Source organism: Pinus tabuliformis, chromosome 6 (assembly GCF_031772625.1).
Source record: "Pinus tabuliformis cultivar Carrire ecotype Pingquan chromosome 6, CPIR1, whole genome shotgun sequence".
NCBI lineage: Eukaryota > Viridiplantae > Streptophyta > Pinopsida > Pinales > Pinaceae > Pinus > Pinus tabuliformis.
In genome coordinates, this window is record NC_142292.1 from 575,626,428 (window position 1) to 575,698,516 (window position 72,089).

Genomic DNA, 72,089 nt, shown 5'->3' on the forward strand with positions numbered 1-72,089 from the left:
TTTCTTTTATGTTCTGTAGATTCCATTCTCAAAGTGCTTCAAAAGCATTGCGAACAGAAAAAAAAGTGAAGGGAAAAAGTTGTACAAGCATTGAAAGAAGTGTTATGATAGTCCGAATAAATATTTGGGTTTGATAATTGATGGTATGGACGAGAAGAAAACACTTCTACCACATTTTGTTCTTAGACCCAATAATTTATAGGAGCAAAGTTTTATTCAATTTCACTTGGTCGGTTGTATGGTCATCAATGGGAAAATGTTGCCAAGGGTATACTTCACAACTCCAATATTCATAATGATGCAAATATGAAAATGACTGTAATTCATGATGTGCTTTCTCATTAGTCTGGTAATATTCCTAAACTTTTGTATCTACAATTGGACAACACTTGTCGTGAAAACAAAAATCAGATTGTTTTTGGATATCTAATCATGCTTGTTGAATTGAGAAATTTTTACAAGGTAAAGGTTGGTTTCCTTGTTGTTGGGCACACTCATGACCATATTGATCAGATGTTCAATTGTTGTTTAGTCACATTGAGGAGGAAGGGTGTTGATATCTTTCCATCATTAATTGAATGTATTAATAAATCATACATGCTAGAGCCTATTTTTCATGTGTTGGAAGAAACTGTTGACATGCAGAGATTTATTTTGGGATCGCATGGTGAGAAGAAATGCATTGAATAACTTAATGACCTTATCTTCCAACATCAATTTCGTATCAAAAAAATTGATGGGAAAATACTAGTATGGGGCAAGAAGTATTCAATTACTGCAGAATGAGTGCCATCATTAGGATTAACATTTTTTAAGTTCATTCTAGATCATCCAATATTTGCATCAAATATATTGTTATTACAATCACTTGTTGAAGTTCATAATGCACATAGGTAGAAGAGAGATATAAATTATTCTTATTGCTTGGAAGAAATTAAAAAATGTATTAGATATACATATGAGTACTTTGATATTGCTGATTCATTTTGGCGGGATAATTTTTTCAATAATCAGAGTGATATCATTTCAAGAAAAACAAATTAAGATATACTTTTGAAAAATCCATTTATTTGGCCACAAAATGTGTCAAATGAACATGAGGAAAGAAACCTCGTTGAACACCAACAATCACAAGCTATTACTACTTTTTCACAGGTAGAGGAAAGAGAAATGTATATTGGTTCCAGAATATCTCATGTAAAAGGTGAAGCCATGGAAGACCTTTACATGGGTTCAGTACAGGATATTAAGGAGGGTTGCATGATCATAGTGCTAGCAGATTGAGATGCCAATGGCTATCCCTTATGGGTTTCCAAGGTTATAAAGGTCATTATGGAAAATGAAGATGTTGCAGGTGTTGAAGTAAATTTGTATGCCACAAATACACACCCATTCAATGGTATGTACAAGCCAGAGATGGTAGTTAATAAAAAAATTGGAGGAAAGAGAAAAAGAAAGGGTACAAATATAAATCGTCATCACACAGACCTCTTAAAATTGGAGGATGTTGAAATAATTGTTTATGAATTCAATTTAACAAAGAGAGGAACTCTTCACTTTAGAATGATAGAGATTTTGAAGAGGTTGCTACCAAAAGAAACAATGTTGAGATGGGAGTCTGTTGAACCCAGTCGTAGATCCAGAAGAATTTTGAAACCTAAAATGGTGGGCATGCATGATCCAGGTGGATATTGGTGGCCACCCAACATTCACTTGGACCCCCACCATTGTTTCTTTCAGCTTTTCTGCTTCGTTAATTATAGCATAATTTACTATTTTTAGCATTTTTTCGGATGCTGAACTTCCGGAGCCGTTTTGAGGCCCTAAACAATGATTTGTGGGAAAACTGGGAGAAACATGGGTCCTTGGCCCAATTTCTCTCTTCCTAACATTATAGTCCTCAGATAGATCTTTCTAACAAGCTATTTTGCGCGTCAAACATAGATCATATGCCAAAGTTACGACACTGGGAAGTTGATGTACCAATTTACCCAAACGGGGCCCACAGTTTGGTGTTTCATCTCCTAGGGTTAAGTTTTTTGATGTTTAGGGTTTTCCATTTTTTCTAAAAAATAAATAGGCCTTCGAGCCTCATTGTAACAAAGTTCAGAGGCATGTAGCCACCACATCGCTTCTCAGAGATAAGCTACCATCGCCCTAGCTAGTTTATTTCCATTTCTGTTTGTAAGCATATTTTAGTATTTTATAGTAATGAAATGAAGTATTATCTCTGCTCCATCTATGTATGTATGATTATATCTATAATTTGTTGTGTTCTTGTTTAAATCTGGATCAGTGGTATTAGAGCGGTTTGCTCTTTCTCTGACTTTCTTTGCATGTCTCCAACGAGGTCGGGATATAAGGAGTTAGGGATTGAACTAGTCGAACCTTTGCAAGACTAGCCTCGCAAATCCCGATGACCTCACATGGCGAATGAAAAGAAAGACAAGGGGGCAGGAGATCCTATCAGAATCTTGCTTCAAGAGGCCCTCAAGTGACAAAGGAACGTGATGATGGACAACTTTTCCCAGATTCTTCAGCGGCTACCCAGGAGCGACACATCTACTTCTAGGAGCTACTCTGGAAGTGCCACACCCTTTAAGGTACAAGTTAACTTTGACATTCCCATATTTAAGGGTTAGATAGATGTAGATTTCATAGATAAATTGTTAAATTTTCTAGAAGGGTATTTTTCTATTCATGATTTTTCCAGCCGGGAAAAGATTACTTTCGCTCTTCTCAAAGCCACCCCCCATGTCAAGGACTGGTGGGAAACCTACTGCGATTAGAAGGGTGACAGTACGATGCCACTTTTTTCGTTCGCACCCACTTGGAATTCATTCCAGGCTGCCATCAATGAGCAGTACTACCCTGTCAGAAGCTATGAGGATCAATACATAAAGTGGACCACGCTGTGGCAAGGAAGGGACCAAGACGTGTAAGAGTTTACCAATATTTTCCATACCCTTCGCACAAAGTTTGGTATAAATGATTCAGAGCAACATTTGGTACTCAAATACTGTGGCTGCCTGCACAGGTGCATCTAGGATGAAATAGAATTCCTGAACATCTCCTCGCTCGGCACGACCTACCGATATGCCATCAAGATCGAGCAAAAGTTTAAGCAAAAGAAGCGAGACTTTGGATCTATGAATCTGAAGCAAGGGAAAGGTGCCCCCAAATAGCAGAAAAAAGGACAAAGCTAAGGTAGGGTAGCCTAAGACAACCCGCCAAAGCTACAAGCAAAGAATAGCACTGCGAAGTTGAAAAAGGACACGAGAAAGTGGTGTGAGTTCCATAAGAGCTCCACTCACAACACAAGTGAGTGTTGGGTCAAGCAGTCACTAGTGGTTGACCTAAAGGTTTCAGAATTAGTTGCATGTTCCGAATCTAAGTCAAAAGCCTACAAGGGGAATGAAAAAGGGAAGCAAATTATTGATGTAGAGCCCAATGCCACCATTTCCACCATGAAGATATAGAAGGAGGAACCTGAAGATCTAGACGAGGAGGAGTGCCTCTTCCACTTCCAGTTGTTGGTAAAGGGCTCCTTGCTAGAGTTCATTTTCGATAGTGGGAGACAAAAGAACCTCATTTTTGTAGAGGTCATGAAGTGGCTGGGCCTACCGACCACAACACATCCACAACCATACACCCTCGGGTGGCTTCACCAAGGATGGGATCTTTGTGTGAGCCAACAGTGTCGCCTTACATACAACATCAAGCCCTTCAAGGATGAGGTATTGTGTGAAATTGCTCCCATTGATGTTTCTGTTGTATTATTAGGCCAACCATACTTATGGAAGTGACATGCTATGTATGAATCAAGGCCTCATGCTATTATTGTTATTTTGGGAAATAATTTTTACAGGATACCAGAGGTAGCACCACCTATCGCCATCTCTTTGGTTACTGCGAAACAATGCAGTAAGCTCATTTCCAAAACCAGAATTTTTTTTCCTGATGATACACCCTCAATGAAAGAAGAAGATGGTGGCCATGACCTCCAGATAGGGTTCCTCTGCATGACAAATACAAATGGACAAGGTCATGGAGGAGTACGAGGAAATCTTCACCTCCCCCGTAGGCATTCCTATGCACTGTCAAGTCAAGCACTCCATCGATATGACCCCAGGTGTGCCACTGCCTGATGGACCAATCTATCGGTGCTCGGTTATGGAGAACGATAAAATCAAGAGGCAGATTCAGGAGCTAATGCAGAAAGGTCACATCCGTTTGAGTTCATCGCCCTGTGGGAGCTCGATCGTGTTGGTATAGAAGAACGATGGGACTTGGAGACTCTGTATTGACTATCGGGCACTGAACAAGATCACTGCCCATAATAGGTACCTGATCCCATGGATTGATGACCTCCTGGACCAATTGAAGGGGTCAAAATATTTCAACAAGATCGATTTGAAGTCAGTATATCACTAGGTACCAATCGAACCCTCCGATGTGTGGAAGACTCCCTTCAAAGACAAGGAGGGACTTTTCGAATGGTTGGTTATGCCTTTTGGGTTGACAAATGCTCCTGCAACCTTCATGAGGCTAATGGATGACATCTTGTAGCCATTCATCAACTCTTTTGTAGTGGTATACTTGGATGACATCTTGATCTTTAGCCAGAGTTGGGAAGAGCACCTCCACCACCTCCGACAGGTTCTCCAAACACTGTGACAACACAAGTTATGTGCCAACTTGGAGAAATGTGCTTTTGGCATGAGCCATGTTCAGTATCTGGGATAAATTATTGATGAACAGGGGGTGCATGTGGATCCAGCCAAGATCCAAGTCATTCAGGATTGGCCATCTTTAACCACTCTAAAAAAGTTCCGCAGCTTTCTGGGTCTTTCCAACTTCTACCACAGATTCATGTTGGGATTTTCTCATATGACCTGGCCCTTGAGTCAAGTCACCAAGGGAGGAGTGAAAGAAAAATTATTTTGGTCTAAATCTCAATAGAAGGCATTCACAGAGTTGAAACATCGCTTCTACTTGGTACCAGTTCTCACATTACCAAACTTACAACAACCATTTTAGGTTGAGACAGATGCCTCTGACTATGCTATTGGGGCAGTCCTTACTCAACATGGGCATCTAGTGGCATATCACAGTGAGACACTTTCAGACACAGTCTGGAAGTATCCCACTTATGAAAAAGAGATGTATTCCATTGTGCAGGCCTGCCAACAATGGAAGAATTACATTTTGGGGAAGGAAACGGTCATCCACACAGGCCACTAGCCCCTGTAGTTCACACAAACTCAAGGGAGATTGCAGAATGATCGCCATCAGAAGTGGTCCACATACCTGCAACAGTTTCATTTGAATATCAAGTATAAGAAGGGCAACACCAATAATGTCGTAGGTTGCCTCAGTTGACCACCGATCATGGTGTTAATGACTGTGCTCAACTGTTGTGGGCACGAGACTTCTGATTGGCCACTTCTCTACAAAAGTGACCCAGAATTCGGCCACACATACCAGACACTCTTGGAGGGTCAACATGTTCCATATTTTCACCTCTAGGATGCCTTGTTATGCCACCTGGGTCACCTTTGTGTTCCTTCAAGTGAGCGTGCCAAGATGATTTGGGAAGCACACTACAGTCGGGTTGCTGGGCATTTCAGGGTCGAGAAAATGGTGGCAGTACTGCAGAAGTATTTCTATTGGCCGAATCTTCGATAGGATGTCGGGAAGTACATCCGATTATGCACTGCCTGCACCATTTCCAAATTGACCATCAAGAAGCAAGGCCTCTATGCCCACTGCCTACCCCTAGTCAACCTTGGGAATCCAACTCCTTGGATTACATGTCGGGCCCTCCTTCTACTAAGCATGGAAATGATTGTTTTTTTGTGGTCTTTGACACATTCTTGAAGATGGACATTATAGTGGCCTGCAAGAAGAATATCACCGCAGAATCCACTGCTAAACTATTCTTTGAACAAGTGTGGGTACACTTTTGGATCCCACAGTCTATCATCTCAGATCAGGGCAGCAGGTTCCTCAGTAGATTTTGGTACAGTCTCTGGTCGATGCTGGACACCAAACTCACTAAGTCCACAACCTTCCATCCCCAAACTGATGGCCAAACAGAGGTGGTCAACATGATGATTGTACACATTCTACGCATGTACAACTCAAAGCATCCATGCAAATGGGATGAGAGCCTCCCCTATGTTCAACAAAACTATAATCGGGATCTCCACAGCTCCACTGGCCACAACCCTTTTGAGGTGGGCTTGGGATTCTAGCCACTATGTCCCATTGATGTGGCCATGCCATTTGAAGCTACTCAGGCAGATTTGGCTCATGTCCAGTCCAAAACAGATAAGGCAAATAACTTCATTGAGAACATCCAACATATTTTTCAACTGGTCCATGACATTTTGGAGAAATCAAATGCCAAGCACAAGTACGACATGATCAACATCGGGTGCCACACAAGTTTCAGGTGGGCGAGAAAGTCTAGTTGCTTTTGCAAGAGGAATGCCGAGACTATCGGAAACTCAGACCACTTTGATATGGTCCTTAAACCATTACCAAGGCCATGGAATATAATGAATTTGAGCTCAGCATTCCCCCATTCCATGGCCTACACGCAGTGTTCAATGTGGACCGCCTTTGGCCATACTTTCCACCATTACTAGACACATCCGACATTGCAGAACAACCCACACCCACAGAGTTAAATCCAGATTGCATGGAACAAGCTGCAACTGATTGGATCATGGACACACAGATCAAGCACACTCACTAATAGAATATCCAACTGTATTGAGTTGTCAAAGTAGGCCAACTCCTTCACTAGGGCAAGTGGTTCACCAAGGACCAAATTTAGCAGAAGTTTCCTCATCTAATGGAGAAACTCAATGCAATGGGGACCATTGCTTCTTAATGGGGGAGGAATGATCTAGGTAGATATTGGTGGCCACCCACCAATTCCACTTGGACCCCCACCATTGTTTCTTTCAGTTTTTCAGCTTCCTTAATTATAACACAATTTACTATTTTTAGCAGTTTTTCGGGTCCTGAACTTCCAGAGCCATTTTGAGGCCCTAAATGATGTTTTTTGGGAACACTAGGAGAAACATGGGTCCATGGACCGATTTTTCTCTTCCCAAAGTTATATTCCTCGGATATACCTTACTAACAAGCTATTGTACGTGTCAAACAGACATCGTATGCCAAAGTTACGACCCCTGGAAGTTGATGTACCAATTTACCCAAATGGGGCCCACAGTTTGGTGTTTCATCTCCTATGGTTGGGTTTTTGGATGTTTATGGTTTTCCATTTTTTTTCAAAAATAAATAGGCCTTCGAGCCTCATTGTAGCACATTTTAGAGGCATGTAGCTGTCACATCTCTTCTCAGAGATAAGCTACCATCACCCTAGCTAGTTTATTTTCATTTCTGTTTGTAAGCATATTTAAGTATTTTACAATAATGAAATGAAGTATTATTTCTACTGCATCTCTGTATGTATGGTTATATCTCTAATTTTTTGTGTTCCTGTTTAAATCCGGATCAATGCATGTGGACTTAGATGGGGTGCTAGTCGATGAAAGAGAAGAATATGGAACATCTTCATCTACATCCAGTCATTCATTTGACGATGTCAATTTTGAAGGTATGAAAGAAGATATGAGTGATTTTGAATAATTATCTAAGATAGTTTATATAACTAATGTTTGCATGGTATCCTGAAATAAAAATTTTGATTTCCATATGATGTTAAATGAAGTTATAAGTCATTTTTATGTTTGTTCGATTATATGTTTTAAATATGATGAATTTATTTGTTTAGAATATCCATAATGAAACAATAACTTAGAGATATAATTTATGTTTCATTCAATCTACAAGTATTGATACTTTTATTAATTTAGTCATGTAATTTGTTCATAATGTCATGGTTTAAGTGTGTTGAAAACTTAGATTTTTTTAATTCTATGGTTGAAAAATTTTCAGTTTTTTTTTATCTTTAATATTATGGTTGAAAAAAATTAGTATTTTAATGAGCTTTAGTGTCATGTTACTATATCTTTAACCAGATGGATGAAAACTATTGGAATTTTAATGTGTTTCAGATCCCACTATTTTATCTTTAACACCATTACTAAAAAATGTTGAAATTATACATGGGAAAGAAAAATGTTATTCTACCAAAAACATTAGTGTGTTGTTTCATTTATTTTGCACAAAAAAAATGGTTTTACTTCCATTTTTCAAATATGTTGAAAATTAACCCTAAAAAAATAAAACATCTTTCCAAAAATACACACTTTTTGGTTTTTGGACTGTTTTTCATGGTTTTTTGGGTTTTGTTTGGCCAGAGTTCTGATTTTGAGTTTACAGTTCTATTTTCAAAGTTTACATTGTTATTTCATGTACTTTCACTGTATATTATATATTTTCCTTTTATATCCATCAACCTAACTTGAAAATAAATTCCTTCAGAGTTTGTTAATGCAACAATAATGGTATACTTTCCCTCTATACAATAAAATAACCAATGGTCACTACCCTTTCATGTGACCATTAAATTTATGTGCCCTACCAAAAATGGAGTGCCCACATGAGAGTCTACTAAATAAAAATAGAGTAGTAGAGGCATGGTAGTTAATAAAAATTAATAAAGTATTCACGAAACATGGTTGTACAAGATTTTATATGTGTTTATAATATACTAAAATACTTCATTGTTCATCATCCAATCACAATAATTCTATCTTGATGTGTAAACCAATAGATATTGATAAACGATCAAATCTATTAACCAACCTATGGATTTGCAATTGTCCCATTCATTGCTACCACATGTCACATGGAACCAATGTAGTTTTCTCATCTATGTTTCAAATATTGAATTCTTTAATTCTCGAAAAAAATGAAATCCATGAGTGTCCTAGATTTTTCTGCATTCATATAAATGTGGTTTATCTACATTGACCACCTCTCATAAAAATATATGTACATGTGATTTCTTAGTCGACTGGTATTCGTGGATTCTTGATCCCAATCCCATAATTGAAGAAAAACTATCAATAATGGATTTTTCAACTTGCATGATAGAAGTAGTAATGAAATTCATTTATGTCCTATGTAATGTAGTTTTAAAGCATGCACCTGCTCCATTTTTCTCCCATTTTCCATGCCCATTATTAAAATGGCTCCAAATATGTCGTACCTTATTTTTTGTGAAATATACACAAACATTGAAATGCATGTGTTTATAAATAGGGAAAGAAACCATCTAACCAAATATAATGTTGATCCATATGTATATTTATCCTTCAAGAGATTTTAGAACAATTGAAAGCAATGTTGTACATAAACTAAGTCATGGAACCTGTCTTCATTTAGGCAGAAGTCGTACTCCTTCAATATTACGCTATATTGTTATTATCTATCCCATGTCTATATGTGATATGGACCATTATGTGCACCTACTATGAGTGACAATATTGGATTTGAATGTCATTTTTCAATTGAAGCATGTCGTTCTAAACAAACTCCACCACTAATAATATAGTACCAATGTGAAATATGTCTTTACATAATAAAAAATGCTCATCTTGTCATCTAGCCACATGGATATATTTCACATATTGTTAGGTATTTTTGCAGAATTCCTCAATGAACCCATATACCCATACATGGTAGAATAACAATAAATATATATATAACTACATTATTACAAATACAAGTTGCTACAATGTTAAAATACTAGCATCAAACTACAATTTGAAAGAAAATATACTATTTATGTATTCATTATTAACCATGGAATGGATAAAACATATATGCTTTCATTTTTTTCCCTTGCTTAGTGTTGCAGGTGACATACTTGAAGCTTTTCATGTTAACCTCCTTCCTCCCCAATTAATACTTATTTTTGTTGTGGATGCACTTTCTCAGTAATGTCATGTTACCACAGCTGAGGCATGTCCCATCTAAGTAACATTTTTTATAAAATGTAAAACCATCTACCATTTTACACAGAATTCTATGAATGAAATCTCTAGATGATGTCAATGGTAATGTAGTTGATCACTTTTGCACAAGGATGTTGTGTAATACAAGAAAAATATATAGATATTTGTCATAATAGTAATATTATTCAAAGTGGTATTGACATGAACATGTGTTATGAGTTGTTTTTAGTCTAACATACCAAGGCTTGCATTTCTCAAATGATTAATAGCCCAAGTTAAGTGGAAAATGTGATTTCATAAACCTCTCATACAATTATGTTTGTGTTATGTCAATGAAGTGTTTAATGTGGGGTTCATGGTCCCTAGAAGCCCTTCTTATTTTATTCCATCATTTTAGTTACAATATATTCTAATGTTCTCATGACAAAAATTTTGCTATAGTCTCTTAACCGCTCGAATTAATTTCATATCATAACAAGGTAACCTATTAGCAAAGGCACACAAATTTGTTTGGACACCTATGTTGAGGCCATCTACTCTAATATAATACTACCGAAAGGTTTTGACATTGCATTTAATGAGATGGGATGTGTGTTTTATAAAAACAAATATTTTGATATTATTAACAACTAATTGTGACATTACACGATGGGATGCATTATGGCCTTGGGATCATGTTTCCTTACCAATGTTTTGAAAATAAGCCACAATATTTCTAATGATAAGATCACTTTTTTAGGTAGTTTCAACTGTTTTAATGCTTGAAATTATTCTCACAAAAGTTCAATTCCTATATTCTAAAATAAAGATATAATCAACATTTGGCTACATTAGACTTTGAGTCAAATTATTCTTTAATAATTTTATATGATTCTTAAAAAAATAGGTGAATTGGGTGGTTTACCTTAAAGTAATTATAAACCACTTTCATTCACCTGATGGTGTTTTAGAGTTCTTCACCACACTGTGTCCAATCTAGGTAGGGGAGAGGGACCTATATTCTAGTACTCTTGACCTATTTATTGTGGACTTACATTCTTCGAAGGAAACTGGAGATGCTCAGTGGTAGTTTTTGAAAGGTCACATTTTCAAACAAGAGGTCCCACCAAAGTAACTTCTTTATCAAGTGTTTGTGGACTAATATAATCTCTAATTTCATCCTTATTATATGAACTCCAAGTCAATCCATCATCATCTAATAATCCACAACATTTTTTTCTAATGGGTTATTCATTGGGCATTCATTTATTGTGCTAGAAGTTGGATTCATTTTCTAAATTTTTTTTTTTCCCATACATGCCCTAGCCTTTTATCTTGCTTTGACAATATTTTATATGGGTTGTTTTTCCTTAATGACTTTATTTTCTAACTAAGATGGTTCCCCATGTTTAAATGGATTGTAATTATAAGGAGACACATTATCTTCTAATCGAAAATAAATATTTAAATTTTCTTCCAATTACAAAAATTGTCCTCCATTTAATTACACAAGAAGACAAATATTGTCTCCTAGTCTTATATAAGAGGACGAAAATTGTCTTCTAATTTGAAAAAGTGATAAAATGTTCCTTCCAATTATACCAAAAGACAATATATTTTTCAATTCCTCAATAAGATAAAAATTTTCTTCAAATTACTCAATTTTCCCTCTAATTATGTAAAATTTTTACTCTAGTTACATAGTAAGCTAAAAACGTGATTCCAAATAACACAAGTGGACCAAAATCTTCTTTCAAATTAGACAAAACCTCATATAAAGTGTTTACACAGTCAATGATCTTATGTACTTGTTCACTAGATTCTAATTTTGATGTTGGGAAAGTGGAAAGCATGTGTGTTGGATGGAATTACAACCAAAAAAAGAAAAGATGTGTTGTCATGAATGTGCATGTGTTATTAGGAACATACACAAATTCTTAAGACTACCATTCCTAACCATATATTATCTACTACCTTCCTCTCTCACTTTCGCAGATTTATTTGACTTAGTAGGATCAGGCATTTGTTTACAAATTCATGCATGCTTTTGTCATATTAATTTATATATTTCTTTTTATCTCTCGATTTCCATTTATATATTTATCTCTCTCTCTCTCTCTCGATTTCCTAAGACTACCATTCCTTACCATATATTATCTACTACCTTCCTCTCTCACTTTCACACATTTATTTGAATTTGTAGGATTGGGCATTTGTTTACAAATTCATGCATGATTTTGTCATATTACTTTTTTCCCTTCTTTCTTATTGCTCCTAATTCTTCCCCTTCTCTCCCCCTCTATCTCACACCTCCATATTTGTTTATATCTCCTCACTCTCTCCTCTCTCTCACCCTAAATCCCTCACTCCTCTATGTATTCCACGTCTCCCTCTCTCCATCTCTCTCTTCCATTCAAATATATTTATATTTCCCTACTCTCTCTCTCTCTCTCTCTCTCTCTCTCTCTCTCATGTATTTCTATTATTCCCTCTCTAACTCTATCTCCCCATCTCTCTCCCTCACTGACCATAAATCTCTCTCTCTCTCTCTCCACCTCTCCCTATCTCTTCTTCACTCTCTTTCCCACAATTAGCTCTATCTCTTTATACCTCTCTCTCTCTCTCTCTCTCTCTCTCTCTCTCACCTTTCGCTCTACCTCTTTATCCCTCCCTCCCTCTCTCTTTGTCCCACCTCTTTCTCCCTCACCCCCCTTATCTCCATATTTCTCTCCTCTCTTAATCTCTCCTATCTCCCTAAATTTGTCTCCCTTACATCCTCAATATATCTCTATCTCTCCCAATTTATCTCTCCCCCCACCTATTTCTCTCTTCTTCCCTCCCTATATCTCTCTTCTTACATCTCTTCTGTCTTTGTCCCATTCACTCTCTTTATCCCTCTCTTCCTCCCACTCTCTCACCCTCTATATTCCCCCTCCAAATTTGTCTTTATCTCTCTCCCCTCCTCCTATACCTTGTCCCTCTCTCTCTCCTACTCTCTTTCCCCAAAAATATCTCTCTCTCTCTCTCCTGCCCCTCAAAATCTATCTATTTCTCCCTCTAGCCCCCTCTTTCTCTCCTACTCTCTTTCCCTCAAAATATCTCTCTCTTTCTCTTGCCCCTCATAATATATCTCTTTCTACCTCTACCCCCCTCTCTCTCTCTTACGCCCCACACTCTCTCTCTATTCACCCTCATTCTCTCCCTTTCTCCATCCTTTATATCTATTTTCTCTCTCCCTCCTCTCTATCTAATTCCTTTCTCCCTCTCAACTCTTTCTCTATTTTCCTCTCTCTCTACCACCTACTCTCTCTTTTATTTCCTCTCTCTCCATTCATCACCCTCTAATTCCCTCTATTACCCACACTCACTCTCTCCTTTTTCTATATATATATATATATATATATATATATATTTTTTTTTTTTCTCTCTCCCACTCTCTCTTCCACCCTCACCCCTTCTCACCCTCTTTTTATCTCTCTCCAACTATCTATGTATCTATCTCCCTTATTTCGTCTTTCTACCACCATCTCCCTCCCTCTCTCTCTCTTACACACACACTCCATATGTATTTTTCTTTCCTTCCCCCCTACAGTTCTATCATTCTCTCCATCCCTCCCTCACTTACTTGATCCCTCCTTCACAACAACTTCTCTCTCTCTCTCTCTCTCTCTCTCTCTCTCTCTCTAACGATATATATATATATATATATATATATATATATATATATATATATATATATATATATATATATATATATATATATATATATATATATCCCTATCTATATATCCATAACTATAGAGAAACATAGAAATATCACATGAAATGAGACAAGCTACAATTATATTTTATTATTCAAAAGCATAATACAATGTTCACTTGCCTCTTAGATGGGGAAACCTCCAACATAACATAGTTCAATTACAATAAAAATGGGTTATTCTTCCCTTGATATATAAGACTATTTATAGCTTTATAACATATAAAACCCTAACTACTAGTGGCCCCTTGCACAATAGGGTTAACTAATTTATTTATTAACTATGGCCCATTTATAACTAATTGTGTTCCCTTTTCTATAATGGGGGTGAACCACTTACAATTATTATTAATGCAGATAATTGTGTACGAGCTTTATTGACTCAACTAATAAACTATAACTCTAACAATTCCCCTTGGTCTTATTACATAAATAAAGGGGTTAGGGTTGGACCCTAACATGCCCTCGCTAATCAAAGGTAGCCTTGTCCTTAAGGCTGAAGCTACATAAATTGTTGAAGAATAATGGTTGGTTCCCAAGACGCATCTTCTGGAGAGGTGTATTTCCACTTGGCGAGGAATTCCTTGATCATGTGGTCATGAAGATGTATTTCTTGAGTATCAAGGAACTATTCGAGTGAGAGCCAAATTAAACTTCCTCATCCAATTCTGACTGACTTGTTTGAATCTTGCAATTGTTCACCACAACTTTCTTGAGGTAGGATACATGAAAGATTGGGTGGATTTTTTAAGTAGTCATCATGAACAGTTTGAAAGCGACTACTTATATACGCTAAAGTTACTGATAAGGCCAATAGAATTTTAGGGATAATTTCTAGTAGCCCTTTTTGTTAAGAGACGTTTTCTTATAATGTTAGAGTCACAGGAATACTTGGTCACCTACTTGAAATGGCTTCTCTGAATGATGTTGGTAGGTTTATTGCTTCATTTGATTTTGAGCTTGATGTAGATTATCTTTGACATGAGTGAACATGGCGGAATGATTGTGTAAGATCCGATCAACTCTCTATACTTTGGAAGAATGGGGAGTATAATAAGTTGGTGAAGGTGGGAGTTTATCATACATTGCCTCATATGACATTATATTGGTTGTTTCATGATAGTTCATATTATACCATCATTCAGCTAAATGAAGCCATTATACCCATTGATGTTGCTTGTATGAAGTCAAGCACCATAGATAGGTCTCCAAACATTTGTTAATTACTTCTATTTGACCATCAATTTAGGGATGATAAGATGTACTCAGTTGGAGTGCCATTTCCTGTAGCTTAAAAAATTCCTGCCAAAAAATGTTGGTGAAAGTGGGGTCTCGATTAGACACAATTGAAGTTGGGATGCCATGCAGTTTGAATATTTTGTCCATGAAAAACTAAGCCACCAATGTTGGGGTAAATGGGTGTGGCAGAGTGCGAAAATGAGCATATTTGGAAATTATGTCAAAAAACACCATGATTACTGATTTGTTGCCTGACTTTGGAATATTTGTAATGAAATCCATGGAAACATCTATCTAGATGGAAGAAAGTATTGGAAAGGGTTAAGAGGTTCCTAGTAGTTTGATCATTTCCCCTTTGTTGTGCTGACATACTTCACAGTCAACTACAAAATTAAAAATGTCGTGGTGCATTCTAGTCCAAAAGAAAGAGCAGTGTGCTTGTGCATAAGTCTTCTGAAAGCTTGAATGTCCAACAACTGGAGAGGAGTGCAGCTCTTCAAAGATGCAAAGTTTGAGTGTGAAGGTCAAGGATAGCACTACCCAATCCTTATAACGAACAACCTCGTCCTTCCAAGAGTAATCCCTAGAGGAATTAAGATCTCTTCATAATTTGTTAATGAGCTAGGATAAAGAGGGGTGGGAGAACCATTCATGACAAGAGACTTCAATCCAATATTGTATGGGTAGAGAGAGGGATAACAAGGTGCCTTCTTCCTCAAATTGGTGTGATAAGGCATCAACCACTACATTGTCATGCCCCTTCTTGTAAATGATATCATAATCATATCCCCACCTTTTGGTGAGCCATTTATTTTGTTCTAGCGATGATAAATGTTGCTCTAGGAAATATTTTAGGCTATGATGGTCAGTATGGATTTGGAAATGATGCTCCAGTAATTATGGTTTCCAAGTGTCTACTGCATGTAAGATGGACATAATTTATTTCTCATATGTAAATTGACCCAAATGTTTTCCATTGAGCTTTTAACTGGTGAAAGACAATGGTATACATTCTTAGATTAATACTACACCAATCCCCATACCTAAAGCATCACATTCTATCAAAAAAGGTTTTGTGAAGTATCGTAAGGCAAATATTAGAGTGGGGTACATAACCTATTTGAGAGCTAAGAAAGCCCACTAAGCTGCTTGAGTCTAGAGAAATTATTTTTTCTTGAGAAGATTAAAGAGGGGTTGGAGTATACATCCATAATTGTTGACAAATTTATTATAGTATCCCGCGAGACCCAAGGATACCCTCAAACTATTAAAGGATTTTGGTTGGAGCCAATATTGCATTGCCTGAATCTTTTTTGGATCAACCCACACTCCTTCATGACCCACAATGTGTCTATTATGAAACTAGTTCACAAAAATATATAAAAGATAGATCAATGCCTTAGAAATAAGCCTCTTCGAGGGGGCAACCTCCTTTACATTACAAAAATGAACAATTCTTGGATGACACAAATGACAAGACGTCCTTTCTATATATAGGAGTCTAAGGGGTCATAATATAATAAGAGCCAACATAACAATAATAATGTAAGGGCACAATAATAAAAATAGTGGGCTTCTATTGGGCACGATAATAACAATATGGGGACTATATGGGCACAACACTATAATAAGGGGGTTGTACTAATAACAATAAGGGGTTACACTGGTAGTATAGGGACCTAACATGCCCCTCTCATTAAAAAAGTGTTGTCCTCAACGCGTGAGTAGTTCTTGATGCTCCTGTATAAAATTCTTGTCCTCCCATGTCAAATCTTCAACAGGTAAGTTCTTCCACTTGATGAGATACTCAGAAATTGATCGATTTCATAGCTGTCAAGTTCTTGTTTCTGTGACTGCTCCAGGCTCCAATATGATTTTTCCTTCCTCATCAAGTTCTAGCAATATTGCTTGAACTGGTATCTTTTGCAACTTTTGAATGAGTGGCCACACTTCTTCATATTTCTTCCATTCATACCTTGTTTCGTTTATCCAATCTAGTTGGATAATAGAAATGGCGCACAACAATGCTTCCATATCCTCATCCTTTCTTGAGAGTGCATTTGCCACAACATTTTGATTCCCTTTTTTGTAGATGATTTTAAAGTCATAACCCAACATCTTTGTGACCCATTTTTGTTGCTCTTCACAGGATAATCTTTGTTCTAAAAGGTATTTAATACTATAATGATCTGTTTTTACCTTGAGGTGTCTTCCCATTAGGTAAGGTCACCATCTGTCAAGTGCGTGTAGTATTGTTAAAATTTCCTTCTCATAAATAGCTTTCTTGAGGGACATTTGTTTGTATGTATGTAACCATAAAAATACCCAATTGCCTACATCAAAACTTCTTTCATTACGATGTTGATCTGCCTGTTATTTCATTTGATTCTGCACCAAAGTGGCGTTATCCTTTAAAAGTTGGAGAACTTTTTGTTGATGCTTGATGTGATCTTTCACTGCTTGAATATTTTTCTTCTTGATATGTCCTTCTAGCTTGAGAGTTTTAGGAGTGGTAATTTATTCCAATGCATTACAAGATATGGTTGGATTCATTTCTTGATGCTCTATGTGATCTTTCACTTCTTGAACATTTATATTCTTGATATGTCCTTCTATCTTGATAGTTTGAGGAGTGGTATTTCCAGCCATTGCATTACAAGATATGGTTGGATTCATTTCTTCTTTCTTGATGTGGTCTTTCACTTGTTGAACCTTTTTCTTCTTGATATGTCCTTCTATCTTAATAGTTTGAGGAGTAGTAATTATTTCTAATGCTTTACAAGATATGGTCAGATTCATTTCTTCTTTCTCTAGGTTTGGTTCCTGGTGTATATACTCTTCTTTTGACGCTTCTTGATCATTTTCTTCCTCCTCTCCACAATCAATGTAAAATGATTTCATCTCAGAACACTTATGACCTTTATGTTAGTTTGACAACGATTTAGCTGATTTAGTAAATTTAGGTATAGACAGTTTTGTAACGAATAAGTTTGTAACTAATATTTTAGTTATGTAACGGTAGTTAGTGACATGAATATATCGAATGCTCATGTAGAGGAAAAATCATTCTTGAATAAAGCAGATACAAATTCAGTTTCATATTTCTTGGTCTTCTCCCATTTTCTTGCTATTCTTTCTACAATCTCTGCTATTATTTCTACAAGTGGTATCAGAGCTCGAGAGCCGAGCGATTGGGCATAGGCGTGAAGATCTTTGCTGAGTAGAACGCTGAAAGCGTGAAGACCTTTGCTGAATTGGGCGTAGGCGTGAAGACCTTTGCTGAGTTGGGCTGAGTTGGGCGTAGGCATGAAGACGTAATTACCTTTGCTGTGTAAAACGCTGGAAAAAAGACCTGCGCTGAGAAGAGTCCAAATCCTGAGCATAAGGTATCTGATGCGTGCTCCTGCTGAGCGTAGTCCAAAAACTGAGCGTAAGGCTATGTATGCATGCTGGCCGGTGGTGCTGGGCGTGTGGCTGAGTCTACTTGAGACCAGTGAGGTGTGAAGGGCTGTAATTGCTCTGCGTCGTCGTGTCTGCCAGTTGCTGCAAGTAGGATCTGCGTGAAATTCGGGTATTGATCCGAGTTTCCAGACTTGTTTTTTTCTCCAGCAGATTTTTTTTTTTAAACAAAGGCTGAAGATTGAAATCAAGTCAAGTTGTGGTTTTTATAAAAATATTGGAAAAAAAAAAAAAAGAAGGAAGGGTTTGCAGATTTTTTTTTTTAAGACAACAGCAGATTGAAAAGGTTGTTCAGGAATTTTTTTTTTAGACAGAAGAGATTGAAAAGGTTGTTGTTTTTTTTTACAAATATTGTAGAACAGCAGATTGAAAAGGTTGTTCAGAATTTTTTTTAAGACAACAGAGATTGAAAAGGTTGTTGTTTTTTTTTACAAATATTGTAGAACAGCAGATTGAAAAGGTTGTTGTTTTACAAATATTGTAGAACAGCAGATTGAAAAGGTTGTTGTTTGTTTTTACAAATATTGTAGAAGAAAAAGTTTGCAAGAGATTTGCAAGAATGTTTTGAAACCAGAAAAACAAAAGGGTTTGCAAGAAACAAAGGATTTGAAACTAGTCTTTCTGTTTGAATTGGGGAAGTTATTTTTTTTCTTAGAAAGACTGAAACCCTAGGAAGGAGGAAAAATGGCCAAGATGTCGAATGCAAGATTCGAGGTGGAGAAATTCACCGGAAAGAGCAATTTTGCTCTTTGGAAACTGAAGGTTAAGGATCTGCTTGTGCAACAAGGGTTGCACAAGGCATTGGATGGGATTACTAAGAAACCTACAACCATGACTACTTCAGACTGGGAGGAATTGGATGCCCGAGCTCTCAGTACCATCCGGTTATGTCTAGCGGATGAAGTTCTCTTCAACATCGTTGAAGAGACTACGGCGTCAGGGTTGTGGGAAAAACTTGAAAACCTCTATATGACAAAATCGTTAACCAACAGAATTTATCTGAAACGACAATTATACAGTATTCGAATGAAAGAAGGTTCAAGCGTTGTAGAACATTTGAATGTTTTTAATACACTAATTTGTCAATTAACAGATATGGAAGTCAAAATACAGGAAGAAGATAAAGCCATAACCTTGCTGTGTTCTCTGCCTGAATCATGGGATCACTTCGTAACCTCAATCAGTTTCAGCTCTGCTGATTCTTTGAAGTTTGAATCAGTCGTGGGAGCTCTTCTGTCTAAAGAAGTACGAAGGAAATCCAGCACTGATACAGCTGCATCAGAAGCCATGGTCGCTAGAGGACGCTCAAAGGAAAGAGGAGACAAACCAAGGGGGTCTTTCAGGTCGAAATCGAAGGGCAAGAAGTGTAAGGCAAAATGTTGGAACTGCGATAAAGTTGGACACTTGAAGAAGGACTGTTGGAAACGGAAGGAATCCGAAAACCTGAAGAACGAAACGAATCAGGCTGATTCAGGTATGGTAGACGAAGTTTTATCTGCTGAAGAATTGTGTGTGATAGATGAAACTTCACCTGAATGTAATGTCTCTCAGAGTTTTGATAGCTGGCTGTTAGACTCCGGTGCTTCGCATCATATGTGCCCACATAGAAATTGGTTTACTTCGTATGAAAATGTAAACGATAGTTCTGTGTTTATGGGTAACAATATGTCATGTCAGACTGTTGGGATGGGAGATATCAGGATTAAGATGTATGATAACACAGTTAGAACATTAACTAGTGTTAGACATGTACCTGATTTGAAGAAAAATTTAATCTCATTGGGAGTGTTGGATTCAGATGGTTATAAGTTTACAGGTCAGGATGGCGTCTTGAAAGTCTTCAAAGGTGCCCTTGTGGTTATGAAGGCAGAAAAGGTCAGAAATCTTTACAGGTTAAAAGGAAGTACTCAGGTCGGTGAAGCAGCGGTTGCGTCAGAAAAGGAAGAAGCAGGTACTCGTCTGTGGCATCAACGTTTGGGTCATATGAGCGAGAAAGGTCTTCACATACTGATGAAACGTAAATCTCTTCCCGGTCTCAAATCCTTAAATTTAGATTTCTGTAAACATTGTGTGTATGGAAAACAGTGTAAACAGAGATTTAAAGTTGGTAATCATAATAGTAAAGATGTTTTAGACTACATTCATTCTGATCTGTGGGGGCCTTCCCTTGTTATGTCATATGGAGGTGCATTGTATTTTTTAACGTTCATTGATGATTACTCTCGTAAAGTTTGGGTCTATCTGCTAAAATGGAAAGTTGATGTATTCAATGTCTTTAAACAATTTAAAGTAATGGTAGAGAAAAGAACAGGCAAATATATTAAATGTCTAAGAACTAACAATGGTGGTGAGTTCACTTCTGTTGAATTTGAACAATACTGTAAGGATGAGGGCATTGTTAGACACAAAACTGCTGTTTATACTCCTCAGCAAAATGGTGTTGCTGAGCGTATGAATCAGACTCTTATGGAAAGAGCCAGAAGCATGATCAGCAATGCTAACTTGCAAAAGGAGTTGTGGGCAGAAGCAGTATCTACTGCTTGTTATTTAGTTAACAGATCACCTTCAGTAGCAATTGATTGTAAAATTCCTAAAGAAGTTTGGACAGGTCAGTCTTGTGACTATTCTCATTTGAGGATATTTGGCTGTGATGCTTATTCTCTTATTCCGAAAAATCAGCGTTCAAAATTAGATCCAAAGTTGAAATGTTATGTCTTTGTTGGGTTTGACTATGCAGTGAAAGGATATAGGTTGTGGGATCCTACATTGCGGAAGATAGTCATTAGTAGAGATGTAACATTTGATGAATCCTCCTTGTTAAAATCAAATGTTGAAAGAATTGAACAGGAACAGGTATCGTCGAGTCAACGAGTTCAGTTGGAGGCTAGATCTTTCGGTGACAGTCGAAAGGAAGGAGAGACTTCTGGAGACAAAGGTGTTGAAGACACAAAGGAAGCCATTGAAGCTTCTGAACCAGTGCAAGTTTCTGAACCAGTTCAGCAACCAGTCGCTCTGAGAAGGTCTACAAGGGAGAGGAAAACTCCCAAAAGGTATGAAGATTCTGCTTCATCTGTTGCTTTGGTTACTGAAGACGAGGAACCTTCATGTTATCAGGAAGCAGTAGATGATATAGATAGCGAGAAATGGAAAATGGCTATGAAAGAAGAAATGGACTCCTTAGCCAAGAACAATACCTGGGATCTTGTAGAGCTTCCTGAAGGGAGAAGTGTTGTTGGATGTAAATGGGTCTTCAAGCTGAAACAGAAAGTTGATGGTAGTATTGAAAGGTATAAGACGTGACTGGTAGCGAAAGGGTATTCTCAGGTTGAAGGTATAGACTTTCATGAGATTTTTTCTCCAGTTGTAAAACTTATTTCTATACGTACTGTGTTGGCACTAACTGCATTGCTTAATCTTGAGTTAGAACAGTTAGATGTTAAAACAGCTTTTCTACATGGTGATTTGAACGAAGAGATATATATGGAACAACCAGAAGGTTTTGTACGAGGTCACAACAGAAGATTAGTTTGCAAGCTCAGGAAATCATTGTATGGTCTGAGGCAGTCTCCCAGACAATGGTACAAGAAGTTTGATTCCTTCATGGTGAGCCAGAACTTTATAATAAGTGAGTATGTTCATTATCTTAGCTTTGTATGTTGATGATATGCTTATTGCAAGCAAAAGCATGGAAGAGATCAACAGGTTAAAGGCTCAACTCTCTAGGACGTTTGATATGAAGGATCTTGGAGCAGCAAAACATATCTTGGGCATGGAGATACACAGAGACAGGAAAAATGGTAAGATTTGGTTGTCATAGCAGAAGTATGTGGAGAAGGTACTTGAAAAGTTCTCTATGAATAATGTGAAACCTGTTAATGTTCCTTTAGCTTCCCATTTTAAGCTTTCTTCGGTTTTGAGTCCTAGAGCTGATGAAGAAAAGAAGTATATGTCTCATGTACCATATGCAAACGCTGTAGGCAACTTAATGTATGCGATGGTATCTACAAGACCTGACATTTCACATGCAGTTGGAGTTGTCAGCAGGTTCATGGCAAATCCAGGTAAAGAACATTGGCAAGCAGTGAAATGGGTGCTTCGATATCTAAGAGGCACAAGTGACCATTGCATCGTCTTTAATGGTAGTGAAGGATCAGTTTGCGGATACGTAGATGCTAACTATGCAGGTGATTTGGACAAGAGAAGATCTACTACAGGTTATGTCTTTACTCTTGCAGGTGGAGCAATTAGTTGGATGTCAAAGCTTCAAGAAACAGTTGCATGTCCACTACCGAAGCTGAATATATAGCTGCTTCAGATGCCAGTAAAGAAGCAATCTGGTTAAAGGGTTTGCTCAATGAGATTGGAAGGACGCAAGAGAAAGTGAATGTACTTTGTGACAGTCAAAGCGCTATTCACTTGGCTACAAACCCTGCCTATCATAGCAGAACCAAGCACATTGATGTAAGGCATCATTTTCTGAGACATGTGATCGATGGCGGAAAAGTAGCTCTTAAAAAGGTCCATACACGAGAAAATTGTGCAGACATATTCACAAAGCCAGTTACAGTAGAGAAGCTGCAGTGGTGTTTAGCTTCTCTTGGCTTGCAGGAAAGATGATGAATGGGAAAATTGTTGTCAAGGTGGAGTTTGTTAGTTTGACAACGATTTAGCTGATTTAGTAAATTTAGGTATAGACAGTTTTGTAACGAATAAGTTTGTAACTAATATTTTAGTTATGTAACGGTAGTTAGTGACATGAATATATCGAATGCTCATGTAGAGGAAAAATCATTCTTGAATAAAGCAGATACAAATTCAGTTTCATATTTCTTGGTCTTCTCCCATTTTCTTGTTATTCTTTCTACAATCTCTGCTATTATTTCTACACTTTAATGTATTTGTGATCACAATTATAACAAAGCCCTTTTTCTATTTTTTCTTCCAATTGTTGTGGTGTAATCCTTGTAGGTTGTGGAAGGCTAGGAGAAACAACGCTTCCATATTTATAGTTGTGAGAGGTAGACTTCCTTGTTGCCATAATTTTGCTTTCCACTTTGTAACAAAGCCCTTTTGCTCTTTTTTCTTCCAATTTTTGTGGTGTTGCTTTAAATAAGGTGTTGCTCTTTGTATCCTCATAATGTGCTATAATTTACTCCGTGAAAATTGACCACGTAACAAGTGTTTTATGAGAACAAAGCCCTTTATACCATAGAAATTGATCTTGCTCTAAATACGAAGATGTAATACATACCTTTTGTAACAGTGGTACACTATGTAGATCAAAATATTTCTCCATCTGTAGTATGCAATTTACCAGATCCTTGCCATCAAACTTCCTCATCTCGATTTTTCTTGATTTTAGGAGCTCGAACTTGAAACGAATGTAACTTTGTAATTTAAGATCTCCAAGTTCTGAAATTTCTTCCTGCGGTAGCTCTCTGATTTCTCATTCTAACCCCGTAAGTCTGATTAGAATTTGATTATCCAAGAAAGAGTTATGCCAAATCGTCCATGGTGACCTGATTAGAGACTAGCTCAGTAGAGCGAAGGTGTACGACATGCTACGTCTCACTATTTTGACCTTAGTACCTAAAATTGGTATACAAAAAACTACAAGAAGTCCTCTTTTTGAAACTTCTTACAAAATTTCAATCTCTTGCTCATAACAAAAGTTATGATGATTTTCCCAAGGTGACTGGTTTGGAATGTAATTCAGGGGTCTGAAAAAACCCTAACTTCCTTAGATTATATCTTTGAAAATATAGCGAGACAGGATCTACAATTTGGAGCCAAGATTTAGAACAATTTCTTCTAAAATGGGGATTTTTTTATAGCTTCTGAAACTTTGTAGCGAAATAGTTATAGTGAAAATTCCACGATGACTTGTTCTAGATGAAATTTTGGAGCTTGCAAAAACCCTAACTTCCTTAGATCATATCTACGAACATATAGCGAGGAAAAATCTGAAATTCAAACCCGAGGTTCAGTGTGATTTAGTCTCAAATGGGTTTATTTTAGCTTTTGAAATGTCACAGAAACAAAGTTATAGTGAAAATTCCACGATGACCTATTTGGTGCAGCGAAACCCTAGAACCCAAAGCTCTGATACCAAATGTTATGATATTAGCTCACAAAAAGATAGAAAAGATAGATCAGCGCCTTAGAAATAAGCCTTTTCGAGGGGGCAACCTCCTTTACATTACATAAATGAACAATTCTTGGATGATACAAATGACAAGACCTCCTTTCTATATATAGGAGTCTAAGGGGTCATAATATAATCAGAGCTGACATAATAATAATAATGTAAGGGCACAATAATAACAATAGTGGGCTTCTATGGGGCACAATAATAACAATATGGGGACTACATCGGCACAACAATATAATAATGGGGTTGTACTAATAACAATAAGGGGTTGAACTAGTAGTATAGGGACCTAACAGTGTCCCAAATACTTTTCTTCTTCCATGCTAAAGGAAAACTTCGATAATTTGACAAATAATTTGTGATCTTGGAGCAATTCCAATACCTAGTCAACATGCTGAAGGTATGTGCCCCATGTTATGTTGTAGATGAGAATGTCATCAAAAAAGACCTGGACAAATGTTCTGAGATATGGTTTCAGAAGGTGGTTCATGATGCTCTGAAAAGTGGATGGGGCATAACAAAGACCAAATGGAATGATGAGGAATTCATAATGGCCTTCATGAGTTTGAAAGGATGTACTGGGAATGTCAACTTCCTTCATATGTATTTGTTGGTAGCCCAAGTGGAGGTCCAACTTAATAAAAGATTTGGCACCTTGCAGTTCATCAAGGAGATCATCAACTACTAGAATAGGAAATTTTTCCTTGATAATGAGCTTGTTAAGGGCTCAAAAGTTAGGACACAGGCACCATTCACTGTCTTTATTTAAAACCATGAAGATTGGAGATGAATAAGGGCTAGTGTTGGGATGAATAACATGAGCTTCGAGGAGTTCCTTGATGATTTTTCCAATTTCATTCTTTTGTGCAAAAGCATATCGATAGGGCTGGACATTTAGCAGATCAGTACCTGGGAGCAAAGGGATGTTATGATCATGTTCACCCCTATAGGGTGGGATATCCTTAGATTTGTGAAAGACATATTCGTGGAGATACAATACCTATTGCATATTGGAATGAATTTTAAGAGGAGTGTATCCAATGGCATGGATGGAATTAAATTGTTCTACTATACCATGATAGCCTTTTTTAAAAAGTTTCTCCATTGGATGTGAGCTGATGATAGTACAAGCACCTTTCTAGAGTCCCTATAGTGTATGAGTGTGAAGGTTTTGCTTAAAGCTTAGATATAACTACTGGAAGTCCATTATGATAGGGCCTAGCATTGAGAGCCATTTAGCACTAAGGACAATGTCACAACCTCCCATTTCAATGGAAAAAATGTGGGTTTTGAGGTTATGATCCCCCATTTTAAGCTTAATAATTTCACAGTGTCCTTCACATTTCATGGTCGCCCCATCAGTGACAAGGACTTGGAAATTAGATACCACCCTAACAAAACAACAAATACATTCTGTTACTCTCTTATGTAAAAAATTATTCTTGTTTCCACTATCAATCAACACCATTATTGGTTGATGTTTAAGAAAACCTCGGATTTTGAGAGTTTCGGGAGAAGAAATGTTGGTCAGGGCATGGAGTGAGATAACTGGATCAACTAGCATAGTTATAGTATCAATGTCTGAGGTCAGTAGGAGTTCACCATGTTCCTCCTCATGCACTTCAGTGGATGGAGCTTCATCGATAGAGATTTTTCAGTAGCGTCGATTTGAAAGAATTTTGGTTCCTTACATTTATGTCTCGAGGATTATTTGTCATCACCATAGTAGAAAAGTTTGTCTTTCCTTCTTTCAGCCATTTCTGTTGGTGAGACCTTTTTAACCTTAAGTGTTTGGGTGAGGCCCATAGATGGGGTGGGACATACCCATGCTATGAATTTTGGATGATTGGATTGGGCATTTAAAGAGACTTCTACCTTTAAGGCCTTGTTGCATGCTTCCAACCAAGTAGTTGGATGATACATTCTGAGATGGTCTTGGATGGCTTCGTTTAGGCTAATGATGAAACATTCCATGTAAAAGGAATCTCCTAGTTCTTCATACTAAATGGCCAATTGTTCAAAGGTTTTAATGTAGTCTTGTACTGTACCCATTTTCCTGAGCTTAGCGAGACGGCGAAAAAGTGAGATTCCTGATCAAAGCAGTTACAAATGAATTTTGAGAATATGTTCCAAGTTGGTCTCCTTGGATCGAATTTTCGATGCCACTACCACCACTGCCATCTCTCTTGGTCCATATAAAGAGATCCCACATGTAGTTTAGTGTCATCCTACTAGATATTATCAAGGTGGAAATTTTGTTCCATTTACGCCAACCCATACTATCGGGTTAGAGCCATCAAATTTGTACATGTCTAGCTTGGGTGTCTGTTTGCTTGAATATTGATGACCTCCATGGAAATGAATGTGATGGCTAGATTCCTCTTCTGTGTGTGCATCAACATTTTTTTTTCCTCACGGGTTCGTGAAGCATCCTTAGGGCTACAAATTCTTGTATGATTTTTTCATTAAGGGATACTTGGAATTTATTGGAGTTTTTATAGAGGGATTCGGATTTCTCCATGGCCTTCTCCAGAGTCATAACTTGAGACTTGGTAGCATGCATACACTACCCCTGGTAAAATTTTGAGCTTACTTAAGAGTGGTATGGTTGGAAAGAGGGCAAGCTTAGGAGTCTAGTAATGTGCGTCACTTAAAATCAGAATAGGAAAAATTTGGGACTGCATGAAAATTGGGGGGCTTACAGGTGAATGTACCATTGTGGTCAGCTTGTTGTTTTGAACCTTTGGGCTAAGTCTCTTGCAAGCATGCTGTGATGACCCGATTTTTTTTTTATTTACTCTGAAAGGAGTTTTACTCCTAGTTGATCAATACTGTGGTGGCTAAAATACAAAATGCTCGATACTGTCAAATATCCTACTAAAATTAGGGTTGTACTGTAGTAGTAGAAGTCCCAAAGTCTCAACACTACAAAATGTTCTGTGACAATCTGATCTGGACAATAGCTGTCAAAACCCTCCTTGCAAAAAGAGTCTAATCTGCATCGTGAGAACCCCAACTGTCGAATATGATCTGTATGGTGGTTGTAGAATGCGAACTACTGGATCTAATATGGTCAGTGATGGTGGAACCCCAACTGCTAGATCTAATGTGGACAAAAAGGTTGGGGATGATCTTCAGATAGTTGAGGGAATTGTGGTCATAAAGGAGTGTCAGGTGCTATAAATAATGGTATACACAAGGGTACAACAGTAGTACTCAGCCTAATATTTCAAAGTACTAACTAATGAGAATCGAACGTACCCTTATCCGTACTACCCAACTGCCCTATCGTACGTGCAAGCAATCTCCTCGAGTGTTGTTTTCAATATACTGTAGTAGGAAGATAGTCGATTACTTATCTAAGGTTAGGCTTCAGGTCACTCGAGGGGGACTTCTGATATACCCAAGGGTACATGGAAGTGTAGTACATGCATGGTTTTGTCTAATGCCGTACTACTCAAAGAGTTACCCACAGGGGTTACAAGGGATTCCAACAAGCACGACCACCTCCTATAGTTCCTGTATGCATCCCTCCCCAAATCCATAGGTTTATGTGCTCAAGGATAGATCCCATTGTTAAAAGATGTCGAAACATGTCTCTGGCCTAATTTTTTTTTTTTTTTGTGAAAAATAGAGTTACAGTTGGACCTAGAAAGTGCTTTGATACCACTTGTTATGCACTTGACCTACGAGACTAACAAAATTTCAGAAATACAAAACAATATTGCTAGAAATATAGAAATATCACATGAATTGAGACAAGTTGGAAAGATATTTTATTATTCAGAAGCATAATACAATGTTCACTTGCCTCTTTGAGGGGGCAACCTCCAATAGAGAAAAGTTTAATTAAAATAAAACTCGATGATGCTTCCCTTTCTATCTAAGACTATTTATTTCTATATGACATCCAAAACCCTAACAACTAGTGGTCCCTTGCATAACAATGGTTAACCACTTTATTTATTAAGTATGGCCCATTTATAACTAATTGTTTTCCCTTTTCTATAATGTGGGTCAACCACTTACAATTATTATTAATGCGGATAACTGATTATGGGCTTTATTGACGCAAATAACTAACTATGACTCTTATGAGGCCCCTTGGGATTATTACATAAATAAAAGGGTTAGGATTAGACCCTGACAATAACTCTAGCTCCCCCTAGCTTCGTCTTTATCTCTATCTCAATCCCTCTTTCATATTCACTCCCTCTCTCTTTCATTCTCTCCCCCTCTTTCCCTCTTGCAAATCTATCTCTATCTCCTTGCCTCTCTCCCTCCACACCCACCCCACTCCCGCTCGCTGCCCCCCATTTCTCTCTCTTTCAAATTCCCTCCCATCCCCCCTCCTGCTTCCTCTATGCTTCCCTCCCTTCCTTAGTCCATACTTCAAAACAACCAACCTCCAACTCTCTCTCTCTCTCTCTCTGTCTACCCTCCAATTATGTGAATATCTCCCTCTCTCTATCTCTAACTATTTCTCTCTCAATCACTACTTCCCCCTCTCTTATTATCTTTCCTCCCCATCATCTCTCTATCTCTCACACTTTTCTTTTCCCCCTCCACTCTTTCCTTCTCTCTCACTCTCTATTTCTCTTCAATTATGCTCTCAGTCACAAAAAAACTCACTCACTATGCCTCGTCTTTCCTCTATCTCCCCCCCTTTAGTCCCTCCTTCACATCAATCCCCTCCAAATTTGTCTCTCTTCCTCCCTATGTCTCTCACAACCATATGTCTCTGTCTCCCTTTCCCACCCCTTTTCCTTATCTCACAAACTTTTTTGACTTTCATTCACTCTTTCTCATCCCCAATTTTCCCCTCAACTACCATCTCATTATTCTACATTCCCCCTTGCTATATCTATCTATATATCTCTTTATCTCTATTGGTTCATCTATCTTCCCTCTCCCCCACCCCTAGATTCCCACCTAAACCATTTCCCACATGTTGAAGTCCCTAGATGCATGAATGCACAGACATCACTATTACTAGGTGCACACATGGTTTTAGTACTAACAAGTGCACACATTTTTACTAGTAGGAATTTGGACATGTTTTTAGTGCTAGCAATGTGTAGGAAGTGTTGGTTACTTAGGATATAGGTTTAGGATCTCAAGCATGGTGGTCTTGGTTGAAAATACTTGAAAATAACATTTTTTAAGAAAACTATATATATATATATATATATATATATATGACATTGTTTTTATATAGGTTAAACAATTCCTTTTTCCATGAAAGTACATACACATATAGACTAGACTTTATATATTCTTAATATCTAACTTAAAAAATAATATTGTTAACATATTTTTCTCCTGGCATATATAAAAAATTAAAATTCATCCTTAGTTTATATCCACTTCAACTTCTTTTCCTTGAACATTTAAAAATAAATAAATTATATGGTGCATTAAAGGAGATTATACCTTATAATATAAAAATAAAAAATAGTTGTTTGATTATGTTAAGAGCCTTTGAGGTTGCTCTAACTTTAAGGTCTTGCAATTTCAATGATATATATAGCTAATCACAAAAACACTATGTTTTTTACATTTTTTTTTGTAGTAAGATTTCATCATTTAAATACTCTATTGTACCAATTGAAACAAACACATTATATTTTGCATGAAAAATTACATACGAATAATATGATAGCTCAAAATTTAAAAATTAAACACAATTTCTATACAAAAGATTTATATATTCAAAAAATTAACTCAATTTTCTATATTTCATTTTCTTACACTATTTTTAAATTCATTAGGTATATACTACTAATCTTTTTAAAATTAATAAATTTTTGCTTTTCCAAAATATCAAGTTAACGTAGGCTCACGCTTTTATTCCTACTTATTAATTTCTTAAAAAAAATTAATAACAACGCTAGTTTTATACTGCTTATATTTATATATACATCTCACAATTGCATCATTATTTGATTAAATACTCTAGTTTTATTGCATCAATATTTTATTAAATACTCTAGTTTCTAACAACTCACATTTCGTATATTCACGGATATGAAATTTCTAAAAACATTTATGAAAATAAAAGTATCGTTTTCATTGAATTAAATTCTCTGTTCTCAGTATCGTAAAGATTAAGATTATAATTATATTGATAGAATTGTAAAAATTGTAATTATATCCATAGGATTGTTCTCAACTTCAATGTACAAGTAAATTAATGGTAATCATTTTGAATTTATTCCAATCTCATGTTTAGTTATTTCAATCCATAATTTCAATTTCAACTGAATACAAAATGTGTGTGTTTTTATTGGGATTTTTTTAAAAGTAAGATTTTATTATATTATTGAGAATTTATATACAGTACAGGTATGTCGATATATTGTGTGTTTGATTGAGAATATTTAAATAACAAAAAGTTAGGTCTAATTTAGAATTAATATGATGAAAAATTTGGACGTTACCATTTGTCTGATAAACCAAATAACTTTCTTAAATATTATGAAACTAGTTTATAATAACAAAAATATAAATTATTATAAAAAAATTCCACCACGGAGGCCATCAATACGTCCTATCTTCACTTATACACCTAGATTCGGGATTCTTTATTGCCAGTCTCCCTCTATAATAAGTGTTATTTATTTAGGGTTTTACCCTTATAACAAAAGTTTTGATCATATGATCTCAAATATTAGAAAAAATGTTGTATATAGATATATAGTTATTAATATGTATAACAAAATTATACAGATTAATAATATAAAATTTTTGGGAGACATTATTTTTTTTTGCAAATGAATAAAGAGAGTTATAGTATGTATGGGGCTTTAGTATCAATACTAATAACCAACCAGAATATTTGGCCTTTTAGTAGGGTTTAAAAATAGCCATTTCAAGAAAAAACATATATTAATGTTCTTCGAGGATTCCATGATAATTATTTAACAAATGACCAAACTCAAATAAATATGTAGCAACTATAGTCCCCCAATAGTGTGAATGATTTCATTGTAATTAAATAGTTTTGAGATAATAGATTTTTATCATGTTAACGACATTTGAATTTGGCTACAGATGAATTGGACAACAAAGGAGAAAATGTGGAGCAAGGTATGTTGGACCATTAAGGTTCGAAAATTTCCAAGCCCCTTCTATGACTAAATATTGTTATTCTTAGGAAAACTAGAAATTGCATTAATTAATAAAAGACGATGGGAGTCTTCATCGAAAAATTGGCCATCGTAATGGAACATTACGTTCTCGTCCATTGATGGTGGCGAGAATTTGTAACGTATAGCTTGTAGAAAGACATCCTTCAATTAATATTAACATAGGATTGGAATTTCCACATCACATTCTCTCCTGGCTCTAGGAATTACACGACAACATTGAGGTGGCTCTAGGAGTTACATGACAACATTGAGGTCGACACATGCTGGATAGGGGAATCTCCCCATTGTGATTATAACTGGATAATGCAGCCTTCGACATTAAATGCCCCATTTGTATTAGCAAAATACACATATTGTGCGTTATTGCAAGAAATCTTGCGCAATCTCAGAGAAACAATGGTGATACATTGTTCGAAAAACTCAAGGGATGTGTTAGAACATCTTCCTTTTGCCATTGAAGGCTTATGTGATTAATGAGAGAAAAATTTCAAATCATGTCGCTCTATATATCATTCACGACTAAAATACAATGGCACAGTTCAGGTGGGTTTGATGGAATGCAGGGAGAATTTGGTGTAATAACAATTCTTGGTCTAGATATGCAAATGGACAGTGATACCCAATTTTCCCTCATCAAGGAGTGGGAGAAAATGAACCATCAGTTAGATTGACTAATTGAGACAAAGGAATATATCTTTTCTCTACTCAATCATGAAAGTGAATTGAAGAAAAAGCGAAGCAGGTGCAAAATTTACTTTTGGAAGAAAAGTGTGGTTTGTTGCAGAAGACGTATGAGGCACTCTAGGCATTAATCATAGCAGAAGTGTTTGTCTTAGACAAAACACTAAAGTAGTTGCAACCTAACATCAAGAAAGTAGAAGTAGGATTCCTTGCCGGCATGGAGTTTAAGGAAAACGTGGTTGAGGATACTGAACAAAGCACATCCGGTCGAGAACATTTAAAGCAAAGTGAAATAGAAATACCAACAAAGGATCCTTCTAACATTGGTCTGTCTAATTTATGCTAGACATCATTTTCTTTCTAAACTCATGTTTTGTAAATACTATTTGATATTAGATATTTTTTGGAAAGAATTTAGAAGACATTAGTACAATTTCTTAGTTAATAAAATACCTAAGTGGAAGAAAGATAATTTCTAAATCTATAAAAACTATAAAATAAATTAGATTGTTATATATGTAAAAAAATTTGCTTTCTAAGTAGATTATATTTTAATACAAATTCTTACCTTTCATTTTAATTAAAAGTTATATTCTAGAATTATTAAAAATATAAAACAATTTAATTATTTATATATAAAAGATGTAACATACTAACTATATTCATAATTATATTCATAATTATAATAAATAAATTATATTTTGATACAAATTCTTGCCCTTCATGTTAATTAAAGGTTATATTCTAGAATTATTAAAAAATATAAAACAATTTAATTATTTATATATAAAAGATATAACATACCAACTATATTCATAATTATAATAACTTATATTTAGTATGTTTTGTGTCCTGTATTTCAACTCCGAATCAAACACACATGTGCTTCTAATTAGGCATACAACATTGTAGCAGGGATAGAGTTTGATCCCTTATTCCGCTATGAGCTTCCTCCATCATAGTTTAATACTAATTTAATGATTATTTTATTTATTTCTAATTATTTAATAATTATTATCTTATAGCCCACGGGGGTTTGGATTGACGGTGAATGGGTGCGCTGTTAAGGCACTCCTTGCGATAGGTCACCGGTTCAAATCTCCCGTGGGTACGTAGGTTAGTCTTAATATAGAAAAAAAATAATTATTATCTTATAATATTTAAACATAATATCAAAATTAAATTTAGGATTAAAATTACAAAAAAATTGCTTTAAATTTTAAATTGAGAATATTTATAAATATTCTTTATACTGTAAAGCTATCTAATTTAATTATTGAAACTAGTGAAGGCTTGTACCTGGTCACCACTAGGAGGTCATCCATCTCAGAATGTCTTTGGCTTAAGCGCGCCTAAATGTGGAGTTTTCCACACAATCAACCCCACTTAACTTGCTACCCCATTTGCAAAACATCAGCAAGTATTGTGTTTCATGAACTGTTCAAGTAGAGTTCCTTCACTCTTTTGAATTAAGTATTGGTGGTTTTTGCAGTGCATTATATTAGATTTTTGGTATTCAACTGCGTTAAGTAAGTCATTCATCTATGACCATTTCCATGAGAGGTAGTAATTGACTAATTTCTCATTATTTTTGAATAGTCCACTTAGCACTAATTGCATAGGGTGATGCTCACAGGGGTTAAGAAGTGGCATTGAAACTAGTGAAATGAATCACATAACATCAATCATTAATTCCAGGGCTTGCACCGAGTAACTAGGACTTCCCCAGAGGTCACTCGACCATTTCCATGAGAGGTAGTCATAACTGACTAATTTCTCATTATTTTTGAATATTCCATTTAGCACTCATTGCATCGGGTGATGCTCACGGGGTGAAGAAGTGGGATTGAAACTAGTGCCATTAATACTTCTGAGGCTTGCACCTGGTAACTAGGACTTCCCGAGAGGTCACCCATCCCAGACCGTCTATGGATAAAGCGTGCTTAACTGTGGACTTTTCCCCACAATCAAGCCCACTTAGCTTGCTACCCCATTTACAAAACCTTAACAAGTATTGTGCCTCGTGAACCATTCAAGTAGAGTTCCCTTCGCTCTTTTGAATTAAGTATTGGGGTTTTTCGCAGTGCATTATATTAGATTTTTGGGATTCAACTGCGTTAAGTAAGTCATTCATTTATGACCATTTCCATGAGAGGTAGTAGTAACTGACTAATTTCTCATTATCTTTGAATAGTCCACTTAGCAGTCATTGCATTGGTAATGCTCACAGGGGTGACGAAATGAAATTGAAACTAGTGAAATGAATCACATAACATCAATTATTACTTTTAGAGGTTACACATTGTATTTATTATACATAATTTAATATATTAAATTTTAAATTTTAAAAATATATTATTATAAGTAATCAGTATAAACACATAAATTTGAGAACCTCTTTATTCCCGAAAGTGATAATTTAATTCTATTTGTGAAATATTTTTTTAACTTCAACTAACTTATCTATAAATATTATTTTACTAGAAATATTATTATATCTCTTTCAGATTTTCTATTTTTTTATCTTTCTATATATCACTGGAATCTATTTGGAAATCTCTCTTAAAACTTTATAGCCTTCTAGGATTTTCGAATATAGCAAAATTTATTTCAAAATTTATTTATTCCAAAGCTTAAATAATCAGATTGAAAAGTGTTTATAACGTGAACACAATAGCTAAAAGTTGAACTAAAATACTTGGGCGACTTAAACCCACTATCTACAATTCACGTTTCTCATCTTAGCCTCATCTTCTTCCAAAAAAATTACTATTTTAAAGCTAATCATTTGATCCAAAATTCTAAGTTATGTTGGATATTGTTTTTAATATAAACAACAGAATTACAAGAATTAATTCTCCATTTATAGACATTAATTAATCCTTGCCAAACCCATTGATAAGGAAAATATGGTCACCTTTACTAGTTCCAAAACTAGATCTTATTATGTACTCTCTACTATCCTCTTGCACAATTCTTCTATTAATGCTTTATTGTTTATTGGTTTTTTTAGCCATTTTCTTACATATATATATAATTAATTTGTCACTTTTTACAAAGAAAAACATACTATAGAAAAAGAAATTTACTTTCAATGAGGGTATCTTTAATAGACACAGTAAGGTATGAAGTGAAAAGTATAACTAGCAATTGTATTCAAAAGTGTAAAGGAACGTTCACGGGGAATGTGGAAAACAATAATTTACACATTATTATTTGTAATATTTCAAGCTTGCAGACACTAGAGATCATATGCCATTTTATCATTTCAATATAATCATTCAAAACCTTGTGAGAAAAAAATATACATACTATTTTGTACCATCAAACTGACCATTCAATCAACACAACAAATGCATGGATATAAGATAGTAGCATGATTCAGTTGTATTGCCTTACTATGCATAAATTTGACAGCAATATGAAACCTGGTGAATTTCCCATACAGTATGTGAAAGATACGGTCAACCTACTTTTCACTGCACCCCAAACATCTCAAAATTATTTTCAAAAACTACAAAAAAAACATATAAACCCTCCCAACTATATGTTCCAGTTTCTGGAGTCATGCCTTTTGTCTGAACCTCAATTCTAGCAAACTTAAAATCCACAATCTTGATAGAATTTTCTTTATAAACCCTCCCAACTGTACATTCCAGTTTCTGGAGTCATGCCCTTCATCTACACTTCAATTCTAGTAACCCAAAATCCGCAATCTTGATAGAATTTTCTTTAGCTACGACCAAATTAACAAACATCAGATCCCTGTGAATAAACCCAATATTTTGCCGATACTCCATGCCCCTTGCCACATCCAATGCCTGCTTCACTGCTAATTTTTAAGGCCTCCTAGGCATACTCCAATGCACCAAACCATAGGTTTCTTACAACCCCTATGAATGTCACCATATTCTCATGCCTCAAAGTGGCCAGCATCCTAGAATTTCTGTATGAATTGCTGATCCAAAATTTGGGTTTTCTCTATATTATCCTTCGGTCTCTCAAGGATCTTCACAGTTAATAAGGCTATCCTTAAGTCGATTGCAGATTCCTGGAATATTCCAGGATCCGACGGACATGGGCGCGATCAATTTTTTGACCGCGCCCATATCCGTTGGATCCTGGAATATTTTGAGAATCTGTAATCGACTTAAACTCGCCAGTTAATAATTGCAATTATACCAATCATATTAATTTGGTAATTATAGAAATAATCTAATTTAAAACCACATCAATTAGACATCAAATTTGGATATTAGAACCCCCAATCCCCTTTGTAAGATCCTCTCACACGGACATGCATATTGATATTAACTGGATTTAATTGCACAACGCTTCATCAACACACATAAGCTAAATATCATAAAATGGCAGGGCATTCTAGTTTCATTCTTTTCAGTCATCTTTCAATCATCTCAAAAATTTTGGAATGCCAATAAACTTTACTTCGCATAAGCCCTCAAAATAAGTCTATGTTGGGAGCTTTTCTGCTAAAATTCAAAAAACAAAATCACAGAATAGAACAGAACAAAGAACGACGCTCTGTTTCAAACACAGGATCTTTAACACAGCGGAAGAATTAAAATTTATTTGCAAGGACAGAGTTTTTTATACACCAAAAGAGCTTGTATTCATTAATAAAACAAACTGTTGTTTCAAAATAAAGATTCTTCCTCTTTCACAGAGGGATTTACAAAAAAACGTTTAGACTGCTGTGTCTACCTTCTTTCTATTTTGCTGCTGCGGTTTTTTTTTTTTTTTACGCGTTGCTGCGCTCTTTCTATTCCTCTCTCACTCTCTGTTTTTTTTCATGCTGAAAAACAAAAACTTTTATATCTATCAGGTTATGCGTGAAGGGGTCAAAGTGGCCACCAATCGCATTTACAAAACGTTATGGACCTCTGATACTATCTGCTGACAAAAACCAGCCTTTTCTGTACTCTGTTGACCTGCTGGAGCTAAACGCAGTGGAATACACAAGAAACTCATATTATTTCAATGCTCTTACCTGCACGAGGTGCGTCCTTCTTGTTCTCGGCCAATCTTCTTCTTTAATGCTGTTGGTGAGCAGTTATGGCGCAAAACCTTCTTTTTGCCTTGGGAACACAAAGATAGGTTAAACCATAGATGAGGCATGGTGGAGGAGTACACAAACCTAGAACAGATCTCTGCTGTTGGATCTGCAAATGAACGGCGGGATCGCATCGCAAAAACATATCGCATCGCAAAAACATGGGCAGAGGCTTAACGCACGCAGGGCAAAACTTGTGATCTGCGATTGCATCGCAGGAAAAAAACAGGCTATTTTTTGCTGGAGTAAAGTATGCCACTGCTGTTCAACTGTCACTGCAGTTGAAATTACAATTTCAACACTCCCCTTTAATTTCAACTGCTGGGTTTTCAGTCATACCCAAACGTTTTCTTAAAAACTCAAAATTTTTCTGTCCCAAAGGCTTGGTCAAAATATCCGCAACCTGTTCTTGAGTGTTGCATGTTGTAAAACGATTTCTCCATTGTTCACCAATTCTCTGATGTAATGGAACCTTGTATCAATGTGTTTCGTTCGTTTGTGAAACACAGAATTCTTGGACAGGGCAATAGCTGAGCTATTGTCACAAAAAATAACCGTTGCTTTTGCTTGCTCTTGGCATAGGCTCCTTAGCATCCTTCTCATCCAAATTGCTTGACACGTTGCTGCTGTAGCTGCCACGTATTCTGCCTCTGCTGTCGACAACGTCACGATGGGCTGTTTCTTAGAAGCCCATGAAATTGCTCCTGAACCCATGTGAAAGAGATAACCGGATGTGCTTTTCCGATCATCCACACTTCCAGCCCAATCACTATCGGTGTAGCCAACTAAATCTGAACTTTCTGAAAAAGTATATAAAATGCCAAATCTTTTTGTACCTTTGACATACCTCAGAATTCTTTTTGCTACCTGCCAATGTGCTTCTTTTGGCCTCTCCATGAATCTAGAAATTAAACTAACAACAAACATTATGTCCGGCCTAGTTGCAGTTAAATACATAAGGCTGCCAACTATGCTCTTGTACATGCTAGGATCAAAATCCTTGCTACTATCCTCTTTGCTGAGTTTTAATCCCATCACCATGGGAGTGACTGCTGCCTTGCTGTCCTGCATATTGAATCTCTCCAATACTTCATTAACATATTTTGCTTGTGAGATAAAAATACCATTTTCATTTTGATCTACTTCTATTCCTAAGAAGTATCTCAGCAAGCCCATGTCAGTCATTTCAAATTCCTCTTTCATGTCTGCTTTGAAATTTTCAATGAGGTAGTCATCATTACCTGTAAAAATTACATCATCAACATACAACACAACAATTAAATTTTTACCATACTTTTCTTTGATGTAGACGGTGGGTTCTCCCTCACACTTTGAAAATTCATTTTCCAGTAGATAGGAATCTATCATATTGTACCACGCTCTTGGTGCTTGCTTCAGCCCATAAAGAGCTTTCTTCAATCTGCACACGTTGTGCTCTTGGCCTTTCTTTTCATAGCCTAGAGGTTGTTCAATGTAAACCTCTTCCATTAACACTCCATTTAGGAATGCTGACTTCACGTCCATTTGGTAAACTTTCCACTTGTTTTGTGCTGCTATGGACAACACTGCTCTCACGGTTTCCATTCTTGCAACCGGTGCAAAAGTCTCCTCATAATCTTTCCCATACTGCTGCTTGTATCCCTTGACAACAAGTCTTGCCTTGTGCCTTTCTATCTTGCCTTCAGCATTGCTCTTGGTCTTATAGACCCATTTAACTCCAATGACTTCTTTACCTTTTGGTAGCTCAACCAAATCCCATGTCTTGTTTCTCTCTATTGCATTGATCTCCTCATCCATAGCTTTTATCCATTTCTTATCTTTAATTGCATCTTCGAAATGAATAGGGTCATCAACATGACAATACAAAGCAAACAAGGAATTCATTCCTTCATCATAAATATCACTTAAATTTCTGAATTTCTTACCTCTTTCATTTGGTGTACAAGTGCTTGAAGACGCACTTGAATTTCCTCCTTGTGGTGTGCTTGGAGAAGCACTTTCATTTCTCCTCAAGGGTGTCCCTTGCTGTCCTTGTGTTGGCGCTGCTGTTTGGGGATGTATTTCAGCCATCTCTTCATCATCTTCATCATGAGACAAACAGTTTTTAACATTCACTGTTTTCTCTATGCTTCCATCCCAAGCTTCCTCCTCAATGAATTGAACATCTCTGCTCACAAAAAACTTCTTGGTAGATGGGATATACAACCTATAAGCTTTGGATTCCTCACTGTATCCAATGAAAATACATTTCTCCCCTTTGCTGTCCAACTTCTTCCTTAGCTGATCTAGAATGTGTGCATAAGCCACACATCCAAAAACTTTCATGTGGGTGACTCCTTGCTTTCTCCCACTCCATGCTTCTTCCGGCACTTTGTTCATCACTACTTTTGTTGGGCATCTATTCAAAATATATACTACACAGTGTACATCTTCAACCCAATAATCATTTGGCAAATGTTTTGCCTTTAGCATACTCCTCGCCATATCCATGATGGTCCTATTCTTTCTTTCAGCTACTCCATTTTGCTGCGGAATGTACCTTGTGGTAAACTATTTGTGTATTCCATTTTCTATACAAAACCATAGGAATTCCTTGGAGGTATACTCACCTCCTCTGTCAGTTCTTAGAACTTTGATATGCAGCCCGCTTTGGTTTTCTACAAGTGCTTTGAAATTTCGAAATTTTTCAAACACTTCACTTTTGTTCTTCAGGAAATAAACCCAAGTCTTTCTTGTAAAATCATCAATGAATGTTAGAAAATATTGGCTGCCTTCTAGTGATGGAGTTTGCATTGGTCCACATAGTTCTGAGTGGACAATCTCTAAGGGTGCCTTTGCCCTTATGCTTTTCCCTGATGGAAAACTTTCTCTGTGTTGTTTTCCCAAGATGCAACCTTCACAAAGGCTGTCCGGTTTCTCTATTAATGGTAATCCTCTTACCATTCCTTTTCTGCTCAACAAGTTAAGACCTCCAAAGTTGAGATGTCCAAATCTCAAGCGCCACAACCAATTTTCATCCTTTGGTACGCTTTGGAAAGCCTCTTGGGTAATAGCTGCAATTACTTTTTTATTTTTCAAATCTGCTTTTATTTTGAGAGGGAACACCCTGTTCCTCGTCATCTTCACTTCAACAATACATCGTTTGCTGGGTGCTATATCCATGATGGTGCATACATCATTCACAAAGAAAACATTGTACCCCTTTTGAACAAGCTGTCCAATACTTAAGAGGTTACACTTCATTCCAGGAACATAATAGACATCTGCTATGGTTTTCTTTTCACCTTTCTTTGTAAATATTTTAACTTCTCCTTCACTCATAACAAAAACTTTACTATCAGCAAGGATAATTTTAGGGGCGAATGTTCGCCCTTTGGCGAAATTAAGGGGTTTTAAATTTTTAGTGGGCGAATATTTTGTATCATAGTACATTTTTACAAATCACCTCAAATAGCCCACCTTATTTTAAGGGAGAGGGTAAAAAAGGTAAATTTAGCCCTTGAAATTAGGACTTACAACCTTCCATTCACCCATTTTCAAGAATAGGTTTTATTTAAGTGAATCCATTCACCCATTTTCAAGAATAGGTTTTATTTAAGTGAATCCTATGGGCCAAATACCATATTTATAAAAGAGGTATGGTAAATTAATAAAAATATAAATAAATGAGAGGTATGGTAAATAAATAAAACATTTTTATATTTACTCCATAAGTCACCTTATATACATGTAAAAGTGTAAACAAATAAAAATATAAGTAAAGTGGAGGTATGGTAAATAAATAAAACGTCTTTTTATACTTACTCAAAAGGTATGGTAAATAAATAAAAATATAAATACTCAAAGGGTATGGTAAATAAATAAAAATATAAATACTCAAAGGGTATGGTAAATAAATAAAAATATAAATAAACTAGACGTATCGTAAATAAATAAAATCTCTTTTTATATTTAGTCCATAACCCTCGTTCTATTTATGAAGGCTCAAGAAAGAGGTTTTGTTTAAGTGAATCCTATGGGCCAAATAGGTATGGTAAATTAATAAAAATATAAATAAAGGCTCAAGAAAGAGGTTTTGTTTAAGTGAATCCTATGGGCCAAATAGGTATGGTAAATTAATAAAAATATAAATAAACGAGAGGTATGGTAAACAAATAAAACATTTTTTTATATTTACTCCATAAGTCACCTTATATTTACGAACACTCAAAAAATGGGTTATATTTAGGTGAAACTTATGGCCAAAATACTATGGGACAAATACCATGGACTAGATTGTTATTAATAACATGCAAAAAACCATTATTAACCCTAATATTAGAATTAATAAAAATAAAAATGGCACATGGTATTGACCCATGGTATTCACCAAAATGGCACATGGTATTGACCCATGGTATTCACCTGGAATGTAGCCTATTTAAATGGGGGAATTAAACCAGCATGTAGCCTATGCTAAGATTCACTAGGACTTTACAAAGTTTTATTATTTAGTGAAAGAATCGCCAAGATCTTACAAGATTTTATAATTGAGTAAAATATTCGCCATGCCTGGTGAGAGATTCGCCAAAAAATTATATATACATATTATATTATTGATAAAATCGCCTTCCATTTTTCCTATATACTATGGAGATTCACCCATTTATTATATTTATAAATTTAGGGGGGGTTCTTAAAATTTTCCCTGACTATCAGTCCCAAGTGTGACTTGTGACTTCACACTTTGATCTAAAGCAGAAAACAAAGCTATGTTTCCTGTCATATGGTTGCTGCAACCGGAGTCTAGAAACCATATGTCTTGACTGTTTGTTTCAGCCATATTACAAGCTAACAATACATTATCTTGGTTGATATTTTCTCTAGTGATATTTGCACTAGATCTATTGTTCATATCATGCTGTTTCTTCTTACATTCACTGGCATAGTGGCCATATTTTTTACAATAATAGCATTGGACATTGGATTTTTCATACCTTTGTCCTTGAGCATGATATTGTCCACTTTGTTGGCTGCTGCCTTGGCCTTGTTTCATATTCGGATTGCTGCCTCTTCCTTGAGCATTTGCTGGACTGTTCCTTCCACCTCTGTTTTGGCTTTTGCGTCTCCCTCTCTTGTTTCCTCTGCCTTGACCTCTTCCTCTTCCAAAGGACCTCTGGGTCTTGAAGGCATGCTCTAGAGATGATTTTTCATTTCTACTCAACCTCTGTGCATGTGTTATCAGCGATGCATGAAGTTCATCAACTGAAAAGTTTGTGAGATCCTTTGTCTCTTCTATGGTGGTGACAATCACATCGAACTTTGACGGTAGGACCCTCATTAGTTTCTCCACAATCCTTCTTTCTTCAAGAGTTTCTCCATGAGACCTTATTTGTGTGACTAGACCAATCACATGTGTGAAGAATGAGTCAATATTAGCTGACTCCTTCATGCACAGGTTCTCAAAATCTCTCCTCAGCAACTGTAGTTTAGCTGTCTTCACTTTCTCCATGCCTTGATAGGCTGTCTTGAGAGTTTTCCATGCTTCTTTGGATGTCTTGGCTGCTGCTATCCTTGGAAACACACTCTCAGGCACTGCTTGATACAGAAATACTAGGGCTTTTGAATCCTTCTTCTTATTGCTCTTCAACATATCTTTCTCTGTCTGAGTTAATCTATTAAACTCATCTTCGTCTCCTCGTTCTTCAAACCCATATTCAACAAGTTCCCATAAATCTTGTGAGGCAAACATGACTCTCATGGTTATTTCCCAATAGTCATAGTTTTTCCCATTTAACTGTGGGAGCTGAGTATTAAAAATACCCATGCTAGTGCTGGTGCTAGCCATCCTTGCACTCTCTCAGCTATGCTTCAAATATTTGACTGTGTAATTTAAAAAAAAAACTAGCTGTCTTCAACAGCTACACAAAAAAAACTTTGAGAAATACCTGGATCCTTTTTTGACTGAGTCCTCACTCTGCTCGAGAAGCTGCTACAGCAAAAAAGAACTTTCTTCAGCTTCTTTGACACCTTCAAAGAGCCTAGACAAGCTCTGATACCACTGTTGGGAATTTTTTTGCTAAAATTCCAAAAACAAAATCACAGAACAGAACAAAACAGAGAACGACGCTCTGTTTCAAACAAAGGATCTTTAACACAACGGAAGAATTAAAATTTATTTGCAGAGGACAGAGTTTTTTATACACCAAAAGAGCTTGTATTCATTAATAAAACAAACTGCTGTTTCAAAATAAAGATTCTTCCTCTTTCACAGAGGGATTTACAAAAAAAACGTTCAGACTGCTGTGTCTGCCTTCTTTCTATTTTGCTGCTGCGGTTTTTTTTTTTTTTTTACGTACTGCTGCGCTCTTTTTGTTCCTCTCTCACTCTCTGTTTTTTTTTCATGCTGAAAAACAAAAACTTTTATATCTATCAGGTTATGCGTGAAGGGGTCAAAGTGGCCACCAACTGCATTTACAAAACGTTATGGACCTCTGATACTATCAACTGACAAAAACCGGCCTTTTCTGTACTCTGTTGACCTGCTGGAGCTAAACGCAGTGGAATACACAAGAAACTCATATTCTTTCAATGCTCTTACCTGCACGAGGTGCATCCTTCTTGTTCTCGGCCATTCTTCTTCTTTAATGCTGTTGGTGAGCAGTTATGGCGCAAAAACTTCTTTTTGCCTTGGGAACACAAAGGTAGGTTAAACCATAGATGAGGCATGGTGGAGGAGTACACAAACCCAGAACATATCTCCACTCTTGGATCTGCAGAGGAACGGCGAGATCGCATCGCAAAAACATATCGCATCGCAAAAACATGGGCAGAGGCTTAATGCACATGCACGCATGGTGAAACTTGCGATTTGCGATCACATCGCAGGGAAAAAATAGACTGTTTTTGCTGGAGTAAAGTATGCCGCTGCTATTCAACTGTCAATGCAGTTGAAATTACAATTTCAACAGTCTAGAGAGTTGCATGGAGTGATTATTCACTAAACCATTTTAGAAAAGGTATTATTCAATAAACCGGAGAGTTGCATGGAGTGATTATTCACTAAACCATTTTAGAAAAGGTATTATTCAATAAACCGTCTCCGGTGCACAATATGATTTAAATTTAAAAATAGGAAACACATGTGAAAGGCGAGTAAATTACTTGAGCGTAGACTTATTCAAATACACCACTGATCAATGAAGCTTTATTTTAAGCCAAATAAGGAGTGCTTGTGATGTATCAGAAACTTTGATGTGGACAAAATACATTTTCTGAGATCCAATTCTCACACATCACAATCAAGTTTTTTATTTTATACCAAATTGGGAGTGCTTGTGATGTTTTAATAGTAATGTGGACATAACACATTTGTTGAGTTTAATAGACATAACACATTTGTTGAGTTTAATAGACATATCACGATCGACAGAGTCGTGATAGAAAACGTCATCTTGAATTTGGGAATTAATTGAACAGGGCTACTGATTTTTAGCCCAATCGATGGATTGTGGGAAACCCACGGATTTCGTTGACTAGCTAAATCACATTTTGTGGTTTGGAATTTGACATCATAGTCATTGTGATTTTGGATATCTAATTCATAAACACACGCTGAATATTTAATTATTGATAATTTTAATTAAAAATAAAATTAGTTGATTTAACCCATTACAAAAGTCAATATATACTGCCCAATACATTAATAAAGTTATAACCTCCATAAATATTAGTTAAACATAAATTTTTGGAAACTGATATACATTTATTTATTTATTTTAATAGAATAAAATAACATTTATCTTCTAATTACTATTGAAATAGTGTTTTCTTATATTTAATTTCATTGCTGTACGCCAAAAAACTCTTCACCACTGTATCGATTTTATTGACCAAAACAAGTTGAAGCCTAAACATCGGTCTGAACAGACTGAGCGGATTAGATCATATGACCTTTGCTTTGCATCGTATTTTCTTTTCTCGATGATAAGTCTTAATAAGAATATCCAACATGGAGGCTATCAATATTTGTGAAAACATGTCATTAGTTGGATTTAACCCATTACAAAAGTCAATATATACTGCCCAATACATTAATAAAGTTATAACTTAATCTGAAAATAAATAAATAGCTATCTAAATCTTATTCCAGTTCCAAATTAAACCAAAAACGGTTTAACAATATTAAAAAATCCTGATTACAACCATCTAATAATCATAATGAAAATAAATAAATAGCTATCTAAATCTTATTCCAGTTCCAAATTAAAGCAAAAACAGTTTAACAATATTAAAAAATCCTGATTACAACCATCTCATAATCATAATTTTGAATTTCGCCCTCGTCTTGGATATGAAGAGTGGTCATACATAAAACCAATAGATTGTTGAAAAGGTAGGCGTGTATTCGTCTCCTGCTACGGCAGATCCAGCCGTTATTGGAGGAGGAAGTCCTCCCACAGTAGAAACTCGCTGCACGTATCTCACATTTTGAAGTAGTCCATTTCTGCAGAGAGCAATAAAGGTCATATGGTGTCATTTAATATGGTTTGAATTTAGGTTTTTGTGATTTATATTTTGATTTTTGAGAAAAAAATTTGGTGATAAAGATTCCATAATTTATTTATGGACAAATTTGAAACCTAGTATATAATTCATTATCAAAATAAAATGAGCCACTGAATATTTCCAAACTGGTTTAACAAGTTTAACAAATGAGTTGTGATGTAATTATAATGAGTTGTGATGTAATTATCATCCAAAAATTTCTTAGAAATCAGATGATATAGTATCATTACAGGGGTAAAAATAGCCAAAGCAACCATCAAAACATGAAAACAATTACAGGCAAAGCAACCATCAAAACATGAAAAAAATTACACGCAAAGCAACCATCAAAACATGAAAAAAAATAGGTCCCATTACTTACTTATTTCCACCATGGCTTGTAGCCTCAAATTCAGTGCAATCGATACTGTCAGAATCCACTGTAATTGAACTCACAACCTTTACGGTCACTCGACTCAAGGGCATGAATAGCTCCCATGTGGGTTGTCCTCCATTTGGATCGGGGTTTGTAGAGAAATAATGCTTACCCACAACCTCTTGCCCAGGAGAAGTGTGTAAATATGCTGATACATTGAAATTAATCCAAGAAGAGCCATTAAATCTATAATACTGGATTCCTTCAGCGTAAAATCTGAGAAGAGGACTAAAATCCTTTGAAACACTTATTTCGACAGGAATTCCCATTGGGAGTGATCGATCTTGTAACCAAAATAGATATTGCGCAGTGTATGGAATTTGAAGTTGCTTTCCAACCACATTACATTTTGAAGATGGAGGAACTCCGCCCTTGGAATGCAATCGTTGTACATAAGATACCCCGCTATTGCCCTGAGCACTGTGTGAAACGGCCTTGAGCAGGAGATCATCCACATCTTCAGTACCCAACATTTTCATGGCAAGTACATTACCTGTGTTTGACATTAAAGCAAGTTAAAGGACAACAAACAATTATTTAGAATTGCGTCTCTTAAGATTTTCATTTCAGAGAAAGAAAATTAAAAACTAAATATGTGACTACATGTTACTGTTGATTCGGGGATGGCCGAGATGGGTTCTCCTACTTTCATGCTGAACGCAAAGGTGGGCTTCCCACCTTGAGCTAGAGGCTCTCGCAAGAAATAATGATAACCCACTAAAGTATGCTTCCCATAAGCACTAGTACCATCAGGAGAATAGAGCGTGGCCATTGCCCCAACCGAAGTATACTGGAACCCAGTTGCACTTGAATTTTTTGCACATTTATAAATTTGGACTCCAAATGCATCCACTGTCCGAATAAGCCTGAAAAAATCAACATTTACTTATCAGACAGATCCTCAGAGTGCGCCCTATTCTAAAAAATAACTATAAATTTGTTCCATATAATTAATTCAACTAGTACAGGGAATATATCATTAGTATAAATAAATGACATTAAGAGTTGGAAATAATTCGTACGAATTCCCAAATGGAGGATCGATCGATTTTTTTGAGAGAAGGCTTGCTGCTGCAGCTTCTGCTTCTGAAATATTATCTAAATTACAAAATGCGATCAATAATATAGTGAGTAAGAACAAGTGATTTCGGTTGAACACGACCATTTTAGACGAGTGAATATCTTTTCCGAAGATGTAGATATAAAGTTGTGGATGTAGGTCTCATATTTATAACTTTTGCTGTGCAAGATCAGTTCAATGTGTTGAATATGTAATTTAAACTGCGCTGACGTACAACGCCCAAAAACCGCTCAGCAAAACCATAAACCATTTTATGCATATCGGACCGCTTTTGCGTAAAAGTGGTTTCCGTATTTTTGACTCCGATAAAATTTGGTGCAGACGCGTGGCTCTCCCCATACGTAAGCAAACGTAATTTTTTGGGAGCTATTGTTCAGTTATGTAATGCCTTCCGATATTCTCCTCCACCGTCAGATCTGCTCCTGCGCTCTCCATCGTCGATTGCCTGAAGCTGCATACGGGCCTGCATCAAGTTAATGTTGCGTTAAGTAAAAGTCAAGTTTGGTTGACCGCAGTTTTAATATGAAGGCATTTAATAAGATTGTCATAAGTGTTGGTAAAACATTTAAGTTATTTTTATACGGCACGTAAAAGTAATTGTGTGTTTTGTTTTTTGTTTTCAAAAAAAAGAAAAGGGCTCGTGCATTGTAATATGTTTAAAAAAAAAAAGAAATGTGTGTTGACTTTTTTTTTGTAATGTGAGAGCTTGGGGGCAGTGAAAGAGAATAGTGAGAATTTGCACAACAGTGCATAAAGAAAAGAACAGAGGTGGAGCGCATGTATTTTTTCCAGGGAGTCGAACTCTGTTGATTTTGCAAGAAGAAATGCACAGCAATGCGGGAATGAAGAAGACATATAATGTTTTGAGCTTCATATGTAAATTTGTTTTACAACAGTAATGTAAAAAGGGTTTTACAACAGTAAATCCAGCACAGTAAATTTTCAGGTGAAATCAGAGTTTTGGTTGAATGTTGTTTTTGGTAAATCCCTCTCAGTAAAAGAGGATGAATATGTATGAGGCAATATATTTTTAATGAATAGAAATATTTTATGGTGGTGAAATACTCTGTTCCTCAGTAAATTTTTTTTTTAAAGCTTCGCTGTGCACAAAAGATCCTGGAAAGGTAGAAACAGAGCATTGCCTCTGTGGAGTTTTTTTTGTTTTTGGGATTTTGCCAGAAAAATCTCCAACAGTGGTATTAGAGCAGGTTTAGGCTCTTTGAAGGTGACAAAGAAGCTGAAGGGAGGAGTCTTTGTTGTAGCAGTAGATCTTCTCCAGCAAAGTAAAGTCTCAGGCAAAGGATTCAGGTATTTCAAAAGTTTTTTTATGTGTTGCTGAAGAAGCAGTCAGTTGTTTTAAAATACACAGTCAAAAAAATTGAAGCATAGTTGAGGTTGCAAGAATGGCTGGCACAAGCACCAGTAATAGCATGGGTATGCAGCTCCCATTATTTGATGGTAAAAACTATGACTATTGGGCAATAACAATGAAAGCCTTGTTTGCTTCCCAAGACTTATGGGAAATAGTTGAGGAAGGTTTTGAACAACCAGCAGATGAAAATGAGTTTAATGCATTAACTCAAGGAGAGAAGGATCTGCTGAAGAGCTGCAAGAAGAAGGATTCAAAAGCCCTTTTCTTCTTGTATCAAGCAGTGCATGGAAGCGTGTTTCCAAGGTTAGCAGCAGCTAAGACATCCAATGAAGCATGGCAAACCCTCAAGACAGCCTATCAAGGCATGGAGAGAGTGAAGACAACAAAACTACAATTGCTGAGGAAGGATTTTGAGAATCTGTGCATGAAGGAGTCAGACAACATTGACTCATTCTTCACACATGTAATTGGTTTGGTCACACAGATAAGGACTTATGGAGAAACCCTTGAAGATAGGAGGATTGTGGAGAAAATATTGAGGGTCTTACCCTCAAAGTTTGATGCAATTGTCACCACCATTGAAGAGACAAAGGATCTCTCAAAATTTTTTATTGATGAGCTACATGCATCACTGATAACACATGAGCAGAGGTTGAGTAGGAATGAAAGCTCATCTCTAGAGCAAGCCTTCAAGACCCAGATGTCCTTTGGAAGAGGAAGAGGTCAAGGTAGAGGAAACAAGAGAGGAAGAGGCAGAAGCCAGAACAGAGGTGGAAGGAACAGCCCAGCAAATTCACAAGGAAGAGGCAGCAATCCAAATCAGAACCAAGGCCAAGGCAGCAGCCAACAAGGAGGACAACATCATGCTCAAGGACAAAGGTATGAAAAATCCAATGTCCAATGCTATTATTGTAAAAAATATGGGCATTATGCCAGTGAATGTAGAAAGAAACAGCATGATATGAACAATAGACAAAATGCAAATGTCACTAGAGAAAACAACAGTCAAAATAATGTGTTGTTAGCATGTAACATGGCTGAAACAAACAATGAAGACATATGGTTTTTAGACTCAGGTTGCAGCAACCATATGACAGGAAACATAGCCTTCTTTTCTGCTCTAGATCAGAATGTGAAATCAGAAGTCACACTAGGAACTGATAGTAAAATCTCTGTTATGGGAAAATGAGAGGTAAAAATATTTACAAAGCAAGGAGAAAGGAAAACCATAGCAGATGTATACTATGTCCCCGGAATGAGATGTAACCTCTTGAGTATTGGACAACTTGTCCATAAGGGGTACAATGTTTTATTTAAAAATGATGTATGCACCATCATGGATATAGCACCCAGCAAATGATGCATTGCTGAAGTAAAAATGACAAGGAACAGGATGTTCCCTCTCAGGATCAGGGCAGATTTGAAAAACAAAAATGTAATTGCAGCAGTTACCCAAGAGGCTTTCCAAAGCGTGCCAAAGGATGAAAATTGGTTGTGGCATTTGAGATTTGGACATCTCAATTTTGGAGGTCTAAACTTGTTAAGCAGAAAAGGAATGGTAAGAGGACTACCATTGATAGAGAAACCAGACAACCTTTGTGAAGGTTGCATATTGGGAAAACAACATAGAGAAAGTTTTCCATCAGGTAAGAGCATAAGGGCAAAGGCACCCTTAGAGATCATCCACTCAGATTTATGTGGACCAATGCAAGCTCCATCATTAGCAGGCAGCCAATATTTCCTAACATTCATTGATGACTTTACAAGAAAAACTTGGGTATATTTTCTTAAAAACAAAAGTGAAGTGTTTGAGAAATTCCAAAATTTCAAGGCATTTGTGGAAAACCAAAGCGGGCTGCACATTAAAGTTTTGAGAACTGATAGAGGAGGTGAATATATCTCCAAGGAATTCCTAAGATTTTGTAGAGAAAATGGTATACATAAACAGTTTACAGCAAGGTACACTCCGCAGCAAAATGGAGTTGCTGAAAGGAAGAACAGGACCATCATGGATATGGCGAGGAGCATGCTGAAGGCAAAGCATTTGCCAAATGATTATTGGGCTGAAGCTGTAAATTGTGCAGTGTATATTTTGAACAGGTGTCCTACAAAAGCAGTGTTGAACAAAGTGTCAGAAGAAGCATGGAGTGGGAGAAAGCAAGGAGTCACCCACATGAGAGTTTTTGGATGTGTGGCCTATGCACACATTCCAGATCAGCTAAGGAGGAAGTTGGATAGCAAAGGGGAGAAATGTCTTTTCATTGGATACAGTGAGGAATCCAAAGCTTACAGGTTGTATATCCCATCTACCAAGAAGTTTTTCGTCAGCAGAGATGTTCAATTCATTGAGGAGGAAGCTTGGGATGGAAACATAGAGAAAACAGTGAATGTCAAGAACTGTTTGTCTCATGATGAAGATGAAGAGGAGATGGCTAAAATGCATCCCCAAACAGCAGTGCCAACACAAGGACAGCAAGGGACACCATTGAGGATAAATGAGAGTGCTTCTCCAAGCACACCACAAGGAGGAAATTCAAGTGCATCTTCAAGCACTTGCACACCAAGTGAAAGAGGTAAGAAATTTAGAAATCTAAGTGATATTTATGATGAAGGAATGAATTCCTTATTTGCCTTGTATTGTCATGTTGATGATCCTATTCATTTCGAGGATGCAATTAAAGATAAGAAATGGATAGAAGCTATGGATGAGGAGATGAATGCCATAGAGAGAAACAAAACATGGGATTTGGATGAGCTACCAAAAGGTAAAGAAGTTATTGGAGTGAAATGGGTTTATAAGACCAAAAGCAATGCTGAAGGCAAAATAGAAAGAAACAAGGCAAGGCTGGTTGTCAAAGGGTACAAGCAGCAATATGGGAGAGATTATGAGGAGACTTTCGTACCGGTTGCAAGAATGGAAACCGTGAGAGAAGTGTTTTCCATAGCAGCTCAAAACAAATGGAAAGTCTACCAAATGGACATGAAGTCAGCATTCCTAAATGGAGTGTTAAAGGAAGAGGTTTACATTGAACAACCTCTAGGCTATGAGAAGAAAGGTGAAGAGCACAAAGTGTGCAAATTGAAGAAGGCTCTTTATGGGCTGAAGCAAGCGCCAAGAGCATGGTACAGCAGGATAGATTCATATCTATTGGATAATGAATTCGACAAGTGTGAGGGAGAACCCACCGTCTACATCAAAGAAAAAGATGGTAAAATTTTAATTGTTGTCTTATATGTTGATGATGTTATTTTCACAGGTAATGATGATCAGCTCATTAAGAATTTTAAATCAGTCATGAAGGAAGAATTTGAAATGACTGACATGGGTTTCTTGAGATACTTCTTAGGCATAGAAGTATATCAAAATGAAAAAGGAATTTTTATCTCACAAGCTAGATATGTAAATCAAGTATTGAGCAGATTTAACATGCAAGAGTGCAAGGCAGCGATCACTCCCACAGTAATGGGATTAAAACTCAGCAGATAGGACAGCAGCAAGGATTTTGATCCTAGTTTGTACAAGAGTATTGTTGGCAGCCTTATGTATTTAACAGCTACCAGGCCTGACATTATGTATGCTGTTAGTTTAATTTCCAGATTTATGGAGAGGCCAAAGGAGGCACATTGGCAGGTAGCAAAAAGAATTTTAAGGTATGTCAAAGGTACCAAAATGTTTGGAATTTTATATAATGTCTCAGAACATTCAGATTTAATTGGATACACTGATAGTGATTGGGCTGGAAGTGTAGATGATCGGAAAAGCACTTCCGGTTATGTTTTTCATATGGGTTCAGGAGCCATTTCATGGGCTTCTAAGAAGCAGTCCATTGTAGCATTGTCTACAGCAGAGGCTGAATATGTGGCAGCTACAGCAGCAACATGTCAAGCAGTTTGGATGAGAAGAATGTTGAGAAGCTTAGGCCAAGAGTAGGCAAAAGCGACAACGATTTTTTGTGACAATATCTCAGCTATTGCATTGTCAAAGAATTCAGTTTTTCATAAGAGAACGAAACACATTCATACAAGGTTTCACTACATCAGAGAATTGGTGAAAAATGGAGAAATTGTCCTAGAACATTGCAGGACTCAGGAACAGGTTGCAGACATCTTGACAAAGCCGCTGGATCAGAAAAGCTTTGAATTTTTAAGGAAGTGTTTGGGTATGACCGAATGCCCAGCAGTTGAAATTAAAGGGGAGTGTTGAATATGTAATTTAAACTGCGCTGACGTACAACGCCCAAAAACCGCTCAGCAAAACCATAAACCATTTTATGCATATCGGACCGCTTTTGCGTAAAAGTGGTTTCCGTATTTTTGACTCCGATAAAATTTGGTGCAGACGCGTGGCTCTCCCCATACGTAAGCAAACGTAATTTTTCGGGAGCTATTGTTCAGTTATGTAATGCCTTCCGATATTCTCCTCCACCGTCAGATCTGCTCCCGCGCTCTCCACCGTCGATTGCCTGAAGCTGCATACGGGCCTGCATCAAGTTAATGTTGCGTGAAGTAAAAGTCAAGTTTGGTTGACCGCAGTTTTAATATGAAGGCATTTAATAAGATTGTCATAACTGTTGGTAAAACATTTAAGTTTTTTTTATACGGCACGTAAAAGTAATTGTGTGTTTTGTTTTTTGTTTTCAAAAAAAAGAAAAGGGCTCGTGCATTGTAATATGTTTTAAAAAAAAGAAATGTGTGTTGACTTTTTTTTGTAATGTGAGAGCTCGGGAGCAGCGAAAGAGAATAGTGAAAATTTGCACAACAGTGCATAAAGAAAAGAACAGAGGTGGAGCGCATGTATTTTCCAGGGAGTTGAACTCTGTTGATTTTGCAAGAAGAAATGCACAGCAGTGCGGGAATGAAGAAGACATATAATGTTTTGAGCTTCATATGTAAATTTGTTTTACAGCAGTAATGTAAAAAGGGTTTTACAGCAGTAAATCCAACACAGTAAATTTTCAGGTGAAATCAGAGTTTTGGTTGAATGTTGTTTTTGGTAAATCCCTCTCAGTAAAAGAGGATGAATATGTATGAGGCAATATATTTTTAATGAATAGAAATATTTTATGGTGGTGAAATACTCTGTTCCTCAGTAAATTTTTTTTTTAAAGCTTCCCTGTGCACAAAAGATCCTGGAAAGGTAGAAACAGAGCATTGCCTCTGTGGAGTTTTTTTTGTTTTTGGGATTTTGCTAGAAAAATCTCCAACACAATGGACTTTGACATATTCGTGTATTGATCCAAGAAAGTTGTAATCAATCAAACGTCCAACACAAAGATGTTGATACGCAATTTTCTTCAGGTATCGTTCAATAACCAGACTCCGGCGCACGATATGATTTAAAAATAACAAACGCGTGTGAAATGCAAGTAGATTACCTCAACGTAGATTTATTCAGATTCAGAAATGATCAACAGGGCAAACCCGGAGTGCTCACAATGTATCATAAACTTGAATGTCCACAGAACACATTTGTTGAGCTTCGCATACATATCACATTCCAGTGTTATTTTATGCCAAATCGGGAGTGCCTATGATTTTTTAATAGCGATCATCAGATATTTTAACATTTGTTGAGGTTAATAAACATATCACAATCGACTGATTCATAGTAAAAGATGTCCCTCGTGAATTCGGGAATTACTCGGATACGGCGACTGATATTCGGCGTAATACATAAGTGCGTCACATTTACGTAACCTACGGATTTCATCTACTAGGAGATTTTAGGTTAGAATTTTATGGTACATAATCATTATTACAGGATCACCAAATAACAAACGCGTGTGAAATGCAAGTAGATTACTTCAACGTAGACTTATTCAGATTCAGAAATGATTTCTACTGAAGGATACTAGAAGGATTTCTATTAAATGGCCAGTGATTGCAAGTGAATAGGAAGTGGGCAGATAAGAAAGATGCATGTTGAATGGATGTGAGATAGGTTGATGACAAACCACAGTTGACAATAAGGTTTGAAGGCTAGGTCAAGCTGAGACATAGTAGATGATTTTTTTAGTGGTGACTAGGGAGTATATAGAAATTATGGATTGACATAGATTGGAGATATAACAAGAGAATGGTTAGCATCCACATGGATGAGTTGAAACGATGTGTCTCATCCTAGTAAAATTCTGTAAATCAAAGATGAAACATGAGGTTGTGTGACACAAGGTGGAAGAGATGGAAATGTGAGAGAAAAGTGCCATTTTTAAGTGTGGGTAAAAGAAGAAATGCAGATGGTGAGTGTCATCTCCTTGATTCATGAAGGGAATATAAACACTAAAGTAGTTATTTTAGACATGAAATTTTTTAGATTATATCTAGGGGCATATATTTTTAAGGCCTAGTTACGGATGTGTAGCATGGTAGAGTGTAAAGTGATGTGTAGCATGGTAGAGTCTAAAGTGATGGGGACATGTATGCTTTCTAGATTGGGTCTAAAGAACTTGCCCAAGTAAGTTTAAAAAGGGAATTTTCAGTTAAATGTGGTTCCATCGTAGATTCAAATGAGTTTAGTCTATGATATGTGATCTTCAAGCATCATGTATTTAAAAAAATCCATAAATAGGCTTTCTATACTCCCTTATAAGGTGCTTATTGACAATGCGATAGATCTATTACAATCTATTTTTCATGATTTTGAGTTTTCTAAGATAAATTGTGTATCATGATTTAGGTGTTTTTTCTATATGGGTATATGACTATAAGATCTAATTTGTCAGGCACACCTAAATTATAGAGAGATATGGTGGTGATGTATATTTTATGGATTGAAGCTAAATAATTTTCTGAAGCCAAGTTTAAAGGGGGAATTTTTATGGTAGTTATTAGGTTGAACTTGACTTCGCCATAGAGTCAGTTTGATATTGTAACTAAGAGGTTTACCATTGTGGGTTTATGAACTTGAGGCTTCACCAAACTATAGTATTTTCCATGGTATTTTTATGTACTTTAGTTTATTTTAAGGCATGATGGCTCGTTGTAAGACACCATTGAAACATTTTAATTGTAATAAACATATCATTTCTTATCTCATTATATATCTATGTATGTATGTAGTAAATGAGAATAAAAGTTTCTTATTTCCTAAAAGGACATTTAGGACAACCTTTTATGAGAGAGATTTCTAATTCCATCCATTCCATCCATTCTAACCATATATCTAACATGTAGCATTTAACAAAATAAATATTTAATGCTTAATATGGATTTAAAGTAGTACAAAGGGAGATGTGTAAATGCTAATATAACACGAAGAGTATTTCTAAAATTCCTTCCATACTCAACATATACCTAACATGTAGAATTTAACAAAATGAATATTTAATACTTAATATGGATTTGAAGTAGTACAAAGGGAGATGTGTAATTTATAATATAACACCAAGAGTATATCTAATAGATATACCAATAACTTATGACTTAACAAGAGATAAGATGACTCGACCCTTATCAAAATGGGAAAGCATGTCCCTATATAGGAATTGAAATAAGGTGGAGAGGATAACAAATTGTTTTCCTAACCACATGGTTTAAACCCATGAAATTGCATTTACAAAAATATTAGTAACCAAAAAAATTTCAATATGGACCTTAAAAAATACATGCGTACATGCATAATTACTTATGTGTATATATAACCTAATCGAATAGTTGGGGTGGTTTTGTTGGTGTCAATTATAAGCAAAAGGCATAGGGTCAATTCGTTGTGAGGGTGATGTATAGCTCCTTGAGTGATTAACAAGGAGTTGTAAAGTGGTATTTAAAATATTTTGATTTAATCATAAATAAACTATTTCAATATACACCTTAGGTAAAATATATCAATAATTATAGCCTTGAGGTTTATTTCAATTGTTCATGTCCCCATCATTAAAGCACATTTTCTATTGAGAGGTTACAGGTTCTCTTGACATTCTCGGGGTAAAGCTACGTAGTCTGGTACAAATATTATGTGGATGTAGGAATCGTTGATCTTCAGACCAACATAATGCACCATAAACTTTCCATATTTTTTCACAGTGTATTTTGGAAGATACAGATCTATGATTTCACTGAAGCATAATGCCATTGAGAATTTTTTTGCACACATTTTACTAGAAAATTAATTACAATTAGCAAACATGTATGGAATTCCATAAAATTTATATCTACCAAAAGCATATTCAATTCTGCAAATCTTGGTATTGTTTTCGAAAGAAAATTCACCATATCTGATGGAGTTTAACCAGTCCGAACTTAGAGAAAGGTGATCAAAGCCGAGTTGTTGGAGAGTTGCATGTTTTCGGCTAAAAAAATAGTCCGGCCAAACAAAAAAAGGTTCGACCCAATTTTTGTTTGTCGCGAACAGACATTAAATTAGATAGGAAATTTTTTCGGCTAAATATTTTTAAAAGTTTAGCCAAAAATCCTAAACATATTTTCTGTCGACTGCAAAATTAAAACCATGTGACCCTCTGATATAACTATTTAGACTGAACACTATAAATAAAGTCAGTAAAAAGGAATTTCACACTCACATTCCTAATGCACAAATTTTGAATTCCAAACTTCTTTGCATCTAATTTTTGGACAAATTTTTATTTTATTTATTTATTTATTTATTTTTTTTCTGGCTAGATTTTTAAAGTGAGATTTTGGGCTGATTTTTGAAAGTAATTCTTTTGGTTTAAATTTTGAAAGTCTGTTTTTTGGGCTGAATTTTGAAAGTCAATTTTTTGGTCTGAATTTTGAAAGTGAGATTTTTAGGCTGAATTTAGAAAGTGAATTTTTTTTTTTGCTGATTTTGAAAATGGGTTTTTTTTGTTGCATTTTTAAATTGGCTTTTTCGAGTTGGATTTTGAAAATCTACATAGATTGAATTACCATGAGAAATTAAAGAAATTGAAAGAGAAAATATGATTGAATAAGAGACATTGGAGCTCATAGAGAATAATTGAGAAACTATTAGAAAAGAAAGAAGGAAGAATTCTTAAATATGGAAAGGGAAAATAAAACTCAACAAGAAGTTGAATGAGATATGCAAATTTAAATATTATAAATGATATTTAAATTTAATACTATATTGTGGAATTTAATTCTTATCTGATAAACTAATTTGAAAAATATTTTGCAATGTAAACTGAGACATTTTCTTCATAACATTGGTGATGAGATTGAAAATGTTGAAAGACGAAGTGAAAAAGAAAATGAACCAATTATTGATGATGTTGTTGAAGATGTTGAAAGATATTCAATTGAAGAAGTTGAATCACCCTTAGGTATGTATATATATCTCATGTATTATTGAAATTATACATATTTATTAGTTTCAATTTCATGAACTTTGTTTTTTAATTTAATAATCTAATGTATATTTATACTCATTTACATTAAATTGTCATATTTACAAATGAAATCAATATCGATGTTAGAAAATGTCGACACTGGTACATATGGAGATAAAAAATCTAACCATGTTATATGATATCGTGTTAAGCTCAATATTGATAAGTTCTTCGATTCAAAGATGAAAATGTGATAGTTCAAGCTCAAATTTTGAGCGGTCTCTTAACATCAAAGAAATTAAAAGAATCTACAACACTATTGGGTATTCTAAAATCCACGAAAGATGAAAAGGTGAATGGAAATGTGATTCAAAATATAAATGGTTCTCTAAAATAAATTGGAAGATTTAGAAAATAAAGTGATCTAGATGCACATAGAGAAACAGAAATGGCAGTGGTTTCATAAAAAACTAAAGAAAATCGTTTAGTAAAATATTTGGTAAAAGATTTATGGACCTGACTAAAGACATTGCACAAACATAGGAAATTTCAATTGCAAATATGTAAATGATGATCTTTCTTGTTGGAGAGTTATTTGTAGGAAACCATACAAAGATAGACTTGGAGAATATGTTAAAAAAATAATATATGAATATTGGATAAAAATTTCACGTTTTTCGCCAAAAGTAAGGGATGTGACATGGTGAAGAATAGAAAAAATCAATATGAACAACATGCAAAACATATCTTGGACACCACTATGATATAGTTGTTCAATAAGTTCATAGAAGATAATTGTGGAATTAATGTCTCAATGAGTACTTTTGTGCAACAAAAACCATGGTATGTTAAACCTATCATTGTAGGTGACATTCGTTGTGTCAGCATTATGACACAGGTTTGGCACTATGACACAAGTGTTGTCCTTGATGGCCACTCACTCAGATGACAGACCACAGTTCAGGCTCTCAGAATGAAGGAAAAAGAGATATACGCAGTTTCCTCTTAACCAAGCCGCGTATACATGCAGGATCACCAATCAAAAGGCACGTATGCGTATGCACGCACTTTCATGCAAGGAAAAGCACATACATGTGGGAAAACTTGTTTTTAGTCCATGGTATTTAGTCCCTGGTATTTGGACTTATGGTTTTGGACCATGGTATCGCACCCGAAGTGTTGAACCCAAGTATTGGGTCCCAAGTATTGGTTCTAACTAGTTTTGGACCATGGTATTGAGTAAGGCCTTAGACTATAAAAGGGGAAGGAGATCATTACGCAAAGGCACTTAAGCAATGAATGTCTTATGAAGAGAAAAAATCTAGAATACTGGTCATTGGGTTATGGTGCATAGCTGGATCTGAATCAAGGAGGAACCTGAGCGCTAGAAGAAGGATAATTTCTATTGATGGGTCAAGATTTTAAGGCTTGAATAGTAGTATCTTTGTGTGATTTTGATTTGTTATATTTTGCGCATGACTTGATCTATAAATCGGATAATCTGGGTATAACTAATGTCTGAATAATTCAAAAGGGTAAATTATCTTTTATAGATTTGTACGCAGGTTCAGCACAACAAAGGCGCGTATACATGCTGGTTCGGTAATTCAAAATAGCATATACGATGGTTTACCTTAATACAGAAGCATGTGCACGCAGGTTCTTCATCTTGAAGTAGCGTACATCTCATAGAATATGTTTTAGCTACTTCTATTTATTGCTTCAATATTCTGGGTTCAGGATTGGCGTCTGGTTAAAGTTACTATATTCTGGTTACAGCATTCAGAGAAGTAATTGATTGATTCAATTTTGGTTGGTGCAAAGGGGGTTGGTTGATGCAGATACATTTGATGTTTGATTGATGTTATTTATGAATCCAGTCTGAAAATTTATGAAACATGGTCCCTGGAAGAAAAAAGAACATTGTAGCCTTCTGTAGGTCAACATCTATGTACTAATACATCAGCTAGTACAAGAGCTAAGGGGGTTGTAGCTCCTTTCGAGGAGAAGCTGGAGAGCAAGAGAAGGTTGTAGCCTTCTGCAGGTAGAAGCTTGCGTATTGGTATAAGACTGCACCAGTACAGAAATATTGTAAAAATAAGCTTCTTATTAACAAGAAGATAGAGAAGCATTGTAGCAGGTGGTTTTCTCCCACATTGGGTTTCCACCTTATATCTTGTGTTCATATGTGTGATGATATGTTTTGTTTATTGCACCTATTTACTGTTCTTATGGTTAATGAAGTTCTAATGCACTGATTAAAGATCAAATGGATTAATTAAATCTTAAGTTTATAGGTTATACGCTAGTTGCTATAGACACAGTTGCGTGTATACGCTCGTTTCCATATCTGAAGTAGCGTATATCTAAGCTTGAAAATAAAAAATTATTTGACTTGATAATATTGATTCACCCCCCTCTCAGTATTATTTTCAACAATTGGTATCAAATTAGGTCCTTCAGAAGAAGCTTGATTGCTTGAAGGAAGATCTATCATCATGGGCAACTACGAAAGGGAGGCATCCATCAGGCCACCAATCTTTGATGGGAGCAACTTCATCTATTGGAAGGTAAGAACCATAGCCTATCTTCAATCTTTTGGTGCATAAGTTTGGGATATCGTGGAAGGAGGATACACATTCCCATCATCGACTCCTACAAATACAGCTGGTAAAAAGCAGTATGAAACAAATGAAAAGGCTGTCAATACTCTTTTGGGGAGTCTATCTCAATTAGAATTCATCAAGGTTATGCAGCTCAAAACTGCCAAATAAATATGGGATAAGATCATTCTAAGCTATGAAGGAGACAACCAGGTAAAATGTGAAAAACTACAATCTCTCAAAATTCAATATGAAACTCTCAGAATGCACAATGATTAAAGTGTGGCTAGTTATTTCTTACGTATAAATGAGATTTTTAATCACATGAAAAACTTGGGTGAAGAAATAAAAGAAGTTACTTTAGTTGAAAAGGTATTAAGATCTTTGTCTTCTAAGTTTGAATCAAAAGTTTTTGCCATAGAAGAAAACTAGAATCTTCAGAGTATTACCATGTCACAGCTGCACGGAATCTTAACTACTTTTGAAATGAGAAAAGGGGGTCCATCAGGCATTAGAGAAGCCGCATTCAAAACTTCAAAAGGAGAATACAATGAGTCAGGACATACATCAAAAGGAGAGGAAGAATCAAACTTTGTCAAGAACCTACAACGGGGCTCTGGAAGATTCAGAGGTAAGCTACCTTTCAAATGTTTTGCTTGTGGGAGATTCGGTCACTATGCAACCAAATGTCCTCATAAAGATAAGCTTGATAAAGGTAAGGAACCAGTTAAATGGAACAGAAAACAGAATGTAAGTAGGAAGAGCTATTATACACATGAAGACATCGATGGACTTCAAATAGTGATGAAGATGAACATGGTAATGATTATAGATTTTTGATGGCTTTTGAAGATGATGATTTCTTGGATGCTATAGATGAAGATGATCTCTATGAAGAAATTTCTAAACTTAAAATTTGTTTAGAAGAAAAGAGTATGATTATAGATACTCTGACATTCCAACTTGCTGAAAGGGTGAAACACAATGAAAGTTAGAATGTGAAATTGTGGGACTTAGAAAAGATATTGAGAAAACAAAAGCTCTTAATCTTAGATTTGCTAAAGGATCTGAAACTTTAGATGAGATTATCAAAGTGCAGCATTCTCCTCTAATCAAGACAGGTCTTGGATATATTGAAGAAGCATCTCAAGCACAGAAGCCATGCACCTCCAAAAGTTATCTTGATGCAGCAAGGAGAAGTGAATAGGTTGACAATTGTGAGAAAAGGCATAAAGCAGATCACCAGGTAAATCAGGGCCAATCTACTTCAAGGATGAACAGAGATCACCAAGTAAATTGGGGCCAATCTATTTCAAGGATGAACAAAAGCTACAACCAACCGCAGGTAAATCATTCTCAATTTGCCTCAAGAATGAATGTCAATGGAAACTACAATCACCTGCATGGTAGATTTGATAATCACAAGAATTTCTTTAATGGCCAATGTTTTTCACGTCCTAACTTTGGACACAAAGCTGCTCAATGTGTTGCCTACAAGACCATCATGACTCGAGAAGCACGAAATCAAAGAAGCATGACTGGGGTCATGAAGAGGACCTACGATAACTTTTCTACTCTTGAAAATGAAATTGAATGATCTATTTGTAACAACTTCGGTCATGAAGATTCTGAATGCAGGAGTAAGTTTTGGCAAACATCTCAGAAGGAGCAAGCTTCATTGGGTCCCAAAAAATCGAGAAAGAAAGAACCGCAACCAGAAAGATGTGGTATAGCCTTATATGCGGAAGGACAGAAAAATCAGTGGTACATCGACAGTGTATGATCAAAACATATGATAGATGATAAAGAAAAACTTTAGTCATATAGTGCCTTAGAAAAGGAAAGGAAGGTCTCATTTGGAAATGACACCCTTGCACTCATAAAAGGTAAAGGTTTTGTTCTTTTGAAAGAAAAAGTCAAAGCTGGAAATGTTATGTATGTTGAAGGCTTAAAGCATAATCTATTAAGTGTTAGCCAAATGAGTGATCAAGGAAATGAGGTAATATTTCGATTAGATGGATGTATTGTTCGTGAGCTTGATACACGAGAAACAGTGATCAAAGGCATAAGAACTCCAAATAATTTATACATACTCAAGGAAGGACAACAACAATGCTATCTAAGCAAGAATGATGAACACTGGCTATGGCACAAAATATTGGGGCATCTAAGCTTCTCTCAAATAAGGAAAGCATGCAAATATCAGGTGGTTTGTGATCTACCTGACATCAGAATTCAAGACCATACAATATGCAAATCATGTCAGTTTCGTAAGCAAAGTAGAACTAATTTCCCTGAGAAGGAAGGATCATCTAGTAAGCCACTTGAACTTGTCCATACTGATTTATGTGGTCCATCAAGGAAAAAGTCACCTCGACGAGAAGAATACTTTATATTGTTCATTGACGACTTTTACAGGATGTGTTGGATAGGAATTCTGAAGCATAATGACGAAGCTTTCGAAAAGTTCAAAGCTTTCAAAGCCTTGGTTGAAAATGAATCAGATCGCAGAATCAAATGCCTTAGGTCTGATCGAGGAGGGGAATTTACCTCGAATGATTCTTTCGACTTTTGTGAAGAACATGGAATAAGAAGGGAATTCTCTACTGCAAGAACTCCTCAACAAAATGGAGTAGTAGAAAGGATGAACATAACGGTTCAACAAATGGCTCGTGCCATGCTTGATGAATCTGGAACTCCTGCAACCTTCTAGGGTGAAGCTGCATTTGCTGCCATTACTATTCTCAACAAAAAAAACATTCAAGTAAAAAACACTCAAACTCCTCATGAACTTCGGTATGGTAAGACTCTTACGGTAAAATACTTCAAAGTTTTTGGAAGAAAATGTTACATCAAAAGGACTGATGAAAATCTTGGCAAGTTTGAACCTACAGCAGATGAAGGCATTCTCCTTGGTTACTCTTCCCGAAATAAAGGATATAAGTGTTACAATAAGAGACTTGGAAAAATTGTTGAAAGCATTGATGTAGTGGTTGATGAAGCAGGTGACAATCCAAATGTTGGAAATAATACTGAGAGGGGGGGTGAATCAGTATTATCTAATTCTTTTAATAAATCTTCCTTATTTGTTCTTTGAATTAGTTTTGCATGTCAGTACCATAAAATAATGAGCATGAACAAAGAAAACAGATAGTCACACCAAAGAACACAAGATGTAAGGTGGAAACCCAATGTGGGTGAAAACCACCTGCTGCAATATGTCTCTATCTTCTTTCAAATTAGAAACTCCTTTTACAATGTTTTTGTACTGGTGCAGTCCTTTACCAGCACGCAGGCTGCAACCTGCAGAGAGCTACAACTCTCTCTCTCTCGTTTTCCAGTCTCTCCTGGAAGGGAGCTACAACCCCCTACTTCTTTTCATAAAGCATCAAATGATCATTAAGTACATAAAAGTTACAGTCCACTACAGTTATCAGATCAGTAATAACAGAACTAACCCAGAACACCTTATCAACAGAAAAATTCAGTCAACAGAACATTTTAAGACAGATACGCAGTTTTCCCTTCTGTGGCTTGTGTCGCTACGTAGTTCACCTTCTGCTTTCCTGCGTATACCCGCAGGGATCCTTCTGCCAAACTGCGTGCCCACGCACTGTTCCTTGAACCGCGCTGCGTACTATTACTGCAGGGACGCACTCAGAGACATTATCACGCCACGTACTGTTACTGCAGGTACGCACCCAGAAATACTATCGCGCCGCGTACTTTTACTATGCGTACGCACCTGAACCTTAGTCGCTCTGCGTACCCACGCAGTTCTCCTTCTTCTGCTCTGCGTACCGACGCAGGTCTCCTGTTTTTGCTCTGCGTCCCCACGCAGATCTCCTGTTTCTGCACTGCGTACCCACGCAGATCTCCTGCTTCTGCACTGCGTACCCACGCAGCTCTTCTGTTAAACACCTGCATCCTTCTGATTAGGGCCGAATAGGCAGTCCACCAGAGTGGCACAGTTGCTCAGATCTGATCATGCGCTCGAGAGATCACCCTTCACAGATTCGCCTTCAACTTCCCTTTCATATAGATCAAGCTTTTAAGACCATAACCCAATATTTCAGATCTAAAGATATTCAATTGCAAAAGATACTTAGCCAAGTGATCTCCTTTGCTTTATATAGGCAAGCTCCTCCTAAAATCATGGAACAATACCACGAGCCGACACCATAATAACCCAATACCGTCGGCTAAATACCAAGAGTAACACATAAGTAAACCCCACATGTGAATTTCTTTGCCTTGAAATGTGTGCACTGGGGGTACGCACCTCCTGAACGGCTGGCCTGCGTATCTGGACGCGGTCCCTGCATGGTGTACCTGCAGGTACGCACCTTCTGAACTGATTTCCTGCGTACTTCTTAATTTTCAACAGATTGAGAGCCTTGCCACGGGAGTTGCCATCAAGTACAACATCTGTAACATATAGCCATACCAGAAACATAATGCCAACAATCTCCCCCTTTGGACTTGATGGCAACCTCACAAACTTCAGCTTCATTCTCCCCCTTTGACATCAAGGGCAAAGGGGTATGCTCCCCCTAAGATCATGCTCCCCCTGAAAAATGAACCAGATCTGCAACAAAGAACCATAATCCACCATGAAAGAGATAGAGACATATTGCAGCTATTTCCAAGATCTCCTTCTGACCATCCTCCATAATGCCAACAATGCATTATATGCTCCCCCTGAACCCGTACCATCAATCAGAAAAGTTTCAACAATAAGATGATGCATCAACAACCCCCAGCTTTTGCCTGAGGTATTCAAAAGTGTCCCTGGGCAATGGTTTGGTGAGAATATCAGCAACTTGTTCCTTAGAAGGAACATACTCCAACTTGACCTTCTGTTCAAGTACTTGTTCCCTGAGAAAATGGTACTTGATTGGTATGTGCTTGGTTTTTGAATGCATAACAGGATTCTTTGAGATGCTGATTGCACTTGTGTTATCACATAAGATGGGGATTGGTGGTGTACAAGTGATTTGAAAATCCTCCAAAGTCTGCATCATCCAAAGAAGTTGGGTGCAACAAGATGCAGCAGCAACATATTCCGCTTCAGCTGTAGACAAGGCAATTGAACTCTGTTTCTTGCTGAACCAAGATACCAGTCTGGAACCCATAAAGAATGCACCACCACTTGTGCTTTTCCTGTCATCCACGCTTTCGGCCCAATCTGCATCTGTATAAGCATGAAGTGTAAGATCTGTATCTCTAGGATACCATAAGCCATAATTTTGAGTCCCTTGAAGATATTTGAAAATTCTCTTCACTGCCTGAAGATGAGTCTCCTTCGGATTTGCCTGAAATCTTCCAACTATTCCAACTGCATGCATGATGTCCGGTCGGGTACCTGTCAAATAAAGTAAACTTCCAATCATAGATCTGTAGGTTGGTTGATGTACTGCTGCAGATTCATCATTTGCACTAAGGCTACATCCTGTGACCATGGGTGTACATACTGGTTTTGCATCTTCCATACCATATTTCTTCAAAATTTGTTTGAGATACTTGGTTTGAGATAAAAAGATTCCTCCTTCCTTTTGTTGGATTTGCAAACCAAGGAAATATGTCAGTTCTCCTAGCAAGGACATTTCAAATTCTTTCTGCATGACCAAGGCAAAGTTTTGACTCATAGCTTCTTCATTGCTCCCAAAAATAATGTCATCTACATACACAACAAGTATTAGCAATTTGTCATTTTCAACTTTTATATAAAGATTGCTATCTGCCGATCCTTTTGAAAAGCCTTGTTGATGAAGATATTTGTCCAAACGGTAGTACCAAGACCTTGGAGCTTGTTTGAGACCATAGAGAGCCTTTTTCAATCTGCATACAAGATTTGGATCATTTCCAAGAATGAACCCATCTGGATGTTCAATGTACACTTCTTCTTCCAAGTCTCCATTCAGAAAGGCTGATTTCACGTCCATTTGAAATACTTTGAAGTTTTGAAAACTTGAGAGAGCGAGGAACATTCGGATGGCCTCAAGTCTTGCAACAGGAGCAAAGGTTTCTTCAAAGTCTATTCCTTCTTGCTGCGCATACCCTTTACAAACAAGTCTGGCTTTGTTTCTAATTACTTCTCCATTTTCATTCAATTTGTTTTTGAAGACCCATTTTGTCCCGATAACATTCTTATCTTTTGGTCTAGGAACCAGCTCCCAAGTGTTGTTCTTTTCGATCTGCTCAAGTTCTTCATCCATTTCTTTCACCCAACATTCATCTTTGCATGCCTCTTTCACATTTTGTGGTTCAGTAGAGGAGAGTAATGCCAAATAGCTTGAAGCTTCTGCAACTGTTCTTCTTGTTTGTACACCTGCTTCTTTCTGCCCCATAATCTGAGATTCTAGATGGTTCTTCTGAACATATCTGGATGGAGTTTTCTCTTCTATTCTTGTCTGCTCCTCTGGTTCTTCTTGAGGTTCTTCTTCTTCATCATTCTGTCTTTGAGGATAGCCTTCATCTTCTCCGATGTCTTCATGATGAACTTGCCTAGGAATGTATCCCTTCTCATCAACCACTACATCAATGCTGTCAACAATTCTGCCAAGTCTTTTATTGTAGCATTTGTATGCTTTGCTATGTGGAGAGTAACCAAGAAGAATGCCTTCATCTGCTCTAGGTTCAAGTTTGCCAAGCTGCTCATCAGTATTCTTGATATAGCATTTTCTCCCAAAGATTTTGAAGTGCTTTACCGAAGGAGTCTTACCACTCCAGAGCTCATGAGGAGTTTGAGTGCTGTTCACCCTGACATTTGTTTTGTTGAGAATAACAACCGCAGCATGTGCAGCTTCACCCCAGAAAGTTGCGGGAGTTCCTGATTCATCAAGCATAGCACGAGCCATTTGTTGGACTGTTCTGTTCATTCTTTCCACAACTCCATTTTGCTAAGGAGTTCTAGCTGTAGAGAATTCTCTTCTTATCCCATGTTCTTCACAGAAATCGAAAAATTCATTTGAGGTAAACTCCCCACCTCTGTCGGATCTGAGGCACTTAATTTTGTGACCTGATTCATTTTCAACCAAAGCTTTGAAGGATTTGAATTTTTCGAATGCTTCATCTTTGTGCTTCATAAGTCCTAGCCAGACAAACCTGGAGAAATCGTCAATGAATAATATCAAGTATTCTTCTCCTCTAGGTGTTCTTTTCCTGAATGGACCGCATGTATCTGTATGTACTAGCTCAAGAGGCATGCTAGCAGATCCTTCCTTCTCTGGAAAGTTAGTTCTTGTTTGTTTTCCAAACTGACATGATTTGCATATGGTGTTGTCCGGAATTTTGATATCTGGAAGATCGCGAACTGCCTGATATTTGCATGCTTTCCTTATTTGTGAGAAGCTTAGATGCCCCAACCTCCGATGCCATAACCAGTGCTCATCATCCTTGCTCAGATAGCATTGTTGTTGTCCTTCTTCAAATATGTACAGATTATTTGGAGTTCTTTTGCCTTTGATCACTGTTTTACCTGTATCAAGATCACGAACAAGACATCCATTTGATCTGAATATAACCTCGGTTCTTTGATCACACATCTGGCTGACACTTAGAAGATTATGCTTCAATCCATCAACATACAAAACATTTCCAGCCTTGACCTTTTCTTTTAACTGAGTAATGCCCTTTCCTTTTATAGTTGCAGGAGTATCATTTCCAAAAGATACTTTCTTTCCGTTTTCTAGAGCAGAATAAGACTCAAGTTTTTCTTTATCACCTGTCATATGCTTCGAACATCCACTGTCAATGTACCATAGATTTTCCTGCCCCTCTGCATAAAATGCTATCCCACATCTTTCTGTTTGAGGTTCCTTTATTCTCCATGTTTTGGTGCTTGAGGCTTGTTCCTTTTTCTGCTGAAACCTGCTCCTGCATTCAGAGTCTTCATGACCAAAGTTATTGCAAATAGAACATTCAACTTCATTTTCAAGAACCGAAAAGTTGTTATAGGTCCTTTTTGTAATCCCTGTCATACTTCTTTGTTTTTGAGCTTCCCTAGTCATGATCGTTTTATATGCAACACATTGAGCTACTTTGTGGCCAAAGTTATGACAAGAAAAGCATTGACCATTGAAGAAACTTCTGCGGTTATCGAATCTACCAGCCAACTGATTGTAATTTCTATTTTCATCTATTCTTGAACCAAATTGAGAAGATTTTACCTGTGGCTGGTTGTAGCTTTTGTTCACCCTTAAGATGGATTGCCCCTGATAGTTTCTGTTTGTAATTCGTCCCTGCTTTACCTGATGATCTTCATTGTTCTTTTGCTCATTTCTTCTTGCTGCATCAAGATAACTTTTTGAGGTGGATGCTTGAGAAGTTTCTCCATTATAGCCCAGACCTGTCTTGTTTAGAGGAGACCGCTGTACATTGATAATCTCATCCAAAGTTTCAGATCCTTTGACAAACTTGAGATTAATAGCTTTTGTTTTCTCAATCTCTTTTCTAAGACCAACAATTTCACCTTCTAATTTTTCAAGATGTTTTTCCTTTTCATCAATTTGAAATTGTAGAGTATCAATGATCATTTTCTTTTCTTCTATACATCTCTTGAGTCTAGTAATTTCATCATAAAGGTTATCCACATCTATAGCATCCATATAATCATCATCTTCAAATGCCATTAACAACTTATATTCATTACCTTGTTCATCTTCATCACTGTTTGATAGACCATCACTATCTTCATGAGTGTAGTAGCTTTTCTTATTTGCATTCTGTTTCTTGTTCCATCTAGCAGGTTCCTTTCCTTTATCCTTATAAGGAAATTTTGCAGCATAATGACCTACTCTTCCACAAGCAAAGCATTTAAAAGGTAACTTACCTCTGAACCTTCCAGAACCCCTTTGAAGATTTCTGACAAAGTTTGATTCTTCTTCCTCTTCCTCTGGGACGTGGCTTGCTTCATAATAATCTCCTTTGCTTGATGCCTTGAAAGCAGCTTCTCTTCTGTCTGATGGACCTCCCTTTCTCATTTCATAAGCAGTTAGAATTCCATGTAGCTGAGACATGGTAAGAATTCGTAGATTTTCCTTTTCTTCTATTGCAGATACTTTAGATTCAAACTTGGGGGACAATGATCTTAGAACCTTTTCAACCACAATAGCCTCTTTTATTTCTTCACCCAAATTTTTCATACAATTAACAACCTCATCTACCCGAAGAAAATAGTTAGCCACACTTTCATCATTATACATTTTGAGAGTCTCATACTGAATTCTGAGAGTTTGAAGTTTAGCACGCTTTACCTGTTCATCTCCTTCATAGCTCGTGACAATTTTGTCCCATATCTCTTTTGCGGATTTATAGTGCATTACCTTCATGAATTCTGATTGAGATATACATCCTAATAGAGTACTGACTGCTTTCGCATTTGTTTCATACTTCTTTTTCTCGGCTGCATCTGTAGGAGTAGCTGAAGGAAAAGCGTAGCCTGTCTCTACTATGTCCCAAACTTCTGTACCAAGAGATTGAAGATAGGCAGTAACTCTTACCTTCCAATAATTGAAGTTTGTCCCATCAAAAACTGGTGGCCTGATTGATGCTTCTCTCTCGTAGTTGCTCATGATGATCGATCTACCTTCAAGCGATCAAGCTTCTCTGAAGGACCTGCTCTGATACCAATTGTTGGAAATAATACTGAGAGGGGGGGTGAATCAGTATTATCTAATTCTTTTAATAAATCTTCCTTATTTGTTCTTTGAATTAGTTTTGCATGTCAGTACCATAAAATAATGAGCATGAACAAAGAAAACAGATAGTCACACCAAAGAACACAAGATGTAAGGTGGAAACCCAATGTGGGTGAAAACCACCTGCTGCAATATGTCTCTATCTTCTTTCAAATTAGAAACTCCTTTTACAATGGTTTTGTACTGGTGCAGTCCTTTACCAGCACGCAGGCTGCAACCTGCAGAGAGCTACAACTCTCTCTCTCTCGTTTTCCAGTCTCTCCTGGAAGGGAGCTACAACCCCCTACTTCTTTTCATAAAGCATCAAATGATCATTAAGTACATAAAAGTTACAGTCCACTACAGTTATCAGATCAGTAATAACAGAACTAACCCAAAAAACCTTATCAACAGAAAAATTCAGTCAACAGAACATTTTAAGACAGATACGCAGTTTTCCCTTCTGTGGCCTGCGTCGCTACGCAGTTCACCTTCTGCTTTCCTGCGTATACCCGCAGGGATCCTTCTGCTAAACTGCGTGCCCATGCACTATTCCTTGAACCGCGCTGCGTACTATTACTGCAGGGACGCACTCAGAGACATTATCGCGCCGTGTACTGTTACTGCAGGTACGCACCCAGAAATACTATCGCGCCGCGTACTTTTACTATGCGTACGCACCTGAACCTTAGTCGCTTTGCGTACCCACGCAGTTCTCCTTCTTCTGCTCTGCGTACCGATGCAGGTCTCTTGTTTTTGCTCTGCGTCCCCACGCAGATCTGCTGTTTCTGCACTGCGTACCCACGCAGATCTCCTGCTTTTGCACTGCGTACCCACGCAACTCTTCTGTTAAACACCTGCGTCCTTCTGATTAGGGCCGAATAGGCAGTCCACCAGAGTGGCACAGTTGCTCAGATCTGATCATGCACTCGAGAGATCACCCTTCACAGATTCACCTTCAACTTCCCTTTCATATAGATCAAGCTTTTAAGACCATAACCCAATATTTCAGATCTAAAGATATTCAATTGCAAAAGATACTTAGCCAAGTGATCTCCTTTGCTTTATATAGGCAAGCTCCTCCTAAAATCATGGAACAATACCACGAGCCGACACCATAATAACCCAATACCGTCGGCTAAATACCAAGAGTAACACATAAGAAAACCCCACATGTGAATTTCTTTGCCTTGAAATGTGTGCACTGGGGGTACGCACCTCCTGAACGGCTGGCCTGCGTATCTGGACGCGGTCCCTGCATGGTGTACCTGCGGGTACGCACCTTCTGAACTGATTTCCTGCGTACTTCTTAATTTTCAACAGATTGAGAGCCTTGCCACGGGAGTTGCCATCAAGTACAACATCTGTAACATATAGCCATACCAGAAACATAATGCCAACAAGTAGATAAAAACTGAAGATTTTGAAGATGAAGAGCACTATCCTTCAACTTCAAATCAGAATAATGATGAAGAAGAAACCTATGAGGCATGAGAAGAACATATAAGGGTAGAAGAAAGGACTCCATCCAAGTACATACAAAAGAATCATCCAGAGACTCATATTTTCAGGCAAAAAGAGGCAGGTGTTCAAACAAGAAGAACTATAACAGAAGCTTCAAGCTATCTAGCCTTTCTCTCCTCCGTTGAACCATGAAATGTAAGTGAAGCATGCAAAGATGAATGCTGGGTCA

General features: G+C 36.6%; 1 protein-coding gene across 1 annotated transcript; it reads right to left on the reverse strand.

Annotated features, from left to right (window-relative positions):
• Positions 1 to 18,088: 18,088 nt before the first annotated feature.
• LOC149259822 (uncharacterized) lies at positions 18,089 to 47,559 on the reverse strand. The gene is made up of 5 exons (XM_089455312.1): positions 47,417 to 47,559; positions 46,998 to 47,260; positions 46,341 to 46,887; positions 45,782 to 45,917; positions 18,089 to 18,322 (listed from the first exon to the last, which is right to left on the reverse strand). The coding sequence occupies exons 1-5, from the start codon at positions 47,557 to 47,559 to the stop codon at positions 18,089 to 18,091; spliced, it is 1,323 nt and encodes a 440-aa protein (XP_089311438.1).
• Between the last annotated feature and the right edge of the window lie 24,530 nt (positions 47,560 to 72,089).

What these genes read in the sequence shown, in the direction of transcription:
- LOC149259822 (XM_089455312.1), bottom strand. Translation starts at nt 47,559, where the DNA reads ATGGTCGTGTTCAACCGAAATCACTTGTTCTTACTCACTATATTATTG. An exon ending in CCCCGAATCAACAGTAACAT is followed by an intron (nt 46,888 to 46,997) that starts GTAGTCACATAT and finishes TGTCAAACACAG; the next exon opens with GTAATGTACTTGCCATGAAA. An exon ending in ACAAGCCATGGTGGAAATAA is followed by an intron (nt 45,918 to 46,340) that starts GTAAGTAATGGG and finishes TGCTCTCTGCAG; the next exon opens with AAATGGACTACTTCAAAATG.